This window comes from Globicephala melas, chromosome 8, assembly GCF_963455315.2.
Source record: "Globicephala melas chromosome 8, mGloMel1.2, whole genome shotgun sequence".
NCBI lineage: Eukaryota > Metazoa > Chordata > Mammalia > Artiodactyla > Delphinidae > Globicephala > Globicephala melas.
In genome coordinates this window covers 77247736-77301387 of record NC_083321.1, presented here as the reverse complement: position 1 = coordinate 77301387, position 53652 = coordinate 77247736, and the positions used below count along the sequence as shown (strand labels likewise).

At 37.1% G+C, this 53652-nt stretch overlaps 2 protein-coding genes across 6 annotated transcripts in view; both read right to left on the bottom strand.

The window, feature by feature from the left end:
* The window catches only part of BIRC2 (baculoviral IAP repeat containing 2), a 19923-nt gene extending 2460 nt beyond the window's left edge, over nucleotides 1-17463 (bottom strand). The window contains exons 1-6 of the mRNA XM_030883686.3: nucleotides 16976-17463; nucleotides 13589-15746; nucleotides 13394-13493; nucleotides 8843-8921; nucleotides 8230-8278; nucleotides 2377-2619 (exon numbers count right to left, since the gene is read on the bottom strand). Of these exons, the coding sequence (XP_030739546.1) occupies nucleotides 2377-2619; nucleotides 8230-8278; nucleotides 8843-8921; nucleotides 13394-13493; nucleotides 13589-14489 (1372 nt within the window). The 5' untranslated portion in view covers nucleotides 14490-15746; nucleotides 16976-17463. The remainder of the gene's footprint in view (nucleotides 1-2376; nucleotides 2620-8229; nucleotides 8279-8842; nucleotides 8922-13393; nucleotides 13494-13588; nucleotides 15747-16975) is intronic.
* A 17995-nt stretch (nucleotides 17464-35458) lies between these two features.
* Nucleotides 35459-52147, bottom strand: BIRC3 (baculoviral IAP repeat containing 3). Of its 5 annotated transcripts, none has more exons than XM_030883687.3 (9): nucleotides 52055-52147; nucleotides 44556-47692; nucleotides 44345-44444; nucleotides 42603-42681; nucleotides 41762-41810; nucleotides 39933-40175; nucleotides 36537-36791; nucleotides 36227-36268; nucleotides 35459-36110 (listed from the first exon to the last, which is right to left on the bottom strand). In XM_030883687.3, exons 2-9 carry the CDS (start codon nucleotides 45406-45408, stop codon nucleotides 35917-35919), a joined length of 1815 nt encoding a protein of 604 aa, XP_030739547.1. In that variant the 5' UTR covers nucleotides 45409-47692; nucleotides 52055-52147; the 3' UTR covers nucleotides 35459-35916. The 5 variants fall into 5 exon arrangements, with proteins under 5 accessions (XP_030739547.1, XP_060159947.1, XP_030739548.1 ...); XM_060303964.2 differs by lacking the exon at nucleotides 52055-52147 and adding an exon at nucleotides 51678-51943; XM_030883688.3 differs by lacking the exon at nucleotides 52055-52147 and adding an exon at nucleotides 51180-51282.
* Between the last annotated feature and the right edge of the window lie 1505 nt (nucleotides 52148-53652).

Below are 53652 nucleotides of genomic sequence, written 5' to 3'. Positions count from 1 at the left end.
ACCTAGAGCTCCACACTGGCTTAGCCACTTACTAGCTATGTGCCCTAACCTCCATACACCTCAGTTTCCTCATCTGTAAAATGCAGATAATAATAGTACCTTTCTCAAAGAGTTGTAAGGATTAAATGAGATACATGTGAAGTACTTATCACAATATCTGGCACATAATTAGCTACCAATATTGTCTTATAAAGGTCTAGGTTTGGGCTTCCCTGGTGGCGCAGTGGTTGAGAGTCTGCCTGCTGATGCAGGGGACACGGGTTTGTGCCCTGTTCCGGGAAGATCCCACATGTCGTGAAGCGGCTAGGCCCGTGAGCCATGGCCGCTGAGATTGCGTGTCCAGAGCCTGTGCACTGCAGCGGGAGAGGCCACAGCAGGGAGAGGCCCGCGTACCGCAGAAAAAAATAAAATAAAAAATAATAAAGGTCTAGGTTTATAGCAATTAAAAAAGACTCCGTATGAATCAAGCCTAATCTTTTTTAAAAAGCACGAAATCCATTGTTAAATTTCCTACATTTATGGAATATGGGCATAAATTCCTACAGTATTTTTCAAAAAGTTCCTCTTCTGTTGACCATAATATTTAATTGGCTGCTTTCAACCTTAAAAAAAAAAAGTACATTTCCATATTTACAAGTTTAATGAGAAATAAAAAAGAAGTCTATTGTAAAGTTCCGGGAAAAAAAAAGACCATTTCCTTCACCTTTTACTTCTTTCTAGAAGTCAAACGCTCTATTCATCTCAAAATTATGGAATTCCCTTCTCTGACCACAACTTATATCCTTCTACCTTACTAATTCACCTCACTACTAACATCTGTTCTTCAATCTCCATGTCATTCCCAACTACTAACACAAGAGTTGTCTCCTGGCTTTGCTTACTTCCCATTCTAGTCTAGATGTAGTCAGGTGTCTCAATGATCTTCCTCCCTATTCCTTTTCTGACTTGTTTGCTTATTAAGAAACAATTTCAAATCCATAATTCAAGGGACTTCGCTGGCAGTCCAGTGGTTAAGATTCTGCACGTCCACTGCAGGGGGCGTGGTTCAATCCCTGGTCAGGAAACTAAGATCCCACATGCCACTTGGCCAAAAACAAAACAAAACAAACAACAAAAAATCCATAATTTAAGACTATTCGTTGAACCTTACGAAGTATAAGAAAGTCACAAAACTATGGTGACCAGTTTTATTAGAGTGATTTCATTTAACCTGTGTTTTATTACTGGTTAACAATCTTAAAATCTTTTCACTTTCCTCAGGCCCTTTCTTTCACGAAGCCCTTCCCATTTCCCAAATAAATCTACTTAAAATTTTTTTTTGATGTTCTAGGCACTGTGCTAAACTGTTTTACTTGTAACATCTCATTTGATTCCTATAGCTGCTCCATGCAATTGGTACTGTTATCATCCCCATTTTACAGATGAGAAAAACTGAGGTCTGGTTAAGTTAATTGCCAACCTGGTAACTGACAGAGCCAGGGTTTAAACACAAACCTGTCTCAACTAGAAATCAGACTTCAAACACTGTGTAACATGGCCAAACAATGAGGTTCTCAAACTATTCCTAACATTACTTAAAAGCTTAAACTGAGAAAGTGTCTTCCAACCCAAATGCCCCAATTTACACTATATATGCAACCTTCACCTCTGCTGGTCCTTTAACCCTATCTTCTGCATACTAGTTTCCACAGCTAGTCTATAAGCTCCTTGAAAGCAAGCACCATGAATAGCAAGCACATTATTTGGCACAGGTGCTCATCCTCAATTAACATTTATTAAAGGAATGATTACTCAAAAGACTTGTTTTGGGAGTCTGAGGCTTAACATAAAACTGGATGAATACCAAAATCAGTTCTCTACTATCTTTGGACTGGGCAGGTGCTTCTCATCAAAGCCTAGGATTTCATCATGGGTTCTATTTTTTGCATAAGGATCACTAAGCAAGGATTAGACAGTCAAACACCATGTTAAGAATATGATTTGAAGGAACTTAAAAAAAAAAAAAAAGTAGAAACAAGACAGGCACCCAACTATAAAATCTTGCTTTTTCAAAATAGTTTAAATTTGTTAATGTATGAGGAAGAAATGCAATATAGCTCAAGAAAGGAATTATGCTAAAATCCTCTGATTAGCATAAATCAGCAATCTTCTTGGAAAATAAGCATTCAAAAAAACAAAAACAAAAACAACTGTAGTCAGTGCTTCTCGACTAGGGTGATACATTACCCACAGTGAAGGGGATGTGAGGCTGGAAATGACTGGTGGCTGTCACCAGCAGTTAGTGGACAGACGGGGATGCTCACTGTCCTGCAACATGTGAGACAGTCCTATGAGCCCTCAATGGAAGTAACGCAGGTGACTAACATTCCCAAATACCTGATGCTGTTTCTTCAGTTTGTCTTTCCTTCTCTTCTTCTCTTTTTTCATCTTCAGCATTAAGAAGTGCTGACACAATATCATTAACTGTTCTGTAATTCTCTCCAGTTGTTAGGATTTTACTCTGAATTGTCTGCTTTACCAGGCTTCTACTAAAGCCCATTTCCAAGGCAGCTTTAACCACAGGTGTATTCATGATGACTGCATCATCTGAAGAACTTTCTCCAGGTCCAAAATGAACAACTAGTTTAAAAGACATGTATTTGTATAAATTCCATAAATATAAAAATACAGAGCATAATGACTATGATACAGTCTTTACTCTAGTACAGATTATATCCTGGTAAGGGAGATGAGCTATATACACCAACTACCTATAACTCCAACAAACGTTTGAACCTGATAAGCATCAAATGAGAGTGTAGTAATAGGCTGTACTTTTAAAAAATACCACTTCCCACATCCTAGATCTACTTAATTAGAGACTCTTCGGGATGGGGCATAGGAATATTCTAAATATTCCTCAAATGATTCTGATGTACAGTCAATTTTGGAAACTGAGATGCTACACAAATTTAGAAGTGAAAAATTATCTTAATTCAGCTAGAAAAGTGGGTGAAATCAACAAAAACTTCATGCAAAAGATGGCATTAGAGTTTGAACTTAAAGGATGGACAAGACCTAGAAAGGTGGATAGATGAGTGTGATCAGAGAAGCATTTTCTGAGAACAGGGTCAATGTTAGCCAATATGGCACTTCTGTGAAAATTACAAAATGACATAATTCTTCAAGACACTTTACTGCCACCTGCTGGAAAACTGTTTTATAATAAAAATAAATATACAATGTGCATGTGCTCCCTTGCTCAAACATATGTGGAAACCCTGTCTGAAGAGAGAACACGCCAGAACAAACACCTGAAAGATAAGGAGGGAGCTATGAGAATATCTGAAAGAAGTCTTTCAGGCAAAGAGAACAGCAAGTATAAAAGCCTCAAGTCAAGAGAAAAGCTTGATATATTCAAGAAACAAAAAGGTGATGGAAGTCAGAGATGAGGGTGATGCCTAGATGATGTAGAGCCTTTTGAGGAATTTATATTTTATTCTAAGTTTGCTACAATATTCTAGGAGGGTTTTAAGTAGGGTACTGATAAAACCTGATTTGTTTTTTCAAAAGATGATTCTGGCAGCTCTATGATAAATTTTAATGAGGTAAAATGGAATCAGGGAGCCCTGTTAGGATTTTATGACAAAAAGTCATAAAATGACGTTATGGCACTCATGGCAGCTTGAATCAGGCTAATAGTGGTGGAGATGGAGAGAAGTGGTAAGATTTGGGACATATTATAAAGGCAGAGATGGAAGGACTTCTAACAGATTAAATATACCAAGTAAAAGGAGGAATCAGGGATGATGTCTAACTTAAGTCAACTTTTGACCTTAGGAAGTGAGTGCCATTAACTGAGTTGGGAAGACCAGAGAAAGAGCAAATTTGAAGGATGAAGGACAGGGAGAAAATGTTTGCTTTGGTTATATTAACTCTGAGACACCCAGTATAAACAAGTAGAGATTTAAACAGGTAGTTAAACAGTCGGCAGCTCAGGAAATGGAGAAATACATTTGGGTTGAATGTTGAGAGGTACTCCATCATTTAGAGGTTTGAAAAAGGAGTAACCACCAAAGGAAATTGTTCATGATCAACCAGGGAAATAGGGGAAAACCAAGAATGTGGTGTACAGGGCTTCCCTGGTGGCACAGTGGTTGAGAGTCCGCCTGCCAATGCAAGAGATATGGGTTTGTGCCCTGGTCCGGGAAGATCCCACATGCCGCAGAGCGGCTGGGCCCGTGAGCCTGCGCGTCCGGAACCTGTGCTCCGCAACGGGAGAGGCCACAACAGCGAGAGGCCTGCGTACCGAAAAAAAACAAAACAAAACAAAAAAGAATGTGGTGTCCAGGAAGCCAAGTGCGGAACATACCTTAAGAAGGATGCAGGAAACTATGATAGCAAGATTGCCGGTTAAGTTGCCCCCAACTTGTACCCCACGCAACAACATTTTAGAATCCATCCAAGGACAAAAGTGCCTTTTGTGGGAGGCTTTGGGATTTAGGTATAAGATTATGAAACCCAAGTGTATTCCAAGACCAAGGAGAGCCATTTTAAGAAGACTGGCCTGTACCAGGCACCTGAATCCCTGACCATGGTCCCAGCTACAAACCCAGAAACAGCTCAGTATCCATCAAGACTGAAAGCAGAAGGTCTTTACCTGCCAAAACCAGTCAATAAAGACTGCAAGCAGCGTTTGCTCCCTCAAATGCACAGACACCAAGGCAAGGCTACATATAAATATCATACAAATCAGGCACATATGACACCATCACAAGAAACCAATAAAGATCCAGAACTGACCCCAAAGAAATGAAGATCTATGATTTGCCTGACAATGAACTCAATAGAGTCACCTTAAAAAAACTCAACAAAATTCAAGAGAACAAAGATAAACAACTAAATGAAATGAAGATAACAATGCATGAACAAAATCAGAAGTTTAATCAAGAAACAGAAACCACAAAAAAGAATCAAGCAGAAAACCTGGAGCTGAAGAATACCAGGACAGAACTGAAAAACATCAATAGAGAACTTCAACAACAGACTTGCTAATGCAGAAGAAAGAATCAGAGAACTCAAATGGAGATCATTTGAAATTAGCCAGTTATAGGAACAAAAGGAAAAGAGAATGAAAGAGTGAAGGAAGCCTACGTGAATTATAGGACACAACCAAATGAATAAACAGTCAAATCATGGGAATCCCAGAAGACAGAAAAAAGGGAAGAAAGCTTAAAGAAATAATAGCTGAAAACTTTAGCTCCTAAATCTTGGGAGAGATATGGATATCCACAAACAGTAAGCTCAAGGAACCTCAAGTAAGATCAGCCCAAAGATTACTCCAAGACACATTATAGTCAAAATATTAAAAGACAGAGAAACCATTTTGAAAGCAGCAAGAAAAAAATGACTCGTCATATACAAAGGAACCCCCTAAGGCTATCAGCACATTTCTCTGCAGAAACCTTGAAGGCCAGGAGAGAATGACTTAATATATCAAAGTGCTAAAAGAAAAAAAAAATGCCAACCAAGAACACTGGCAAAACTGTCCTTCAGAAATGAAGGAGAGATAAAAACATTCCAGACAAGCAGACGTTGAGGGAGTTCATCAACACTAAACCTGCCTTAGAAGAAATACTAAAGTGATTTCAAGTTAAAATGAAGAGATGCTAAGTAACAACATGAAATAAAACTTACTGGTAAAGGTAAATATGTAGTCAAATTCATAACACCCTATACTGTATCTCTAGCATAAGTTAAAAAACAACAATATATTTTGCACAGCAAAAGAAACCATAAACAAAATGAAAAGACAACTCACAGAATGGGAGAAAATATTTGCAAATGATGCGACCGACAAGAGCTTACTTCCCAAAATATACAAACAGCACATGCAGCTCTATGTCAAAAAAAAAACAACTCAATCAAAAAATGTGCAGAAGATCTAAATAGACATTTCTCCAAAGAAGACATACAGATGGCCAAAAAGCACATTAAAAGATGCTTATCATCACTAATTATCAGAGAAATGTAAATCAAAACTACAGTGAGGTATCACCTCACACCAGTCAGAATGGCCATTATCAAAGTCTACAAACAATAAACACTGGAGAGGGTGTAGAGAAGAGGGAACCCTCCTATGCTGTTGGTGGGAAATGTACATTGGTATAACCACTATGGAGAATAGTATGGAAGTTTCTTAAAAAACTAAAAAACAGAACTACCATAAGATCCAGTAATCCCACTCCTGGGCATATATCTGGAGAAAAGCATAATTTGGAAAGAAACATGCACCCCAATGTTCACTGCAGCACTGTTTACAATAGCCAAGACATGGAAGCAACCCAAACATCCACTGATAGAGAAATGGATAAAGAAAATGTGGTACATATATACAATGAAATATTAGCCATAAAAAAGAACGAAATAATGCCATTTGCAGCAACATAGATAGACCTAGAGATTATCATACTAAGAGAAGTCAGAGAAAAACAAATATCATATGGTATCACTCATATATGGAATCTAATTTTTTAAAAACTGATTTAATGAACTTATTTACAAAACGCAACAGACTCACAGATTTCAGAAACAAACTTATGGTTACCAAAAGGGAAATGTGGGGGGAAGGGATAAATTAGGAGCTTGGGATTAACATACACACATAACTATATATAAAATAGATTACCAAAAAGGACTTACAGAGGAAACTCTACTCAATATTCTACAATAACCTATATGGGAAAAGAATCTGAAAAAGAACGAATATATGTATATGTATAACTGAATCACTATGCTGTACACCTGAAACTAACACAACATTGTAAACCAACTATACTCCAATAAAAATTAAAAGAAAAAAGAAATATTTATAGAAAAAACATAAAAATAAAAAACACAAAACAATAATATTATTAACTATAACTATATTAACTTGTTACTGGATGCAGAATATAAAATGTATGACATCAATAGTGTAAAACATGGGGTGAGAAGAAGTAAAACTGTAGAGTTTTTGTAAATGAAGGTAAGTTGTTATCAGCTTAAAATAGACTATTGTATCCAAGATATTTTACATAAGCTTCATGGTAAACACAAAGAAAAAACCTATAGTACATACAGAAAATACAACAGAGAAATTAAAGCACACTACTACAGAAAATAAATCAGAAAGGAAGAGAGCAAAAGAGGAAGAAATGAACGAAGGAACTAAAAAAAGTCAGAAAACAATTAATAAAATCATAATAAAAAGTCCTTATATATCAATAATTACAATAGCAATAATTATTTTAAATGTAAATGTACTAAATTCTCCAATCAAAAGACACAGAATGGCTGAATGGATTAAAAAAAACCCACTAGATCCAACAGTATGCTGCCTATAAAAGAATCATTTTAGCTTTAAGGACACAGAAAGGTTGAAAATGAAAAGATATAAAAGGTGTTCTATGCAAATGGTAATCAAAAGTAATGAGGAATGGTTATACTTACATAAAATAAAATAGACTTTCAGTCAAAATCAGTGACAAGAGACAAAGATCACTGTATGTAGTGATGAAGGGGTCAACTCATTAAAAGTACACAAAACAAAACAAAACAAAAAGTACACAAAACAATTGTAAATTTATATGCAATAAACACTGAAGCATCTAAACATTTAAAGCAAATATTAACATAACTAAAGGAAGAAATAGAGAGCAATACAATAATAGTAGGGGACTTCAATATCCCACTTTCAAGACTGGCTAGATCATCCAGACAGAAAGTTAATAAGGAAAAAGGAGACCTGAATAACACTATACACTAAATGCCAGATGTGGCTAAAATTAAATTATAACCAGAAGACATATTTCCTATCCTTGCACTAAACTACTACATACCTGGCAAATACCTAATATCTAGCCCAATTTTCAAACCATGTGAACTGGGTCTTTCCAAACATGCTAGCTTATACAAACATTTCCTCTTTGGAGGGCTTATTATTTGCTCTTCTCATTTGGTATTCCCTGAAGTTGTTTTTCTTTTGCACTTGTCTTGTCTCTCCAGTGAGAATGTCAGCACTTTAAGAACAAAAACTAGAATACTTCCAAGAATCCTCTAAAAATGTCATGAATCTTAGTAGATACATAATATTTATTAACTTTCTAGCACTTTTTTCTATGACCTCAGAAGTCCTTTGTTTACATACTTTCATTCTTAATATTCTGACAAAAAAATCCTATCCTATATTTGGAATATTTTCATACATACTTGGTGGATCAGCATTTTCATCTCCAGGAGTATCTGAAGTTGACAATAGCTATGAAACAGTAGAAAAAAAATAATAGATAAAATCAGAAATCTCAAACAACCTGAACATAGCAACATTAAGTTTATCTTAATTACTGTATACACGCTTTTGAAAACATACTTCAATTTGCTATGTTTTACTTTAATCATCATAAAACATTTCCTTATACATCACCCAATTCCAAATTAGAATTCAAGTATTTCTCTAGTTTCAAGAAAACAGGAAAAAGTATTAATGGTTTCTCATCCCACTTAGAAAGTCGTATTTCAGCTGAATCACTCTCAGAGACTCCAAACTGCTAACAAGTTATTTTGTTTTTCTCAAAAATACGGAGGAGACACTAAAGCTCTTCTCCAACCCCACCACAAATTTGTACAGTGGCAGGTTGAGTGATTTTTCAAAAAAAAGGAAAAAAGAGTCATTTTTTAAAAGCCCCTGAACAAACATGTCCATTAAGATGGACACAAAACATGTAACTATAATTGAGAAAACAGATGTAATTGTCACTTCTAATCATATTTGTAATTATTATCTAGGAGAACTCAATGTTGCCAATTATAAAAACATATTTACCTGTTCAAGAAGATGAGGATACCTAGCTTGAATCTCATCAACAAACTCCCGCCCTTTCATGCGTATCAAGAACTCACACCTAAAACGTAAGAGGAAAAATTTTTAAGTTCTTTTATAACAAAAATATAATCTGATTACTCTAGAAAAGTGGCTTTCAAATTATTTGATTGTATCCCAAAGTACAAACATTTTACATCACAACCTAGTACATATACACATCTAACAGGAACAAAACTCTCATACAATATTACAAATTCTTACTATGCATTGATGCATTGTGATATTTTGTTTGATTGCATTAATACAATCACAACAATAAAAAGGTCTGGATCTCAAAGGAGCACAAGCTAAGGCTTGAAAAATACTGTTCTAGATAATTTACTTTGGGGACTTAACATAGCAGAAACTTTAATTTGCTATTCCTAAAATGTGATCTTTCACAAAATATCTGCTAATCTATCTCCATTGTCCACTCTACCATTATACTTAACACAAACCCTCTCTCTAAAAAATAGAGAATCAAGTATTTTCATCTATACATGTGACAGTGTTTCCCAAATACTTGCTTTCAAACTACTAGAATTTCTCAATGGTGTTCCAGGAAGTTCATATAACATGTTTCTGTTTCTTCCCTTTTGTTTTTTCAACAAACGGTGCTAGACAACTTGATAAAATATGCAAAAAACAAGCCTTGATTTATGTCCATAGTATACACAAAAACAAACTAAAAATGAATCATATGCCTAAATACAAAACCTGTCAATTTAACTTCTAGAAGAAAACACAGGAGAAAATCTTTTCTTTTTCCTCTAATTTTTATTTTATTTATTTATTTTTGGCTGTTTGGGTCTTCGTTGCTGCATGCGGGCTTTCTCTAGTTGCGGCAAGCCGGAGCTACTCTTTGTTGCGGTGCACGAGCTTCTCACTGCAGTGGCTTCTCTTGTTGCGGAGCACGGGCTCTAGGCACGGGACTTCAGTAGTTGCGGCTCACGGGCTCTAGAGCACAGGCTCAGTAGTTGTGGCACACAGGCGTAGCTGCTAATGCATGTGGGATCTTCCTGGACCAGGGATTGAACCTGTGTCGCCTGCACTGGCAGGCAGACTCTTATCCACTGCACCACCAGGGAAACCCTAGGAGAAAATCTTTCTGTCCTTAGGTTAGGTAAAGATTTTTTAGCTAAGAGACCAACAGCACAATCCATAAAAGATAAAATTGATAAACTGACATCTTCAAAATTAAAAACTTCTGCTCATCAAATACACTAATAAGAAAAGGAAAGACAAGCCACAGACTGAAACGCTGCAAAAGACATCTGATATAGGACTTGTATCCAGAATATATTGAAAAGTCTCGGAACTTAGTAATGAAAAAAAAAAAAATTTAAAAGAGACACTTCATCAAAGAAAATACAGTTCCAAGGATGAAGAACCCACAGATACAGAGGGCTGACTGTACTATGTCATATGAGGGACTTGAGCATCCATGAATTTTGGTTTCTTGAGGGGAATCCCTGGGAGTGTCCTGGAACCAATCCCCCACTGATACTGAGGGACAACTGTATATAGATGGCAAATAAGAAGCTCACCATCATTAATCATTAAGGAAATGCTAATTAAAATCACAGTGAAATACCACTACACATCAATTAGAATGGTTAAAATCAAAAAGACTGACAATACCGTGTGTCATTAAGAATCTGGAATTCTTAGAGGTATCATACATTCCTGGTGGGAATTTAAAATGGTACAGCCACTTCAGAAAACGATTTGGCAGTTCCTTCTAAAGTTACAATAGAAAACAAAACTTGCCATCCAACCCACTAATCCCACTCCTAAGTACAACATTTACCTAAGCAAAACAAAAACATATGTTCACAAAGGTTTACTAATGTTTAGAGTGCCTTTATTCATTATTGCCCCAAATGTCCTTCAACTGGTAAATGGTTAGATTTAGTAGAGATCATGTAAGCATGCTCAAGACTCAAGTTCATCATGCAGAGAATACAGCTTTTCATTGTTCATGATCTTAATATAGTTCTAAAGTATTTTCATCCTGGGACTGACTAACTTATATTCATAACGACTAAAGACAGGAAGTATAATGAACATTGGCTGCCCCGCATTTCCCCCTTCTCCAATAAATTCTATGAGGACAGAGATTTTTGTCTGTCTTATTCACTGATATATTCCCAGCATCTAAAATAGTGATCAGGGGGATATAGGGAAATAGGTGAAAGGGATTAACAGGTACAAACCTGAGTTATAAAATAAATAAGCCATGGGGATGTAATATACAGCATAAAGAATATGGTCATAATATTGCAATAACTCTGTATGGGGACACATGGTTACTAGGCTTATCATGGTAACAATTTCATAATGTATGCAAATATCAAATCACCATGTAGTACACCTCAAACTAATATAATATTGTGTCACATATTTCAATTTAAAAAAAAGATATTAGAAAGGAAAAAAAGATCCTCATGATGATGTCTGATTTCCCATCATTACTTTCAACTACTTATTCCTAGGACTCTTGCCTTCAGACAATGCTGTTACTGTCATGAATTATCATGCTCAATCGAAATGAAACCCAGTATTCTTCCTGGTCTGTTGCAAAATCTGCATTTGTCTGCCTATTCATTTCATTTTCAACCTCATATGCAATGGTACCACAATTTTTGCCTTTCACTTTAATTTGGTTCTTCTTTCTTTTGCTTTGGCTTGGTTTTTTATTTGATTCCACACTGTTGTGTAAATACCAATACTGATGAAAAACAGAAATTCCTTTGTATATAGAAATGTAAACCCTATTACCTCTTCTTCCAAATGATTATTACTAAAAATGTTAAGAGGGAAAAAATAAAAACAGTATCCAGTAGGCATATAAATATTTAATTAATGAATAAATTGTGTTAAAATACAGTGATAATGATCATCCACTTTGGTTTTTCATTTTCTGAGATTAAAGATTATCCACAATTGAAATCTGTTGCTTACAAAAAGCACCACTGGCCTTTTCCCTTACTTAACCATCTAAAACAAAACACAAATTACAGAAGTAAACTAAGATTTTGTTTGGTTTTGTTTTATAAAGGACAAAATGTAGCAACTGAAACACTGGAATTGGAAAGCTGTTTCTGTCTTTTTAATACAGTATTAAATTTCAAATTATATGTACATACTCTCATAGAGCCAAGCACAATCAAATCACTTAAAATTCTGACAATCAGGAATTCTCTGGTGGACCAGTGGTTAGGACTCGGCCCTTCCACTGCTGTGGCCTGGGTTCCAACCCTGGCTGGGGAACTAAGATCCCGCAAGCCATGTGGTGGGGCCAAAAATATAAAAAGAAAAGAAAATACAATTCTGACAATGGAACATGCTTTTTTCCTACAATAATAATTTAAAGTAAACAAAATATGTATCACTTTTGAGAATTAAAAAGTCACAATTTATCTTGATACATTATGAATATTAAAGAGGTTCAAGAGATTCCTCATTATTGTGAAAGGCACTCACCAGTCAAAACATTACCTACATGATGTGATTCCACTTTTATATAAAGTACCTAGCATGGTCGAATTCATAGAGACAGAAAGCAGAATGGTGGTTGCTAGGGGCTGCAGGGACGGAGGGATGAGGAATTAATGAAATGAGTACAAGATTCAGTCTGGGAAGATTTTAAAAAAGTCTGGAAATAGATGGTGGTAATGAATGAGGAATAATGTGAATGTACTTAATGTCATAGAACTGTATACTTAAAAATGGTTAAAATGGCAAATTTTATGTTAGGTACATTTTACAATTTTTTTAAAAGACCATATTATCTATTTCAACTCCCTCATTTTACAAATGAGGAAAGGATCAAAGGTGTCACATGACTTGTCCAAGTTCACACAGCTACTCAGTAACAAAGACAGAATTAATTTCTAATTCTATTTCCATCAACAGCACTGCCTCTAAATTCTTTCTAGGCTATAGTAAAAAATAGGACATAGTGGGAGAAACAGAGTGACTAAAGGGAGATATTTGACATATCTCCCTTGACAAGATAAAATTGTACAGAGAAAAAATAATTTACAATTATAATCAGACTTAATACTGATTGTACAATCAGCTTTTATTATATGCATTTTTGTATTTATCCTTTTCCTAGATCCATTTCATGTCCCTTATTTTCCTTTTTCCTTCTTATCTTTTTCTTACTTATCTCCTTTTCGTTCTATTTTACATATTTTTATAATACTTAAGTCTTCTTTAAAGCAAAATGGAAAACATAAATGAAACGTATGGCCATAACTGTAAGTGACTCATCAAGAATAAGTTAAATTATATCCTGAATACATGGCTTACAAAAGAAATCATACAACATTCTACAACATTTTGTACCAAAACAATTAATGTTACAATTTGGTGTTTTAAAAAGGTTAATTCCCTAACGGTATAAAGAAGCTTTGTTATATTGAAATGTAAACTTAATCATTCAAGTATGCCTACTCCTTTTAAGCACAGAATTTGTGTAGAAATACCTTTCAAAACAATTACCTTGGAAACCACTTGGCGTGTTCAACCCATGGGTCATCTCCAGATTCCCAACACCTTAAGCCACCATCACAACAAAAGCATTTGACATCATCATTGCGACCTAAAGAAAACACAATAATAAAACTGAATACATACGTGTCCTAATATATAAATCAAAATGAACTAGATAAAATGTATAGCTATACATTTTCTTACCCACATAATAGAAACCAGCACTTGCAAGCTGCTCAGGCTGAACTGGTACAGTTGAAGGCCAGTACATAAATGTTCTCAGTCGAGCTGCATGTGTCTGCATGCTCAAATTTGAAATGCTAAACCTCAGCGTTTCCAGAGAATTTTCCAAAAATGGACAGTTGGGGAAATGTCTCCGGTGTTCTGACACAGCATCATCCTTTGGTTCCCAGTTACTTAGAGTCCCACCACAGGCAAAGCAGGCTACTCTATCTCCAGGTCCTATATAATAAAAGCCAGCTCTTGCCAATTCTGATGGTGACAAAAAGGTTAATGGCCACATCTGGTAAGTAAGAAATCTCGCTTCTTCAGTACTCATGGCATAACTGTAGGGGTTAGTCCTCATTGGGGAAAAGTCTTCAACTGCTCTAGAATTAACAGGGTTTGGTGAAAGGTTGGAATAAGAACCACTGAACGAGCTACTATGTTCCAAAGTAGGTAATAATGAATGTGTAAAATTGTTTCTCATTGAAGAGGAAACATTTTTAGAGGTGGATTCCAGACTAGTAACAGAAACTAGATTCTGAATAAAGCTACAGCTAGGATACAGTTGTTTATGCTTTTCAATAGGATTGTCTCCTTGTTTCCAGTTATCCAGCATCAGGCCACAACAAAAGCATTTGACTCTGTCATTCACACCAGTGTAATAAAAACCAGCACGAGCAAGACTCCTTTCTGAGACAGGAACACCAACGGGGAAAGTTGAATATGTAGACATTCGGTAGAGTTCACATGAAAAGTCATATTTCATTTTTTGTTTGTTGACGATTGTCCAATTTGACAAGATCGTGCTATCTTCCATCATACTCTTAATTTTTTGATACAAGGGATCTGGGAAAAGTCTTTGGGAGGTAGTTTTGTGCATGAGTCATTTTACTTTTTGACTGCTAAAACCCTTCACATGACAATTCTCTTCCCTTCACATTAGATTTTTTCCATAAAAAAGAATCAAATGATAGGCCCCTACTTATGGAAAATTCACTACACCTTCTTTACTGGATTTATACCTGAGTTGATACTCAGGTAGGATGAATATCTCTCCTAAATTACGAAGATACTATTTAATACTTTCTGGGATTATATTAACTCAAATGTTATTTGCTCGTTATTTGGCATAATACTGACCTAATAGCCTGAAAGAAGTTGACACACCTCCAAAAATATGCTAAGACTCCTTGACTTTTCAAGGAGGTTTATATTCCAAAAATTCTAAACAAGGATAGAATACCTAAATTATGCCTTTAATTTGCTTTCGGTTACAAGCTACAAAGCCGGGATATCAAGCCAATTAATGACTATGCTACAAGAGGAAAAAACTATATGCGGGCTTCTTTCCCTATGAGCACTTTAACATTTTTTTTTAATCTTCTTTTATTCTTGTAAACAAGAAGAATTAAAGTTTTCATATGGTCACATTATCTAAAGGCCAATTTCACAAAGTTTATCATCATAGTATTTACTTAAGAAGGTTAAACTAGCTTCAGCTAACAACTTTTGGAGATGTCAACACCTACAAGTGTTGTTGAACCTAAACCAGTTATACTGCGTACAGTGTCAAATGAAATGAATTTTGCTTAAAACTCACAAACTGCTAACTCTTCTTTGTTAAATATTGTCTGTATTTGTTTCCATTTCCTGCAGCATCATTATTATGTTGTCTTTCTTCCTAACTTTGCCTACCACTTTAGTATACTTGATCAAATGAAGGTATTTTCTCCATAAACTAGTTAACCATAAAATTTCCACAGCTGAAACTTCTTACAAAAATATTAAATAACTTGTCTTTCATTTAAGAATCATGCATCTATAATATCATTCATTTTGTAATTAAAGGTAAATCAATTTATCAAGATACAGCTTGTCCTTTCTAGTGTTATCACAAATGCCTAAGGTACTGTATTACCAACAAAATTACTGCTCATGCATAATAAACCAGTAATTAACTCTACTAGCCTTCTTTCTGAAAACCCTTCATATTTTAAAAGTATAATTCATACACAAAATTACACTCCACAGAATTCAAACTATATCCCTTTATAAAGTTTCTGAGTCTCCATAATAGGATTTATTACTGCAGAGGAAAAAATGAGGGGGAAAAAGTAGACTCTTCAGGGCTGTATATCTGAAAAGAAAAAACAAACGCTATTTTAGAAAACTATTTTCACGATGAATACAATTTATATTCTTTTCAATTTATTCAGTAAATTCTAAAAGTGATTTACACTTTAGATAATACAGCTTCATTCCAGCTATTTGTCAACAAAACTAATTAGAAAAGTTTTTAATCAAAATAAATGCAATATACTCCCCGTAGCACTAAGAATACTTTTTTTAATGCACAACTTTGAAGACAGATGGACACAGAAACATATTTTGGCCTTGGTCTCCTCCCCTCTTCTGGTGACAACTTTTAATAGTTTAAGGATAATATCTCTGGCAGTTTGCTACAGGCAAAGGGGGACTAGTGGTGAAAGAGACTGCACCCATCAGCAACAGTGCAGCAGTTATTTAGATGGCATAATAGACTGTAAAGTTATTTTTTAATGTCAAGTCTCTCCAGGACTAGGCAAACTGACCAGTGAGAGTAAATGCATCAGGAATCCACCCATAAAACCCTACAACTCTACAATGCCCTCACAATTCCAAAGCAACAACCACAGAAAACAACTTGAAAACAATATACAGTAATGGCTTGTGAAACACTGGCCTTGGGAATGTGACTACTTGCATGAATGCTTTCGTTACACCAGAACTTGGTGTCCTATCTTTACAGATTTTTATCTACAAGCACCGTACAGTGGATTTGCCCTCTTTAGGCAAACTGTGGCTTTGGGGGTTGAAGGCGGGAGACAAACTGCAAGGGAAAATAAGAGAAACTATGGAATTTACCTATTAATTTCCCGGAGCTATTTCTCACAATACACAATAGACCACTAAAGCGGCAGAGCGCGGTTGCAACTATCTGATACAGGGAATCTGCCGCCACACAACTGTCTCCGTTTGAACATACTAAACAAAGGAATACCGAGGGTTAAGTTTAAAACCCTGCAAAAACTTGACGAACATCTTGGTCAGAGTCCAAAGGCCGGAGAAGTGGGCGGCGGCCAGAGCAGACTTGCAAACAGGTCAATTGAAAAAAAATTATTTTCGGCAGCAAGTCTTGGACCTGGAGCTTCCGAATTAAACAGCCTCGGCGAGAGTGAAGAGAACAGAGAGCTCACTGCGACCCCCGGCCTCGGCTCCCGGCCCTGTCTTCCCTCACCCAACTGCAGCCTCAGGGAAGCGGGCCCCCACGGCCCGAGCGCCCCTACCCGCCTCGCGCGGCCGGGGCCCGGAAGGAGCTGCACTCACCGCTGGGCCGGCGTAGCAAACGCGGGAACGGCGCGGCAGTCTGGATCCGCCACAGCCCCGAGAGCTGCTACGCCGACAGAATAAGAAGCCGGACGGTTCGGCTCCGGTGCTCACAAAGCCCCCCGCCCGCGCAGGGCCCACGCCGACGCACAGTGACGACAGCGCGCCGGCCGGGATCGCGTCATGCCGCTCGAGGGCGCCGGGGCGTCTGCAGGCGAAGAGTGGCCCGAAGCGGGCGCTAGGCCGTACGCAGTCTGTTAGCCCGCGGGGGCGGCGGGGCCGGGCGTCCCCTCGGTGTTCCAACCTTTAATTTCGCCGCGTGAGCACTTTTGACGTTTCCTTCCCTCGCCGTTCCTGACATTCTCCTGAGGGGGACGTGGCGAAGCGTGAGCCGTAGATTTTGAATCGCGGGAAGCCCTGCGGAAACGCCCCAGCGCGGGCGGTGAGCGTCTCCCCCGCGTCACCCGGTTGGGGTCTAGCCCCAGCCGGATTCCTCTAGTGGGGCCTCCCCTCGGCGTGGGTGACCGCGTCGTCCGGGGGCGGAGTCAACCCGGCGGCGTTTCGGCTTCGGTTAAGTGAACGGTTGTAACCGTTTTCCTCAGCAGCTTTGTGATGTCAATCTTAAACAGCTGGCCGTGAAAATGGAAAAAAGACGAGTGTTGGAAAGCAGAACAGCATCAGAGGATTAATTTTGAAGCTTTGATTTTATAGTCTTTTGGGGAGTATATCTATTTTATAATCAACCACTGTATCTTTTATTTTTAAACTTTTGTTTTTCTGTTCTGGAGGTGAATGCACTGACGAAAGTGTCCTAATTTCAGAAGCTCATCACTAGCAACGGTTCGGTGCTTCAGGCCAGGCTTCACTCCCCCTTTTTTTTTCCTGCATGTGACTAGGATGGAGTGTATACATTCATATACGTGTGTATATATAAATCATACGTGAACCACAGAGGAGCCCTGTATCAATGACATGTTTAACTAGTTAACTGATAGAAAAATTGTAAATACAAAATCTTGGTTTTCCTAGTCAGGGACGTTTTTCTCCCCCCTCTCTAGCAGTGCGGTGAACACAGTAAATATTTGCTGCATTGCAGCGAGAGAATTTTTTAGTTTATGTTCCGTGAAGACACTCTTTGTCAATGAAATCAGATGTTTTCTTCTTTCAGGGGAACTCCAGGGGGCAAATATTTCAAAAACTTCCAAATAACAAGCCACTTAATTAGGCAGCCGGGGGAATTCCAAGACCCTGAACCGTTTCCCATTTCCTGTCCCTGTCATTTCTGCATGCCAATCAGTCACAGAATAGGGCTTCTGTTCCAGTGTTAATAGTAAAAAGAAAGTATTTGTAACAGTTTGTGATACAGAGAAAAGAAATGTCATGGCTCCCAATGACTAAAAACTTACAAATATGCACATGAGTTTTGATAGTAGTTCAGTATGTAGTTCAAGTTGCAATTTCTGGGAAAGTTACGGGACTTTCTTTTTATGTGTGGGAAAATATGTATTAGCAAGAATTGTTCGTTCTGGATTCAAGATTATTAAAGATTATTTCTCTTTTTCAGTTCTTGTCCTTACCAAAAAAGTATAGGGGAAAATTCATATTTCAAAAACTCGAAGTCCTTATATATTTTCCCCAAGAAACCACGTAATAACATTCAGGTATAATAAATACTACTTTATAACTTTTAATCCTATATAACCTTGTAGTTGAGTGTTAAATTTATTCAGTTACCCACTTATTCAGTTAATCTTTTTCATATTTCCAGTGTAGAATTGCTGGTGATTTTTAAAAATAAGTTGTGTTTTTCTGCTGAGGTTGCTATACTAATATTTTTCACATTTATGTAGAAAAATATTTACAGGATCCAAGACAATTTGAGGAGGAATATAAAACTGAAGGGGCTTGTCCACTAGATAACAAGTTATATATAAAGTCATAGTAATTCAGATAGTATTAGCACAAGGATGGACAAATAAAGGAGCAAGATAAATAGCCCAGAAAAGATATGTATGTATATGTGAATTTGATATATGACATTGGTATTACATATCAGTGAGAAAAGGATTAACTGGTCAATAAGTAATACTGAATGAATGGTTATTCTAATGAAAAATAAAATTAGATAATCACCTAACTGTTAAAAAAAATTCCTGTTGGATAAAAACCCTAAAAGTGAACAGCTATGATTGTGAATCCAGGGTTTTAAACATATTTTTTGAGTTATAATCCATTGCAGTTATTGCAGGCCATAGTAGACCAATGGGAGCTTACTCACGTTGACTCCTGAGTCCTTTTGACATGGCCATAGTAGTCTTTGATTGCTTTGTTGGCTGGCTTTGTACATTTCTTACCCAATACTATAATTAGCCATTTATTCAAAGTGCTCTGGTTCCTTTAGTGGGAAATGATATATAAAGACCATAATCTGAATGTTTGTGGTACTAATTGTTATTGAGTTGTATTGTTTTTATAACCTGTTCTGTGGACACAGTTGGGTAAATATGGCCTTTTGGTTTTTTTAATAAAAAGCATCATGAACTCTAACTTCCAATTCAAATTCAGGAATTCAAGGTTTTATTTAACCTCATTGATTGTACAGCTCCCTTCCTTCCTGCACACGGAAAAATCCTTATTCTCACCTGTACTCCCTTCCTGCCCTGTAGGCAATGATTTAAACATTTTTAATGTTTTTTTATTCTAAAAATAGAGTTTATGTACATTTATCCATATCTCCCTTTTTCTTAGATAACTGGTAGCATACTTTTTTCCACCTTTTTTTACTTACTAATAAATTATGGAGATCACTCAATACTAGTATATATAGAGAGAGATTCCTTATTTCTGCACAGTACTCCATTGTGTAGATGTAGCACAATATATTCAACTAGTCCCTGTTGATGAAAAAATCATTTGATCTAAGAAAGAAATGGAAATTTTACTTGAGCCAAATTTTTTAAAAATAAATTTATATACTTTATTTATTTATTTTTGGCTGCATTGGGTTTTAGTTGCGTGCAGACTTTCTCTGGTTGTGGTGAGTTGTGGGGGGGTGTTGTTGCGGTACATGGGCTTCTCATTGTAGTGGCTTCTCTTGTTGTGGAGCACGGGCTCTGGGCATGCGGGCTTCAGCAGTTGTGGCACGTGGACACTAGAGCGCAGGCTCAGTAGTTGTGGCACACGGGCTTAGTTGCTCCGTGGCATGTGGGATCTTCCCGGACCAGGGCTTGAACCCATGTCCCCTGCATTGGAAGCTGGATTCTTAACCACTGTGCCACCAGGAAAGCCCACTTGTGCCAAATTGAGGGTTATAACCCAGGAACAGTCTCTCAGAAAGCTCCAAGAACTGTTCTGCCTTTTACAGGTCAAAGCACAGTTATATAAGTTTTTGAGACAGAGGGCTGTATGTTAAATGATGTATTATTGACAGTTAATATAATCTAGCGTGTAGTGGGTCATGGGTCATTGTGGCCCCATACAAGATTAAGAAGGAATGTTATCTTGTAAGGAGTTGGCTTGTTGGGGCTAGGAGAATGTTGCTCTTTATTGTTGAGCAGGTATTCCTGCCAATGGAGAGGTTTGGTTGATGCATAATGCAGATACACAATGCACAGTAGAGGTGGGAAGAGGGGACCAAAGAGCAGAGAAAATTTTTTTATGTTTAAATTTTTCTTGTCTTGCCATAAAATATAATTTTATTTCATATACCATAATGTATTCAACTACTTCCCTATTGATGGACATCTGGGTGGTTTCCAATCTTTTGCTATTACAAATAATGCTGTAATGAATAGTTATGGATATCTTGTTTTAGGATATGTTCCAGAAGTTGGATTCTTAGGTCAAATAGCAAATTCATACGTAATTTTGCTAAGTATGATCAAATACCCCTCCCCCTCCATGGAACTGTTGGCATTTTGCAACGCAGTCAGCAATGTATGTAAATTCCTTTTTTCTACACAGCTTCATCAGGGGAGTATGTTGTCAAACTTTTGGATTTTTGCCAGTCTGTTAAATAGAATCTCAGTGTGGTTTTAATTTCATTGCTGTATTATGAATAAGATCGATAATCTTTTTAGTGTATCAATTGCATATGTAATGGTTTATTTTTTTAAATTATAAAGGAATGTTAGGATTGATTATGTGGTATTATTAAAGAAAAATTATTCTGACACTTGTTAAAACATTAACAGGTAAGGAACTACAAGTAAGGAAAACTTTATTCAAGACTACTGCAATAAGAGCATTGCAATGGGGGAGAGAGATCAGGCTCAACTCTGAATACAGCAAAGATAGCTGAGGATTTGTAGCCAAACAATGGAATGAAGGGGTCAGTGGAAGAAAAATTACTTAGTGGAGACATCAAGGGCAGGTGGATTCTTGCTGAAGATTGGCCAAGGGCTTATACATCAAAAGTGGAAGATAAAGAATTTAGTCAGATATCAAGGGTGGGAGCATTCTCACTAACCTGACTTAGCAGGATTCTTGCTAAGACTGGGCTAGACAGGCCAAAGATGGGGTGGAGGGTGACAAATGGAGACGGCACTGACTTAAATCTACATAACAAACTTTACCCTGGTTTACCATGCTTTTCCTGGTAATTTACACATAACTGGCTTCCTCACACCCTTCTTTCTCTCTTTTGTCTTGAGCTGAAAATGGTATTTAAGCCTGTGGCTTAGTCCACCTCAGGGAGTTACTCATTTTTCCCTGGGTATCTCCCACGTATACATGAGGTATATATGTGAAACTTCTGTTGGTTTTTCTTCTTAATCAGTCTTTTACTACAGGGGTGTCAGCCAAGAACTCAGAAAGGTAGAGGGAAAATTATTTTTTTCTCCCCTACATTAGTATATACCGTAGGGAAGGAAAAATCTCTTCCTATGCCCATCTTACGTTCTCCAGCTGGGGTCCTGTAAACTAGACTAGCCAAAAATATATTAGCAAGAGAAAAACAAGCTAATTAACATGTGCATTGCACATGTACCAATAAGAACCCTCAGTGATGAGAAACCTTAAAGAGAGGGTTAGAACTTGGGTTTTAATACCAACAAAGGAAAAGAGGTTTGGAGCTTCTGGGTGAGAGAGGCAAGTTATAGGAAGGTCACCAAGAAAAGCATGGTAAACAAGAGCTGTTTAGTGAGGTTTGTTATGCAGATTTGAGTCCTTGCCTTCTCCTTTGATAAGAGTTTTAAGAGTACTTCTCTTTCAGATAGTGAAGAGGGAGACACCTCTACAAATGGAAATTTACTTTAGAGCTTTTCATGATAGATCTCAATACCCTTTAGCTCAAAATAATCCATTTGCCAAAAGTACATTTTGGGGTGGCATACTCTGTTACCCCTCAGTACATAAATGTATACTTCCCTGAATTTTTGAAGTATTTTATTTAAAAAATTCAATAAACAAAACCCAACACATTAAGAACTTGGAAATTTTGGCCACATCACAATTTTCTTCCCGAACGTCTAGTTACTTCAAACATCCCAAGCATTACCTTTCTATCTGTTGAAAAAAAAACACTATATATCTTAGTCATGACAGCTTTAAAATTTTGTTGTCTGTAGCAAAAGTCAAAATTTTTAAATATCAGAAATATTTAAAAGCTTAATTAGTGAACTTTATTTAATATAAAGTAGAATCTCAGCAGCTCTAATTGAAAAAAATCAATGAGTTAAAAGTTAGGATGATAAAGGTTTACATAAATGGATTAAAAATGGCCCCTGCATATTGGCTCTATATTTTTTACTTCATAGCAGATTGGGACCACTAGCTCAAAAGCTTGCCTCTGCCAAATTCAAATTTTTACACATCTAATTGCTTTAACTATATCCTAAATAACCATATTTTAAGCCATTTAGAGCCTGCCTGTTTTGCATGCCCAGCATCCGCAGGACAAACCTCAGCTTAAGAACCCCAGTCATGTTGGCAAACGCAAGGCATAGAGGACCTTGTTCTTTCTATGCATATTTCCTGTCAAGGGAGGAGAAGATAAAAGACTTCTAGGATCCAAATAGCTGATGCAGATCTCGAGAAAGTTTTTCCTGTGGTTTTCCTGAAAATAATCATGTGAGAGAAACTGAGAAGTTGAATCTGTAGTAGAATTATTTGAAAGCCTTAGTAAAGTGCGATAAATAAATAAAACCTCAGGTGACTTAGAAATTTGAGCTCTCTTCACAACATAGGTAAACTATGTTAGTGAAAACATACCCTTTTATAGATGACAGTGCAAAATCATTCTAATCTTTGAAATATGTGCAATATGTCACAAAAACTTGGGCATTACAGTGAAACAGATTTTGCTTTAATCTCTGCTGTTTCTCCTTGAGTAACATGCCTTTGAATAAATTATTTAACTCTTTCATTCATTTAAGAATCATGGAGATGAGTGGCCAAGATAACAGAGTAGGAAGACCCTGAGCTCATCTCGTCCCATGGGCAAACCAAAATTACAACTATTTACAGAGCAACTATTGATAAGAAAGACTGGAATCTAGAAGAAAAGATTGTCTACAACTAAAGTTATAAAGAAGGAACCACAATGAGATGGGTAGCATGGGAGGAGACACAGTATAATCATGACCCATACCCCCTGGTGGGTGATCCACAAAGGGGAGGATGATTACAATTACAGAGGTTCTCCCCAAGGAACAAGGGGTCTGAACCCCACATAGGGCTCCCCATCCCAGAGGTCCTATACCTGGAAGATGAACCTCCAGAATATTTGGCTTTGAAGGCTAGTGGGGCTTACTTTGGGGACAGCCAGAGGGTTGTGGCAAATAGAGACTCCACACTTAAAGGGCACATACAAAATCTTACATGTTCCAGGACCCAGGGCAGAAGCAGTAATTTGAAAGGAGCCTGGGTCAGAGCCACCTGATGATCTTGGAGAGCCTCCTGGAGAGGCAGGAGGCAAATGGAGCTCACCCTTGAGACATAGACAACCACTTTTGGCAGCTCATTCTACCCCTAGGACACTGGTGCTGACAAGTGCCATTTTGGAATCCTCACTCTAGCTTCTTAGCATCAGGACTAATAAGGCAGGCTGCCTTAAGACCACTGAGCCCACAGACATCCTGGGATATGGTCATATCCAACAGAGGGTCCAGGACCTGGCTCCACACACCAGTGAGCCAGCACTAGCCCCAAGAACCCCAGGACCCTGCAGCTAGAGACCTTGGGACACAGCTCCACCCACCAGTGGGCCTGTACTAGCCTTGGGACCAGCCTCACCCACCAGTGGGCAGGCATCAGTCCCAGGATCTCCAAGCCTGCCCACCAGGGAGCTGGCACTAGCCTTGGAACCAGCCACCCACCAGTGAGCAGACACCAGCCCCAGGACCCCCTGGGACCCGGCTCCACCCATCAGTGGGTCAATATACCAACTTCAGAACCCCAGTGCCCTGCAGCCAGAGATGCCAGGACCAAGCTCCATCTACCAGGCCAGAACCAGCCCCAGGAACCCCTGGGCCTTGGCCTTACCCACGAGTAGGTGGGCACAAGCCCTAGGACCACTGCAGCCCCACAGCCTGCCATAGCAGGACCCAGCCCATCCACCAACAAGCCAACACCAGCTCTGAGACACATTGGGCCAATTAGCCAGCTGCCCCATGATCTGGCCCCATCCACCAGTGGGCTGACACAAGCCTTCAGGGCACTCCAGACCCCACAGGCAGCATCTACCCACCAGCAGACCAAACAAGCTCCAGAGCCCCTAGGGCCCTACAGCCAATAATTCCAGGACACTGCTCTACCCGCCAGTGGGCCGGCACTAGTCCCAGGAATACAACAACACACATACTGCCTTGTCAGCACCCAGCCAACCCACCAGCAGACTTGCCCCAGCCCCAGGACCCCCGGTGCCCTGGCCCTGCCCACCATCAGGTCAACACCAATTCTGGGAACCTTGGGCCTATCAGCCAGTGGCCCCAGGATCTGGCCCCACCTACCAGGGGGCTGACACTAGTTTCAGGACCCCAGGGTTTTGCACCCAGAGAACCCAGGACATGGCTCTGACTACCAGTGACCAGCACAAGTCCCAGGACATCCTGAGCCCAGGTTCTGCCCACCAGCAGGCCAACACCAGCTACAAGAGACTTTGAACCCCTCAGCCAGCCACTCTGGGATCCAGCCCCACTCACAGGTGGGCCAGCAGCCCACAGAGCTTGCAGCAAGCCATGTCAGGAACTGGCCTCACCCACCAGCAGGCTGACATTAGATCTAGAAACCCTGGCCCTGTAACATGGTTCTACCCACCAGTGAGCGTGTACTAGCCCTGGGAACCGCATGAGGCTCTGCAGCCAGCCACCCCATGACCCATCCCCACCAACCAGTGGCCAGCAGTCTACACACTGGGAAGAACTTGGCAACCAACCAAACTGGGGGCCAGCCACACCTACTAGACCACACAAAGTAGTCAGCCCGCCACAACAGAGGACCAATGCAGTCCACATTGGGGGCACCCCTAGAGCGTATAGCTCTCGTGACCAGAGGGGAGTGTGCTGCTGGGATGTGTAAGATGGCTCCTACAAAAGGCCACTTCTCCAAGGTTAGGAAACATAACCAACCTATCAGATACACAGAAATAAAAACAGCAAATTAGGCAAAATGAGGTAACAGAGGAACATAAAAATGATCAAAGAACTCAGGAGAAGATAGAATGGACAGAGATGTTAGACGTTTTTAACAAAGAGTTAATTAAAAATATAAAGAAGAACCAGAGATGAATACAAAAACTGAAATGAAAAATATAGTAGAAGGAATCAAGAGTAGATTAGATGCAATAGAGGAACAAATCAGTGAGCTGGAAGACAGAATAATGGAAATCACTGATGCTGAAAAGAAAAAAGAAAACAATAAAAAGAAAGGAGGACAGTTTAAGAGATCTCTAAGACAACATCAAGTGCACTAATATTCACATTACAGGGGTCCCAGAAGGAAAAGAGAGAGAAAGGGGCAGAAAACATATTTGAAGACATAATAGCTGAAAAATTCCCCAACCTGGGAAAGGAAACAGGCACACAGAAGCACAGATAGTCACAAACAGGATTAATCCAAAGAGGACCACACCAAGACATAATTAAAATGTCAAAAATTAAAGAGAGAATATTAAAAGAAGCAAGGGAAAAACAACAATACAAAGGAACTACCCTAAGGCTATCAGCTGACTTTTCAGCAGAAACCCTGCAGGCCAGAATGGAGTGGCATGATTTATTTATTTATTTATTTATTTATTTATTCATTTATTTATTTGGTTGTGCTGCACAGCTTGTGGGATCTTATTTACCCAACCAGGGATCAAACCATTGACCCCTGCATTGGAAGCATGGATTCTTAACCACTGGACCATCAGGGAAGTCCCTGGCATGATATATTTAAAGTGATGAAAGGGAGAAACCTACAACCAAGAATACTCTACCCCTCAAGGCTCTCATTCAGATTTGATGGAGAGATCAAAATCTTTACAGACAAGCAAAAGCTAAGAGTTCAGCACCACCAAACCAGCTTTACAAGAAATGTTAAAAGGATTTCTCTAAGTGAAAAAGAAAAGGCCACAACTAGAAACATGAAAATTATGAAATAAAAAATCTCATTGGTAAAGGCAAATATACAGTAAATGTAGGAAATCAACCATGTATAAAGCTAGTAGGAAGGCTAAAAGACAAAAGTAGTAAAGTCATCTATATCTGTAATAAGTGGTTAAGGGATACACAAAATAAAAATATATAAAATATGTCAAAAAGAGTAAATGGGGGAAAGAGGAGTAAAAATGCAGGGTTGTTAAAATGCATTTGAAATTAAGAGATCACAACTTAATATAAACATATATATGATTATATATATATATACACATATGTATAGATAGATAGATAGATAGATTGCTACATATAAACCTCATGGTAACCACAAACCAAAAATCTATAATAGATACACACACACAAAAGAAAGGAATCCAAACATAGCACTAAATATAGTCATCAAATCACAAAGAAAGAGAACAAAAGAAGAAGAAAGAACAACAACAACAAAAACTACAAAAACAACCCCCCAAAATTAACAAAATGGCAAGAAGTACATGCCTATCAATAATTACGTTAAATGTAAATGGACTAAATACTTCAATCAAAAGACATAGAGTGGCTGAATAGACACAAAAACAAAACCTATATTTATGTGGTCTACAAGAGACACATTTCAGATCTAAAGGCACAGTCTGAAAATGAGAGGATGCAAAAAAGTATTCCATGCAAATGGAAATGGAAAGAAAGCTGGGGTAGCAATATTTATGTCAGACAAAATGGACTTTAAAATAAAGAGTGTAACAAGAGACAAAGAAGGACATTACATAATGTACAAGGGACCAATACAAGAAGAAGATATAACAATTGTAAATACATATGTATCCAACATAGGAGCACCTAAATACATACAGAAAATATTAACAGACATAAAGAGACAAACTGACAGTAACACAATATTAGTAGGGGACTTTAACACCCCATTTACATCAATCAACAGATCATCCAGACACAAAATCAATAAGGAAACACTGGCCTTAAATGACACATTAGACCAAATTGACTTAATAGATATATACAGAACACTCTACCCAACAATGGCAGAATACATATTCTTTTCAAGTGCACGTGGGACATTCTCCAGGATAGATCACATGCCAGGCCACAAAACAAGTCTCAATAAATTTTAAAAAACTGAAATTATATCAAGCATCTTTTCCAACCACAATTCTATAAGACTAGATATCAACTACAAGACAAAAAACTGCAAAAAAAACACAAATATGTGGAGATTAAACAGCATGCTACTAAACAACAAAAGGATAAGAGAAAAAAATTAAAAATACCTGGAGACAAATGAAAAAAACATGATGATCCAAAATCTATGGCATGTAGGAAAAACATTTCTAAGAGGGAAGTTTACCTCGATAAAAGCCTACCTCAGGAAACAAGAAAAATCTCAAATAAACTACCTAATCTTATACCTAAGAGAACTAGAAAAAGAAGAACAAACAAAATCCAAAGTTAATATAAGGAAAGAAATCATAAAGATCAGAGTATAAATAAAGTAAATAGAGATGGAGAAAACAATAGAAAAGATCAGTAAAACTAAGAGCTCGTTCCTTGAAAAGATAAACAAAATTGATAAACTGTTAGCCAGACTTGCAAGAAACAAAGAGAGGACCCAAATCAATAAAATCAGAAACAAGGGAGAAGTTACAAATGATACCACAGAAATACAAAAGATTGTAAGAGATTACTATGAAGAATTATACACCAATAAAATGGACAACCTAGAAGAAATGGACAAATTCCTAGAAACCCACAATCTCCCAACACTGAATCAGGAAAAAGTAGAAAATAAGGACAGACCAATTACTAGTAATGAAATTGAATCAGTAATTAAAGAAAAAAAAAGCTCCCAACAAACAAAAGTCCAGGACCAGATGACTTCATATGTGAATTCTACCAAACGTTTAAAGAAGAATTAACACCTATCCTTCTCAAACTATTCCAAAAACTTGCAGAGGCAGGGACACTTCCCAACTAATTTATGAGGCCAGCATCACCCTGATATCAAACCAGACAAAGATATTACAAAAAAAGAAAATTTCAGGCCAATATCACTGATGAACATAGGTGCAAAAATCCTCAACAAAATACTAGCAAACCAAATCTAACAATACATTAAAAAGATCATTATCAAGTGGGATTTATATCACAAATGCAAGGATGATTCAATATCCACAAATCAATCAATGTGACAGATCACATTAACAAACTGAAGAATAAAAAATCATATGATCATCTCAATAGATGCAGAAAAAGCTTTTGACAAAATTCAACATCAATTTACAATAAAAACTCTCCAGAAAGTGGGTATAGATGGAACATACCTCAACATAATAAAAGCCATATATAACAAACTGACAGCTAACATCATACTCAATGGTGAGAAGCTGAAAGCATTTCCTCTAAGAACAGGAACATGACAAGGATGCTCACTCTCACCACTTTTATTCAACATAGTATTATCAATAGAAGTCCTAGCCACAGCAATCAGAGAAGAAAAATAAATAAAAGGAGTCCAAGTTGAAGGAAGTGAAACTGTCACTGTTTGCAGATGATATGATACTATACATAGAAAATTCTAAAGACACCCCCCAAAAACTACTTGAGCTCATCAACAATTTGGTGAAATTGTAGGATCCAAAATTAACAAATAAAAATCTGTTGCATTTCTTTACACTAACAATGAACAAGAGAAGTTAAGAAAACAATCCCATTTACCATCACATTAAAAAGAATAAAATACCTAGGAATAAGTCTAACTAATCTAACTAAGGAAATAAAGACCTGTGCTTGGAAAACTATAAGACACTGATGAGAGAAATTGAAAATGACACCAAATGGAAAGATATACTATGTTCATGGATTGGAAGAATTAATATTGTTAAAATGCCCGTACTATCCAAGGCAATCTACAGATTCAATGCAATAACTATCAAAATACCAATAGCATTTTCACAGAACTAAAACAAATAAATCTAAAATGTGTATGAAAACACAGAAGACTTCAAATAGCTAAAACAATCTTAAGAAAGAACAAATCTACAGGTATCACACTCCCTGATTTCAAACTACACTACAAAGCTACAGTCATCAAAACAGTATGGCACTAGCACAAAAACAGACACAGATCAATGGAACAAAATAGAGAACTCAGAAATGAACCCAAACTTATATGGGCAATTAATGTATGACAAAGGAGGCAAGAATATACAATGGGGAAAAGACAGCCTCTTCAATACATTTGTGAAAACTGGATTGCTACATGCAAAAGAATCAAACTGGACTACTGTCTCACTCTATGCACAAAAATAAATTCAAAATGGATTAAAGACTTAAATGTAAGACTTGAAATCATAAAACTTCTAGAAGAAAACATAGGCAGTACACTCTTTGACAATGGTCTTTGTAATATTTTTTGGATCTGTCTCCTCAGGCAAAAGAAACAAATGGCACTACATCAAATTAAAAAGCCTTTGCACAGCAAAGGAAACAATCAAGAAAACAAAAAGGCCACTTTCTGAATGGGAGAAAATATTTGCAAATGATATACTGATAAGGGGTTACTATGAAAAATATGCAAATAACTCATACAACTAAACATCAAAAAAAAAAAAAAAAACCCACAAACAATCCATTTAAAAATGGGCAGAGGATCTGAATAAACATTTTTCCAAGGAAGACATACAGATGGCCAACAAGCATATGAAAAAATGTTCAACATTGCCAATTATTAGTGAAATGCAAATCAAAACAACAATGAAATATCACCTCACACCTGTCAGAATGGCTGTCATCAAAACAGCCACAAATAAATGTTGGTGAGAATTTGGAGAAAAAGGAATCCTGTACACTGTTGGTGGCAATGTAAATTGGTACAGCTATTATAGAAAACAGTATGGAGATTCCTCAAAAAATTAAGAATAGAACTACCATATGATCCAGCAACAGCACTTCTGGACATTTATCCGAAGAAAACAAAAACACTAGAATATATATGCACTCCTATGTTCATTGCAGTATTACTTACAGTAGTCGAGATATGGAAGCAACCTAAGTGTCCATCAAGAGATGACTGGATAAAAAAGATATGCTATATATACATACAATGGAATATTACTAAGCCATAAAAAAGAAGGAAATCTTGTTATTTGTGACAACATGGATGGACCTAGAGGGTATTATGCTAAGTGAAAAAATTTAGACAGACAAAGACAAATACCATATGATTTCACTTATATGTGTAATCTAAAAACACAAAACAAATGAACAAACATAACAAAACATAAACAGAGTTATAGTACAGAGAACAAGGAGATATATGCCAGAGGGGAGGAGGGCAGGGGGAGGAAAGAACCAGGTGAGGGAAGTTAAGAAACACAAATTTCTAGTTGCAAAATAAATGAGTCATGGGTACTAAATGTATTATACCTAAGTACTAGGGATGTAACATACAACATGATAAATATAATCAATACTGTTGTATGTTATATATGAAAGTTAGAGTAAATTCCTGGAGTTCTCATCATAAGAAGAAAATTTTTTTTCTATTCCTTTAATTGTGCACCTATGGGAGATGATGGATGTTTATTAAACTTGTCATAGTCACTTCATGATGTATGTAAAGCAAATCATTATGCTGGATATCTTAAACTTATATAGTACCGTATGTCAATTATATCTCAATAAACCTGGAAAAAAAAAGAATCGTGGAGTACATACCATGTGCACAGATTCTAAGGACAGTGCAAATAAAAAACAGTCCCTTCCCAAGAGCTCACAAACTAGCAAAAGAGACCAATAAATGACCCCTGTACAATGTGATAAGCGCTAGCATAGTGTCAAGTACAGGGGCAATAAATGATCATGAAGGAAAATCAACTATACTTCAATAAAATGAAAAATTTTAAAATATGGAGCATGAAGAAAACTTTTAACTCAGCCCAGAGAAAAGGGGGTGGATGGTGCATGGAGAGAGTAGCTTTCTAGAGAAGATATTTTATAGTTACATATTACCTTTTAATAATTTCTGATGAGTCTCTAATGTCTGATAAAATTAAGAGCAATTATATTATCTAGATCAGTACTGTCCAACAGAAATGTAATGTGATATACATAATTTAAAATTTTCTAGTAACCATATTAATAAAGTAAAAAGAAACAAGTGAAATTTATTTTAATAATATATTTATATAACACAGCATATCTAAATATCTAAAATATTATCATTTCAACATGTAATCGGTATAAATTATTGAGATATTTTATATTCTTCTAGATTTTCTATATTTATTTTGTATTTTATACTTACCACACATCTCAATTCAAACTAAGTCACATTTCAAGTGCTCAATGGCCTGACATGGGACTAATATATCAGCTAACACAGATCTATTTTGAACTAATGGTTCCCAATATCTTAAAGTATGAAGGCCTCTCAAAATACTTTGAAGATATCCACATTATAGTTTGACACTTTTAATATCCATCAATTGATAAATCTTATTGAAAAAGCTCTTTTGAGCAAATTTAACAATGCTTTTCCATGTATGTTGATTTTGTATAACAGTGTCTACATGTGTTTGAAAAATGGTGCCCTAAGATATGATATTATATATCATCCCATATCATAGTATGATATCACATAATATGCTTAAGCTAATTTGAATTGGATTTTGGCCTGACAGAACATATAGATCACTATTTTTAGGCATCACCTAAGTTCTATTGTATCCACCCCTATTACAGTAAGATCAATAAAGCTGACAGATGAGCACTTTTTGAGAGGTTCCTTATAGATATGATTCAAATATCCTGGTAGCAAGATGATTGTTAAAGAATTCCTAAGGTCTCTTCCAGTTGATGGTAGTATTTAATATGGGTTCTCCTCCCAACTCTCTTACTTACCAGCTGTGAGACCTTAGGCAACATACTAAACCTTTCTAAACCTTTGTTTTTTCATCTTTAAAAAACAAGAACAGTATCTGCTTAATATTTGTTGAGCACTCTAGGCATCTTACATGCACCAGCTCTTTAAATCCTCACTGCAATCCCATGAGATGTTGCTATATTATCCCCATTCCACACAGATGCACGCAGAGGCACTGCAACGTTAAATAATTTGTCCAAGATTACTCAGCTGTAATTTGAACCCAAAACCTGCAATTTTAATCCCCGTGCTATATACTGTCTTTCTTAAATTACAGTGATTCTCAAATGAGATAATACACACAGATACTTAGTACATGCAAGTTCAGTGTCAGTTTATTATTGTTATTATTAAGATTCTGATGCCCATATTTGTACCTCTTTAAAATGCTCTTTCCTAACTGGAAATGCCTTGCTTCATCATTCTGAAAATAATTCCAAGTCCCACCTCCTACATAAATCTTTTTTTTTTTTTTTTTTTTCGGTGCACAGGCCTCTCACTGCTGTGGCCTCTCCCATTGAGGAGCACAGGCTCCGGACGCGCAGGCTCAGCAGCCATGGCTCACGGGCCCAGCCGCTCCGCGGCATGTGGGATCCTCCCGGACTGGGGCACGAACCCGTGTCCCCTGCATCAGCAGGTGGACTCTCAACAACTGCTCCACCAGGGAAGCCCCCATAAATCTTTTTTTAACTAAGTTGATTGCTCTTTGCTAAAAATTCCCTTTGATATTTAAAGAAGTGCAGAATTTGGCCCATGATTCTCCACCAATGATTATGCCTTATTACTTTAACAACAGTGGTAATTAAGGAGGAAGAAATTCCCTCTCACATCCCACCCCCACTCATAGAAAGTCATTTATTCACTCATTTTTTTCAGTAAGGGCCTATTCTATGTCAGGCTCTGAGCTAGGTGCTAGACACGTACTGGTGAACAAAGCACATAGTTCCTTTTCTCATGGAAGTTTTGACAATAGAACATGACATTAAACAAATAAATGTATAAATACAAATTGTAGTAAATGTCATGAAGAAAAAGAACAAATAGGCCATCAGAAAGACAGTCTAAGGGGTATAATTTAGATGGAGGAAGTCAGAGAAGGCCTCTCTGAAGAAGTAACATCTAAGCTAAGTAAGACCTGAAGAATGAGTAGAAATTTGTCAGGGAAAGAGTGAATGAAAGAACAGTCCAGTCAAAGACCCTGAAGCAGAAGAGCTTGCCATGTTTATTTAGACACTGAAGAAAGCCAAGGTAGCTGAGATATATTGAACAAGAGGAAAGTGGTAGAAAATGAGGCTGAAAACTATACAGGGCCGTGTCAGAATCTGATAAAGAGCAAAATACCTATTATTGTATTTGCACGGTACAAACTCCAGAGGTTAGACCTTGCCTATCTCTTCTTTACTAGAAGGGTAGGGGTCGGCACAGTTTTTAAAAGAATGAGTAATCCTGACCTACTAATACTCTTTGTCTCAAGCGTACTATAGTGTTGCTTCTAAAATAGTGAATCTCTTAAACATTCCATCTGATAGTTTTGACTGGAACTTACATGGTAAACATCCACGCTATCTAATATGATGTGCAAGACATCAAAAGGAGGTAAAGATGTTTGAATGACATGGCCTGTGACTGCAAAGGAATTTAATGGCTAATAGTATCAAGTAATATAAGGAAATGGATAAAAAGAATGAATGGAAGTTATGAGGAGCATAAACTAAGAATGAAATTAAGCCCACTGCAAAGTTCTGAATTATAACACTTATTATATATTGTATATTGAGGTTTAAATTATCTACCCAATTCTGGGGACTGAAGGCCAGGTTGGATGGTGGATGAAGTTGGAGAGAATCAAATGAATGAATGCATGTCAAGCACCTAAAAACATGCCTAATGCCTGACATGACATCAGCAAGTGAAGCTACCATTATTATCTACAGTGACTTTTTTTTCCAAAACAAAATTTCAATTTAACTAACACTTAGGCAAATAACAAAATATTTGGATAAATAAGTTGGTTATGTTAGCTATACATATATTACCAAAATGAGAAATGAGCAAGAGTTTCACAGTGGAGATGGCAAATTTCAAATATTAAGTGTAGTATGAACTAAGAACCAGATAAAAAATAGCTGCTGCAAGAAGGGTATATACTAAGTATTTATCTTAAAGCTGAGTTACAAATCACCTAAGCAATAATACAATGGATTCAGCCTTGCACTCCAGCAGGACACTGTGGTTACATGAGGCTAGCCAACTGAATTTTCTAACAAAGAGGCAAAATCAGTTGCATCCTAAGTAGTCTCCCAGCATCAGAATGAAGAGATGGAATCTCCCCTCTTGCTTGGTTCCTAATCTTTCTGTAGAACTCCAGCAGACATCTAGAACTGGTTTAGATGATTGGCCTTTGCTTGTCTCTCCAGTCTATTCCCAACTATAGTGTCACTTCTGGTTTTAAAGCCCTAAAAACTCTACAGGAAGCAAAGGATAGAGAATTATGAATTGGACATGTTGAGTACCAAAAAGTAATGCAAAGGAGGAAATTTTTCTGCACTGGCAGTACAGAACAAATCGATTTATGAGAACAAGCTGTTTGTTCCAAACGCTGCTAACCAGTGTACTTTTCAAGTCCCAGAATTAATACCAAAGTGGTGAGAATAAAACTAGGGGCTTTTCCCAATGGGTAGGGCAGGCATGAGACTTCCTTGAATGAATCAACAGACAAATGAATAAAGAAATTTACTGGGAAGATTATTTGATTTTGACTCAGACATCCTATAAAATCCTATAGATTAAAGCCAGGTGTGGTTGACCCCTGTGCTCTACAAGTATAAATGAAGAAGCATCTTACAGAAAGGGATCTAAACTGTAGTTCAATATTCAAGAGGTCTTAGGGAGGTATGGAAGGAGGCTGGGAGTCAGTAAACTATCCGATTACCATAGAAATGAAGGTATTAAGAACAAGCGTAATTTTGATTGATTTATTAAAATGTTCCTCACAGAATTCTTTACAAAAACATCATGTCCCGAAAAAGTCATTCAACAAACATCAAGACCTTCTGTGTATAGGACATTGATGGAAAAAGCAAGAGAATCCATGTTTCTGATCCTGAATACAACTCCAAAATATTTAAAACTATGAAACTTCAGTTCAAAATCTTAAATTTTACTTCACTTACAATTTCAATAGTGCTGAAATTTTCATTTAGTATTGTGCTTATAGTGCTATTCCTGTTTTTTGTTCACAAAAACAAAAGCCTATCATTCCCATGCTACATAAAATATGTATGTTCATGTTTTAGATATTTATATAAAACAAAATTGTTGTAAATAAATAAGAAATCTTAAAGAAACCAAATCAGTATCAAAGTTAAAATTACAATATATGTAATCCACTAATTCTAAAGTTTAGACAAAGTTTTAGATCTTCTTCATGAAAGAAACGTACGAACTGTACCCTTGATTGTACCTCTACAAATAGGGCATTTTCTTAGAGAAGGGGCACAATCTTTGCAAACTACTAGATGACCGCAAGGAATAAACACTATGGACACTTCTTTGTCCATACACACTTTACATGTTCTTTCTTCTTGTAGTCTCCTCAATTGTTCTTCCATTGGTAAATCTAAGAAGAGAAAAAAAATTTTAATAAAAGGCAATTTGCTGCTTCTCCTCCAATGAAAAGCCAAGAAAATAAAAAACAATGTTTTCTACTGATTTAAATTATTAATACTATTTTACCTGAAACATTTTCTGTGGGAATGTATTTTATGTCTTGTTGCACTAAGGGAGAAAAAGCAAAAGCATTACTATGACAAATAAGGTTAACAATATTTAGTCACAGAATATATATTTTTAAACTAACAGTGTAGACTCTGCCTAAATACTATAGATAATTTTCATAATGTCAAGGCAATGAAAGCCTTCAATCTTTTTGTACAATTAATAGTTTATAAATTAGGTTGAATTATTTTCAATAATCACAAATCATTAATAAAAGCGTATTTTCAATTGACCTAGGAAGTTCCAAAAGTAATTTTCCAGCACTCACCAAATAAATGCTGGTATAACATGGGGTCAATTTCTTGTAGAGAGTTTTTGAATATGGTGGCTGCAAAATTTCCTTTTACTAAGATAGTATCAATCAGTTCTCTTGCTTGTAAGGATGTCTGTGTTTTTTGTTTAATGACATCACATTCTTGCTCGGTAATCACTCTGGCAGTTAGTAGACTATCCAGGATTGGAAGCGCACAAGTCAAACGTTGAAAAAGTGCCATTCTATTCTTCCGGATTAATGATAGGTCATCTTTATAGAAAAGAACACAAACACAATCACGTTCAAACTCTGCCCACAAACTTCCTTCCACATATACACATATAACTGAATGAAAACAACCATAATTCATAATCAGTTGGCACTGAAGTTGATTGCTAGCTTTGGGGGTACCTGATGCCCTGTGCTTGATAGTAACTCTACTTATAATAAGAACTAACACTGAGCACTGTGGTAGGCACTTTCCATGCATTAACTCATTTCATCTTCACAACAGCCCTTTGAGGTAGGTACTAGTACCCTTATTTAGCAGGTAAGAAAATAGAGGTACAGTGAGGCAAGTAAATTGCTGAAGGACACACAACTAGCAAAAGTCAAACTGAGGCAATTTGGTTTCATAATCTGTGCTCTCTACCATTCTGCAATACTGCCAATCCTTTAACCAAATAAAACTTAGAACCAAATAAAATTGAAATTTTAATCCACTCTAGTCAAAGTGGGGAAAGGCAAAATCAAGGGAATTAAAATGATAGAACATTTCTTAAATTATCAGTCACCCATAAAACTTCTTTAAAATTCCATTTTAAGATGAAATTATTAATTATTATTTCCCAAAATTAGACATGATATTGCTATTACCTCAATGTTTTATAGTAAGGGGGGAAAGGCACTAACAGCATTTTGAAAAATAAATCCTACTTGTCAATACCTTCCTGTCCTATAGGATCTCCATATTCTTCTTCCAGGTCTAGATTTTGTATCTAGTGGTAAAATATTTTATATTTGAAACTCTGCAATTTTATTATCTCTTTGGAATATGACTTATGATTCCAAGTTTATTAATTAACTATCATATAGTTTTACCATGATCCATAAAGCTTTTCTATAAAATAAAAAGAGAAGTTGGGCTGTTTAAAGAAGAATTATTTGAGGGGAGATGATCATTAGATTTTAGAAACTCTGACTTTGTCAAATAATAGGACATATAAATAGAACTGTTTAATAAGAAATAAAAAACAGTGCTTAGTCAGAAAGTCCAGGCTCTAGATACACATTTTGAAGAGAATTGAAGCTCTGAGAATAAATGAGAAAAGGATCAGGACCTAGAACAGTGTCTGGCACAAAGTCAATGTTCCACAAATACCTGTTGAACAAATGAACCATCAGGCCTCGGCAACTTAAACAGCAGTAGGAACAAAGAATTAACAGCCAGAGGGATGGAAGAATTAGAACTTAACATATTGTTAAGTAATCTATGGTTAAGAAGTAGTGATATTTTAGGAAATTAAAATATAATTTATACTTGATGTTAAGGTATATTAATTTTTTAATTTTTAATTTTTCTAATTACATTTTACTTAAACTAATGTAAGAAGTTCTCTGAAATTCTTAAGATTTCTAAAATTGGATTGCTAGTAGCTGCAGAAAATAGTCTCACTTCAAAGTCATAGACTGTATTCCGGTTTATAAGAGGTAAAGACTTGAATAAACCTTTGAAGCATATTCTTTTATCCTGGAAAAAAAATCCTAAGTTGCCTCTTTATTTACACATCTGTCAAGAAATCACTCACCTACTGTTCTGGGAAACTATAAAGTAATCAGTAACGTAAACGTTAAGTATTTTCATTGTCATTCAAAAAAATATTTCTTGAGCACAGACTATATACAGATACTGCGCTAGGTAGTATGGATATAACAGTGAGCTGAGAAGCTAACGGATATTTTTGACAATGCAAGTTATTGTATACTGTTGACTTGGAGTCAACTCTGGAAACTGTTGATTTTTTTTTTTGGAAGAAAAATAAGTATTTTTCTTTAGACTTTAGACTTCATAGGGTCTATAAACAATTGTGGAAATGGGTGTTCTCTTCTTTGAGCAGTTGTTCACTGATGACCAGTGGTTAAGACTGAGAGGACTACAGGAAGAACATGCAGCCCTATCTTCACTTCACAATGAAAAGGAGAACTTGGCTGGGCAAAGATGAACTTGGACTATGTTGCTGCTGTACTGGTGACATGTAGAACTGAATAATTCACACTTTGGTAAATAGAGGATGCTGTATTACTGTGATCTGATATTTTTGTCTGGGTTGGCCAAGGGTAGATTTTTCCGGGAATGGAGTGAACAATCTCACCGTCAACATCCTGGGAAGGAAGAGGTCCCAGATGGCCTTGGACAAGGATATGGGGCAAACCTTTCTCATTCTGGGCTTTGTGAATATTTGGGGGCCTGAGCTCCGCTTGGGACTTTCCTAGTCATTTGTTAAAACTGGCCAGAGCTACACAGAGATGAATCAGGAGCTGGGCCAAGAGATTCATGAGGACGGGCTTAGGGGCACCAAGAGAGGCCACATACAGTTATAGCTGTCAACTGCCATCTGTGATGTAATGCCCTTCTGTTATCCCTAAATCTCCAGTAAGAGCTTGTTAAAAATTGTAATCTGTTTTCAGTTGTGTTGAAAGGACTCTTGGATCTGGTCCATGCTTTGGAAGGAGTGGCAAAGGAGAGACCAACATTTCTCTTTGTCCAGGCCAGAGTGATGATAGCAGTGGAGCAACCAGATTAGAATGAACATGCTCATCCAGAGGAGGGGATGAGCCTCAACACAGTAGAGGCAACAGGGAGCAGACAAGGCTAGCATGGAAGGGCATGGATAACTTGTCTTGGGAGAATGTGAAACAGTGTCTTAGAGCTCCCCTAAATAACACAGGGACACTCCAAAGGGGAATTCAGTTCTTGTGTGGGCAAATAGGAAATGTAATCATAATTTGTACATTAATTTACAGTCACAGGCTGAGACACACTGTTACACTAATATTAAAATTAATTATTGTTCCTGATCCCACCCCAATTTATAGCAAAGAGGAGTGAGCAACTAGTCTGGGATCAAAAATGTGCCATGAATAATTACACAGTCAATTACCCAGAATAAAAATAGAAATTAAGAAAAAGCAGGAAACTTTTGGTTTCCTGTGAAATGCTTTCACTCAATATATGTACTTATATTTTCAATTTACTAATAAGAAATTCAAATATATTTTAATGTGAAGAAAGTTTTCATAATTCAAATGCAGAACGTTGAACTTAAAATCCAATTGCATTGACTATATTTTCAATAACTTATGTGCAGTGACATCCTTATGGAAATGGAGACTGTAAGTAAATATGTGTACCTGATTCTTTTTCCTCAGTTGCTCTTTCTTTCTCCTCTTCCCTCATTTCATCTTCTGCATTAAGTAAATCTAATACAAGATCACTGACAGTTTTGTAATTCTCTCCAGTTGTTAGGATTTTACTCTGAACTGTCTGCTTTATCAGCCTTCTACTAAAGCCCATTTCCAAAGCAGCTTTAACAACAGGTGTATTCATCATGACTGCATCTTCTGAATGGTTTTCTCCAGGTCCAAAATGAATAACTATACGGAATAAAGAATTTAACACATATTGGGATAGTCTGTATATTTTCTAAATTGCGAGTTATTACAATATCAAAAACATAAGGCCCAGAAAATGTGTAGGTACTATTTTGTATTACCTTTCTTAGATTTAAAATAACGATATACATGTTCAGTCACTAAAATAGGAATATGGAATATTGTATTCAGATTCAAAATATGCATTATCTGGCATAAATATGAGTGGGAGAAAGAAACAATGTTGGGATCATCCCCACCAGCACTGAGATTCCTTTTTCCCCATGTTGAATGAACAAATGAGCTTTCTAAATCAAATATGTTTAACATAATTTTGAAAGAGGCCAATTGTAATCACTCATATCTATTACTGCAATGGCCTCCTAAACTATTGCTCCTGTCTAATTCATTCTCAACATTGTAACCAGAATGACTTTTTAAAAACAAAAATCTGAATGTGTCACATTCCTTCTTAAATTCCAACAACGATTCCTTTGCTTTTAGGATAACATTCAACTGTGCCTTACAATATCTTATGCAATCTGGACCCTGTTTACCCCTTCAGCCTCATCTCTTGCCACTTACTCATTCGCCTTCTATCCCAGAAGCCACAAACTGATGGCTCTTGGGTCAAATTCTGCCTACAGTGCTGACCACTCTTAAGCTAGCCTGCTTCATTCATTTACCTGTTTGCAAATCCTACTTCTAGCGATACAGAATTTTGTTCAGTTCTTCAAGTGTTCCTGTTCTCTTTTGTTACTTAAATCTTTCATGTGCTGTTCTCTCTGCCAAGAATATTCTTTTCCTCCCGTTGTTATTTGGTTAACTACTATTCTTCCCTTTGATTCTGTGCTAAGACAAATACTTCCTCTGGAAAGCCTTTTCTGATCTTCCAAGTCTGGGCTAATTGTCCCGCATGTGCTCTCAGAGAACACTTTACTTTCCACACTGTTCTCCTATCTGTGTATTTGCCTGTATTCCTTAGACCACTAGCTCATGAGAGCAGGTGTTATGTTTATCCTGTTGTCTATTCTTTCCCCAGAATAGCAGAAGCACAACAAATATTTATTGAACTGAATTTAACACTAGATAAGGGAGAAGAGCTTGTTCAAATATTGGCTCTATCGCCTTTCAAGTTTAAGGTGGTGGACAAGTCACTTAACCTCTCTGAGCCTCTGAGTACCTATTGAAAAATGAGAATATTATTTTCTGCTCTCTCCATTTCATAGAAAGAATATGTATGCAATCTAATGTCATAGTGCACCTGTTCCCACACTGGTCTGAGAACAGGGTTAGGCTGGATGTCTGAAACTTGTTAAAACTATAGATGCTCAAGCCCCACCTTCAGATACTATGATTCAATTCAGTAGGGTTAAAGTGGAGACTAGAAATCTGTAATATTTTTTAGAGCTCCTCAGGCAATTATGAGATGCACTAAAATTTGAAAAATACCAATAATGTATTTGAAAATTCACTGTAAATTATAACTCATAATATAAATGTATATTATTATAATTATCAACTTTCAATCTTAACAGTATCAAATGGTTCTAACATTTAAATGCAGTAATTATTATTAGTATACATACTTGGTGACTCTGCATTTTCATCTTCTGGATTGTCTGAAGTAGATAACAGCTAAAAAAATGTATATAAATTAAAATGTAAATCTTATCTTGTTCATTGCAATAAAAATTAATCAAGAGACCTAATTTATTCAATTTATTGCAAACTAACTTGTTTACTGGCAACATAATTTTTTATGTCAAAAGCAAAATTTCATTTACATTCAACAGCAATTCTGTAGGCCATAAACTAATAGAGTTTCTTCGTGTGTGCGTGTGTATGTGTGTATTAACAAATAAAATCCATTTTCGTTAAGGCAGGAAAAGGGCTACACCTTTTCAGTGACCTGTAAGACAATCACTGTTTGCCTATCATCCCAAAGATCTTCCATTTTCAGGGTGTTCCTTTGGCATAAGCTGGACCCTTTATTTCCATTGACTGTGGCTAGGAAGTGTTTGACCCTCAAACTATTCTCTAAGTTCTTACTTGCTTTTCTGGGAAGATTAGAAAGAGCAATACAATTATCTTCCTCAAATCCTTTTAAGAAAAATTTATATAGTAAAATTATTAAATGCTACTATCCAGTCAATTTTTTCCTCAAATAATTTAATTTATTGCAACTTTGTTGGAGAAATACTCAGAAACATAACTTAAATATTATTTTTCAGAAGGTTTCTAATTATGGATCTGCTGTTATCCAAAGAATAGCACTCTCTAAGATCATGCTGGGTGTTGAAAAAAGAAAATGTATTTTTAAATTGACTTGTCTTTTCACTAAAATACTACTCTCTGTAATTATCAGAAAATAATTTATCAGAAAATCAATTTAATGAATGATTTAAAAAACAAAAAAACTGTCCCTACCTGTTCAAGTAGATGAGGGTAACTGGCTTGAACTCGACTGATGAATTCTTGTCCTTTAATTCGTATCAAGTACTCACACCTAAAATGTAAGGAAAATTAAATCTGGGGGGTTATTTTAATCTGGTCATTTGTAGACTGCTAAATCTTTCAAGTGAACATAAACATAATTATAACCACTTGACTATTCATTTAGCATATAGGAAGTGATAAGAGATACTGCACTCAAAGGTAAGATGATATAAGCAAGAGGAAGGCTGTAACTGGTACCCGGCCAAGGCTGATGTGGATAAGGATTGTGAGGCTCTCAGTCTACTGAGATAAGTAAGGCTGTCTCCACCCCAAGGTTCTTGCTGCTCTCTTCAACTATTCTAAGATTCCTAAAAACATTCTGAACATTCATGAGCCAAGGAGACAGGTAGAAAGTTCCCTAATAAATGATACTGTTCATACATAAGCTTTGTATGTTTAAAAGCTGAAAATATACATAGAAAGAATGAGGAAGCTTAACACATTTTCTAAGAAGTCAGACATTCACAAGTTTGGTAGTTTCTAGATACTATATATCCATGGTCAAATTTAAGTACAAAATGAATTCATGACACTACCAAAGCAAATTTACTGTTCTTTTTATATATTCACAAAATTACCACAATAGAAAGCTAGCAGCACTTTTTAAAAATGTCTATGTAAGGTGTTCTTTTTAATCTTCATAATTTTTGAAATTTGAAATATTTGGGGAGTACAAAGTTGCTATAAATGAAGACATAGTATCATATAAAAAATTATATAATGCAAATGTTAGGATACTAAGTTTAGTAATCAACACTAAAAATACTAAAAGTGTTGACCATGAAAAATTATAGGCTACCTGATTTTAGTAAAAAAGGGAGAGTGTAAACAAGTATAGAATAATCAAAAGTGTAAGACATGACAACAAAATGCTATGTAGTGATCAAAACAGATGAGATGGGTCTATATTTACTCTGATGACCCTAATTAATATTGTAACCAGTCTGGTGCCTCTGATCTCCCTTACCCAAGCTCCCTTTTTTCTTTTTATCCATAGCACTTATTATCTTCCAACATGCTATATAACTTATTTATTAAGTTTTTATTCATTGTCTGTCCTCTCCTGCTGTAAGTCTAGCATATGAGACCAGGAGTCTTGGTTTTGTTCAACTGAGTATATTAAGCATCTACAATAGTGCTTGATAATAGGTAATCAGTTAATATTATTGAGTGTTGAATAAATGGAAATATGTTCAAAACATGTTGACTGAAAAAAGTTTCAAAACAGTAAATATATCTAATTCATGTAAAATTGTATACATTTATGTATATATGTACATATGCATAAAGAGATGTCTCTGGAGGGATGTTCACTAAAATGGTGACTGTGGTCAACTTTAGGTGGTGAGGTTTCTGGACATTTAAATTTTTTTTTGTCTCTGTACTTTCCTACTTTCCTACAATGTGTAACTTTGGTTTTATAATGAGCATATGTTATTTTAATATACATGTATATATATTAATTACACACACTAAATTATTTCCTCTTTATCTTAACTTTCCATCGAAACCTTTTAAGTAATTATTTTTCTACGTAATCCCTCCTAAATTTATTCATAAATGTATTTTTGAAAAAAAGACAGAATAAAGCAACAGTTGATTGTAAGGTAAACACATATAACTCCTCTCACAATAATCACAAACATTTGCAAAGAAAATTTCACAATAATTACCTTGGAAACCACTTGGCATGTTCCACCCATGGATCATCTCCAGATTCCCAACACCTCAGCCCACCATCACAGCAAAAGCATTTCACATCATCACTGTGACCTAAAATTAATTTTGGACCAAAACTTATGAATACATATAATTTTACCACTAAAATGTATGAGATAACACATGTTGAATATTTGTTTTTTATTATCAGATTAAGTTTCTTACCCATATAATAAAAACCTGCACTTGCAAGCTGCTCAGGATGAACTGGAACACTAGAGGGCCAGTTACAGAATGTTTTGAAGCGGGCTGCATATGTCTGCATGCTCAGATTAGAAACAGTGTATCTTGAAGTGCCTTGAAGCTGACTTCCTAAAAATGGGCAGTTGGGGAAATGTCTCAGGTGTTCTGACATAGCATCATCCTTTGGTTCCCAGTTGCTCAATTTTCCACCACAGGCAAAGCAGGCCACTCTATCTCCAGGTCCTATGTAGTAAAAGCCTGCTTTTGCCAGATCCGTTGGTGACAGAAAAGTCAATGGCCACATCTGGAAAGTAAGTAATCTGGCTTTTTCGGTATTCATTGCACAACGGTAGGGACTTATCCTCAAGGCAGAAAAATCTTGATTTGGTCCAGAGTTTAAAAGATTTGATGGAAAGCTTGAATAAGAGCCACTGAAACAGCCACTGTTTTCCAAACTTGGAAGTAATGAGTGCGTGGAATTTGTTACTGAAGAAGGAAAAGTAGGCTGAGAAGTGGCTCCCGAGATGTTAACTGAATTTAGATTCTGAACAAAGCTACAGCTAGGATACAACTTTTTATGCTTTTCAATAGGATTATCTCCTTGTTTCCAGTTATCCAGCATCAGTCCGCAACAGAAGCATTTGACCTTGTCATTCACACCAGTATAATAAAAACCAGCACGAGCAAGACTCCTTTCTGAGACAGGAACACCGGCGGGGAAAGCCGAATAGGTAGACATTCGGTACAGCTCACACGAAAAGTCATACTTCAATTCAAATATGTTGGCACTTTTCATCAAATTTGATAAGAATACGCTATTTTCTACTATGTTCATAATGAAATGGATGGGGAGGAAAAGGGACTAGCCTTTCTCTGGGGAGGTAGTTTTGTGCATGGGTTTTGATTTTTATTAATTTTAGTACTAGACTGAACACTTAGAACAGGAAATCTTTCATTCTTTTTTCTTCTATGCATTTAGGGTTATAGCATGGCAAGATTCTAAATTCTATATTGATACAGTTTAAGGGCCAATTATGTACCTGCACCTCTGTATACTCTTGCATACAATGTAAACGTGATGCTACACAGTACCTTGTGATGAAAATTAAAACCCTTCATAAAAGTGTAGAGTGCTTTAGGTCATCAAGATGCCATTTAGTGTCAGATATCTCCACAGGTAGGTCACCCTCTCCACTAGTATGCTTCAGTGACATCCAGTCAGCCTGAAGATAAAATGTCTCACATAGCTAGTTTGTTTTGGCAGAAAGCTATGCTGTGTAAGCGTTCTATACACACAAAAATATTCAAACTATGTTTATTTTGTTTTTAAATTGTGAAATTTTGTAGCCAGAAGAAAAAAAAAGCATAAGACCTACCTCGAAAGAGGAAAAGAATGGACTATCATATTTCACTGATTCTAAGATGCATGTTTTAATATCTCTGCTATGGAGAGGTATCTTACAATTAATGAATGGCATGTCACATTTTAATTAACAGCATTTTTATTTCTTAGAGGTACATAAAATAATGGTGTGCTTTACAAATGATGACATCTTAGATTCAATGAAATACAGTCTATCCAAAATCTTGCTCAAATTAATTTTTCTTCCTACAACCATTTTATTAGGGAGAACAAAACAATTCAAAATTTTCTTCCAAATAAAGAGCTTAAGTAATAACAGAATTGGTTCCTACATCTCAAGACCTGGTTTCAAGATTTATTAAATAATAATTACTTCCCATAGATAGGTACCTGATTGCTTAGTCATAGCAATACCACTAGATCTTAGCAAATTAAACATTGCATTTCAAATAAATTATCAGAGATGAATATATTTGCTCACTTGGTCTTTTAGACTCAGCTTCATGCTGTTGAGAACCAAAATCAAATCTCCTGATAATGGATTTACTTTTAAAAACAGTCAACAGTCAGAGTGCTGAGTCTGCGAGCTAAGATAAATAATCAAAAAAAAAAAGATGGATAAAAAAATCTGGCTTTGGTCAGAAATTATTTCACAGATAGCATACCTTGAACCAGAATTTATCATGACAAAAAATAATAAATTTATTTTGTCACAATCTACTTCTTTTGAACAGCAGAGATCTCAAAATTCAGAATTTCTCAATTATAAGTAGCTATTAGTCAGTAGGGTCTGTGTCAATAATGTTAGTAATAACCAATAAACAAGTCAACATGGTTTTTTTTTCTAGAAGTGTTTTGCAAGCATGCTTCCTGGGTCCCACATATGTTGGGGCTTTTTACTGCAGACTTAAATGCTTTATTTCCAGGTGGGAGAAGAAACATATCTAAATACTAGTGATAATTGCCCTCAGAGGTGAATTATTATGTCTGACTTCAGTATTCCTTTCTTTCTTGGTATTACTACTGTCTCTGTGTGAATTTTCTTTTGGAATAAGTTTGTTCATTTACCAAAATGTAACCATCCAGTCATCATTCTCATTTTAATTTTTCTCAGAAATAACAGCCCATTTGAACAAACTAAAGTTTTGACTTTCAAAATATCAAGTCTTATAAATGATTAATTTCTTTACCAATCATCACGTTTATCTTTCATACTTGCTCTAAATTTGTTGCACCTATCAAAAAGTTTTATTCTTGACATTTCTTTGTCATTGCAGAAATCTTTTAACATGCCAAAGGTTTTATATGCATGTTTCTCTAATTTAGCAGAGGGTTGAATATTAACTCTTTGTTCTTGATAACTGTCATTCATTTTAAAATCTTTACCAAACACAGGTACTTTTTTCTATTCTACACAGCAGCCAGTGGGAGACTGCCTGGCCAACTTTGAGAAAAGTAGTTCAACAATATGTCCCAGCTACAATCATTTCTTTATATCCACAAATCAATATCAGAATCAAACTTATTATTACTTTATAGTTATACCTCTTATAATCAAATCATATTTTTAAAATTAACATTCTTTCGATACCAAAAACTCCTGTTAACTACTTTGTTTATTCATGCACAAAACTACCTCCCGGAGATTAGACTAAGTCCCTTTTAAGAGTTTTAGGCCTCCATTTTGAGATGTTTTGATTTATAGAAAAAACTGGAATAAACCTAGAAGTAGAACAGTTCGTCTCTTTTGTAAAACCTGTTAAAAAAAAAAAAGACAATATTAAAAGTCAAATAATTCATAGATGTAACACCATGATCTCTTTTTAAACATTTTTTCCAAAGCAGAGCACTAGTATTTACTGAATGTCTGTGACATACAAGGTGCTGTATTAGGTACTGCAGAGGCCAAGAAATCCCAGATGAAAACCAGAAGGCTCAAATTGGTGGCCAGCAGAGGTATTATGTTTGGCTTGCACAGAATTGGACTCCAGCATTTCACTAATTCTTTTAACCTTTTATTTTGCAATTAATTTATACATAGAGAAAACATAAAAATAAGAGTTCTCACATATCCTGCATTTACATATCCTCGTATAACCATAGAAACCAGGAAAGTAACACTGATACAATGCTGTTAATCTATATGCCTTATTTGAATTTCACCAGTTTCCCAAGTAAGATTTTTCTTAGAAAAATACCACAGTACGTTTAAATGTTTTAGTTAATTACCAACATTTTTTAAAAGTAAGAGATATCTGGGCTTCCCTGGTGGCTCAGTGGTTAAGAATCCGCCTGTCAATGCAGGGGACACGGGTTTGAGCCCTGGTCCAGGAAGGTCCCACATGCCGTGGAGCAACTAAGCCTGTGCACCACAACTACTGAGCCTGTGCTCTAGAGCTCGTGAGCCACAACTACTGAGCCCATGTGCCACAACTACTGAAGCCCGCACGCCTAGAGCCCGTGATCCGCAACAAGAGCAGTCACTGCAAGGAGAAGCCCGCGCACTGCAACAAAGAGTAGCTCCCGCTCGCCGGAACTACAGAAAGCCCCCGCGCAGCAACAAAGACAAAAATAAATTAAAAAAATAAATTAAAATAAAATAAATAAAAAATTTTTAAAGGGATTTCTGTAAAAAAAAAGTAATAAATAAAATAAAAGTAAGATTTCTGGACTTCCCTAGTGGTCCAGTGGTTAAGACTCCGTGCTTCTACTGCAGGGGACGCGGGTTCAATCCCTGGACAGTGAACTAAGATCCCACATGCCACACATGGAGGGGCCAAAAAAAAAAAAGTAAGAAATTCCCCAGGACATTCTAGATCCCAACCTTATCCTGAAAAATCAGAAGACCTGGCTACACTGGGCATTTATTCCTGCATGGCAAGAATCAGCTAGTGCCGAGCAGCGGCTGCACCCTTTAGGGAAGGCACACGCTCTCCCCTTTGGCACTCTGATACGGAGACTGTCAGTTGCTTTTTGTCACTGAGCTGGCACTGTTGTTTTTCTCACAGTAGAATTATGAAGAAAGTGGAATTGTTCTAATACCTGTGTCTATCAAAAGTAACAAAAATGAAAGGTAGACAAAGAGGGACATTTTTTGAGAAAAATGAGAGTAACATATTTCTTTGTGGAAAGGAAGACTATTCCTACATGTTAAATATGTAAGCAAAGTGTGCTTTTGTTTAAAAAAGACACCCCTAGTTTTGTTCATTTATATCACCTGCCTGGCCCCTATGCAGTTAAGATTTCAAACCCCTTACACAGATCTTGCCCTAAAGAAGCTTTGATGTGGAAACAAGGCATGTCTGTGGACATTTAGGCAACAGTTATACAATAAGTATACAAAAATATGCCAAGATGCCAACCCTGGATCCATTCAACCTCTGTCCTATCCATTTCCAACACCTAGAATTCTTTTTACATCTTTATTGGGGTATAATTGCTTTACAATGGTGTGTTAGTTTCTGCTTTATAACAAAGTGAATCAGTTATACATATACCTATGCTCCCATATGTCTTCCCTCTTGCGTCTCCCTCCCTCCCACCCTCCCTATCCCACCCCTCCAGGCTGTCACAAAGCACTGAGCCAATATCCCTGTGCCATGCGGCTGCTTCCCACTAGCTATCTACCTTACGTTTGTTAGTGTGTATATGTCCATGACTCTCTCTCGCCCTGTCACAGCTCACCCTTCCCCCTCCCCATATCCTCAAGTCCGTTCTCCAGTAGGTCTGCGTCTTTATTCCTGTCTTACCCCTAGGTTCTTCATGACATTTTTTTTCTTAAATTCCATATATATGCAACACCTAGAATTCTAAATGCTGCTGGGGAAAATCTACAACCTTGTAGACAGAAACCAGCATGACGTCAGGCTTCACCTTGGCTGGCCCTTCACTATCTCTCATCAATTCTTCTTAAGCCTAGCCCACTGGCCTATGCAACTCTTCTAAACCTTCAATACCTTCCTCAAATTTCTCCTCCACAACTCCCCATCTCACTTTCAGTAGATTGTTTTGACTTCGATTTCTCAAAGAGACATCATTGAGTAGTAATCCTTTCACATTCTTAAATCCATGCCCTTTTTGCTCACAACCCACTTACTGCCTCACTTAAAAGAATCCCATCCTCCCCCACTGGCCTCAGAAACCTTGCTCTTAACCCCATCCTCCTCATTTCTTCTACTCTCTCTACTGGGTCTTTTCCTTCAATATAACAAGCAAGCTTAATTCTGTCTCAGCTTTCAAATGAAAACAAAACCAAAAAACCCTCTTTCAACCCTACTTTTCACTCTAGCAACTACCCTGTATCTCACCTTCGCTTCACAGCCAAATGAAATGAACAACTGTCTATGGTGAAGGTCTCCCAATACAACTGGCTTTAGCCGGCACCACTTAAAACCACTCTCTTTTTCTTTTATTTATTTGAAGTATAGTTGATTTACAATGTTGTGTTAGCTTCAGGTGTACAGCACAATGATTCAATTTTATATATATATATATATATTCTTTTTCAGATTCTTTTTCCTTATAGGTTATTACAAAATAGTGAGTATAGTTCCTATGCTGCACAGTAGGTCCTTGTTGGTTATCTATTTTATATATAGTAGTGTGTATATGTCAATCCCATCCTCCTAATTTATCCATCCCCCGCCCTTCCCTTTGGTAACCACGTTTGTTTTCTGTGTCTGTGGAAAACCACTCTCAGTATGAGTAACACCAATCTTTTCTTTCCCAAAACCAGTGGAATTTTTCACACCTGACACTGGGGTTCACTTCCTCTATGAAATATTCTAGTCTCTTGGCTTCTGATACCACTCTCTTGGGATTCCTCTTTCCTTTCTTGTGGCTCCTTCTCAGATTGGCTCAAGTCCCCAACCTCATCACTTCCTACTCCATCATTTCCAGTGGGCAACCTCCCTGATGCCAGCGATGTTGGGTGTGTCTATCCTCTTGGGCACTTAGCACATCCATGTCTCAGACACTGGAGTTTAAGTGTGCCTTTTCTCTCTGCCTCCCCCTAGTCTGTGAGCTCCTTCACAGCATAACTGTTTCAGCTCTGTACCAGCCCTCCCACTCCCACCATCCATTCAGCCTGGCATATAATGTAGACACTTAAGACTTTTTGCTGAGAAGTGAATTTCACTAACTTGACTGAGCCCCCCAGGACCACAGCACCCTCATTTGCATGGTATTAAGGATATCAATTTTACATTAATGACTACAAAGTCTGCTCAGTGATGGTTTAATACCAGGCTTTGGAGTCAGACATCTCGAGTTTCCAATATCATTCAGTCTCCGCATACCAGGGGTGTGATCCTGGGCAAGTGCTTCTTAGGACTGTGAGAATTATACCTGAAAACACATGTAAAGTCTTCTAAGGGAGTCGTTTAATACAGTGGATATTAGAAACACCTAATGTTAGCAACAAATAATGGCAAACAAAGTTAACATTACTGTTAGTTTAGGATCGGGTAAATACCTCCGGCACTTTACTAACTAGATTAAGAGCACTACAGGGTTTCCATGCTGATCACCAGGAAAACCACCAAAAATCTGCTTTTTCTGCCACCACTTGGGAACACTCCTCCGTCTGTCCATTAAAAAAAGATTTTACTGAGTGCTTTCTATGCCCAAGCTCTGCTTTAGGCTCTGTGCTGAAGCTCATCTGGCAGCGTCTAAGGCCCGGTGATATCTCTTGGCAATCGAGTTAAACAAACTGTCAAAGCTTCCCCATTCCACTGACTCACTGCAAAAGGAAAACAGGAACTGCACACCCGGCAGGAAGGCGGACGGAAAGTGAGTGTCAGCGAGGCAGCGCCGGACCCGGAGGCCCCACGGGCTGGAGGGCAAGTCTGGGCGGCGGCGAAGACCGGCCGGACCAGCACGGCCGCGCCGGGAAGGGCCGCCCGGGCTCCCACTCTCTTGCCGTCCCTGGTCGGCTCGAGAGCCGGCCTGGAGCCGACCTCTGGGCCCTGCAACAGGTCTGATTACCGTGCGCCCCTAGACGAGCGGCAGCCGTGGCCCCCGCCCGCGCGGGACGCAGTGCGGAGACGTTGGGGGTCGCGCGCACGGACACGCGCACAGACACAAACGGTCGCGCGCACGCGCACGCTCGCTCACTCACCTCAACTCTACCGGCCGGCCTGCCGACCCCGGCAGGTGCGCGGCAGTCGGGTTGTGCCGGCCGAGTCTTGGCGGGTGACAGCCGTCGGCCCGCTGTTCGGTGCGGGCTGGAGTCTCACGCTGCCTTTTAAACGTCTCCCCCCACCCCCGCTCCTCCCCTTCCCCACCCCCACCCCACTCCATTTGTCCCGCACTCCTCCCAGCGGTTTGCTTGTTCGCTGGTGCTTTCCTCTTAAGATTTAGGGGAACTCCAGCGGTAATAACCACACACACTTCCCCTTAATCAGTGGCCTGGCAGACCCACTCGGGGATTTCCATGACCCGAAAAGCGTGACTGTTTCTTAACCGGGGCGTATCGGCGTGGCATTTACTGAAATACCTTTGCTTCTTTGTTCGTGGGTCAGAGGAAATCTTGATAATCTGTAAGGGGGAAGATGAGCATTGGTCAGCCTGACTGGAAAAGGTCCATCTCCCACATAATAAAAAAAAACCGCGAAACTTTGTGAACTCTTTCTGATAAGTTTTACTTTTTGTTCTAATTCTGTTATAATTGTAAAGCATGAACGGAAATGTAGGGGTTTGTAAAAAAAAAAATCACAAGATTCTCCTTTTCAGTTTATTTTTAGTGTTTTAAAAGATTGAGATTACCATCTTAGTTTGTTATATTGAAATCTTTTTTTTTTTTTTTGGTTCGTTGGTTTTTTTTATAACTAGGGTGGAGTTGGCTATAAAACAAATTCCGCCTTTTAGTCTTTTGTCTCACAAGGGAGATGTCTAAATTACCATGACAGTCTCATAGAAACCTGAAGTCAGAGTCTAACTGCACTGCCATATTTTCCTCAACATTTCTTGCCTAAGCAGTAAATTTAAGCACAGTTATCTAAAGACAGTGCATGCCAGGGTAACAGATGGCTTGGGAGAGCTCATCTGATTTTCCTGCCTTCCAGTAAATCAAAGATATCAAGCACTAAAGGCAGAACCCATAATATTACTCAGTACTTCAACATCCTATGGAAACAAGAACGCAGTACAGTCAGGATGAGCTGGGGTATCTTCTGGATTAGGTGGATTTGGCTGCCCATAGCAGTTAGAGTTCCAATTGGAAATACATCAAAAAGATTAAGTTTACTTATGTGGAGATTTCAATTCATTTTTGAGCCTGCTTAGTTCAAAACTTTATAAGCCATTTTCAACTCACCCTTGAGATGGTGGAAGAAATTTTGTGATCCTTATATACTTATGATCATGTACCTACCAAAATAATTTTGAAAAACTATATTCCTCTGCATATTTTTAACTTAAGATTAAAACAAAAAAGTTGCTGTAGTTGCTAAGGAACTACAAAATGTAGACATAGATGTTTTAGAGTAAAATTGATCAGCAGTCTTTTAAATGTATTCAATGGACTACAAATACCATAGCCACTTGATACCCCCCATCATTATATATCAGCTCATCATTATATATCAGCTTTAATCATCAGAAATATTATATCAATGCTTTTTGTCCTTGAACATTCTACTTCTCCCACAGAATTTTAATATATGTTTATAATGGACATCTTTATGATCCCTCTGGCACATATTTCTGAAACAAACA

What these genes read in the sequence shown, in the direction of transcription:
- BIRC3 (XM_030883687.3), bottom strand. Translation starts at nt 45,408, where the DNA reads ATGAACATAGTAGAAAATAGCGTATTCTTATCAAATTTGATGAAAAGT. An exon ending in TGAAAATGCAGAGTCACCAA is followed by an intron (nt 40,176 to 41,761) that starts GTATGTATACTA and finishes TATTCCGTATAG; the next exon opens with TTATTCATTTTGGACCTGGA. An exon ending in AACTGAGGAAAAAGAATCAG is followed by an intron (nt 36,792 to 39,932) that starts GTACACATATTT and finishes TTTTCTATAAAG; the next exon opens with ATGACCTATCATTAATCCGG.